We start from the raw sequence: 53,824 nt of genomic DNA, 5'->3' as shown, positions 1-53,824 counted from the left end.
AAAAATGTTAGGTAATGACCAGCTCCAACAAGAGAATCTAACTATCTCCCTTCTCATGTACTGGCATCAGCATCGCCAAGTCCCCCACCATCAACATCCTGGGGGTCACCGTTAACCAGACCCACATAAATACTGTGGCTACAAGAGCAGGTCAGATGCTGAGGATCCTGTGGCGAGTTATTCACCTCTTGATACTCCAAGACCCTTCCACTGTGATAAGACTTTTGAACGATTCCCTTATACGATGAGATGGACTCTTGACCTCACGATCTACCTTGTTGTGACCTTGTACCTTATTGTCTGCCTGCACTGCACTTTCTCTGTAGCTGTGACACTTTACTCTGTACTGTTATTGTTTTTACCTGTACTACATCAATGCACTCTGTACTAACTCAATGTAACTGCACTGTGTAATGAATTGACCTGTACGAACGGTATGCAAGACAAGATTTTCCCTGTACCTCGGTACAAGTGACAATAATAAACCAATACCAATACCTACAAGGCACATATCAGGAGTGTAATGGACCACTCTGGGTGGGTGCAGCTGCAACAACACTCACGAAGCTCGACATTATCCAGGACACAGCTTGATTGGCACCCCATCCACCCCCCCGAAACACTCCATCCCTCCCTCCACCACCAGCCAAAGTGCGCACCAAGTACTGCCCAGGCTAATCCAACAGCCCCTCCCAAACCCATCATCTCTCCTCTGTCCAGGGCCCCAAACAGCCCCTGCCTGGCGAGGCAGTCATTCACGTGCATATCCCCCGGCGTTATTTATCGCATCCGGTGCTCCCGACGTGGCCTCCTCTGCGTCAGTGAGACCAGACGCAGACTGGGTCACCACTTCGCCGAGCACCTTCGCTCCATCTGCCAGTGCCGTCCAGAGCTCGCAGTGCCAGCCACTTTAACTCCCCTCCCCACTCCCACACCGACAGGTCTGCCCTCGGCCTCCTCCACTGCCAGGGGAGGAGGCTGAGGACAGACGAGAGGAACGGCACCTCGTATTCCGCCTGGATCGTCTACAACCTGATGGCATGAACATCTAATTGTCCGATTCTCCCCCTCTGCCTCCTTTTCTCTCCCCTCCTGATCTACCTGGTCCCTATCACACTAGTTCTTCCCCCTCCTCCACCCACCCCACCACCCACACACCCCTCCCACTGGGTCCCCTGCCCCCACTGGTCCATCTACCCTCCCCACTTTGCTTATTTGGTTCCAGGCTCCAGCTTTCTCTCCTATCAGATCCCACCATCGGCAGCCCTCACCTCCACCTCTCACGTCCCAGCTTCCTCCCCTCCTCCATCTGCCCATCACCCCTCCTCACCTGGATCCGCCCCTCTTGTTCCAGCCCTTCCCCTTACCTCTTTACACTGGCTATCTCCCCTCTACCATATCAGATGAAGGGTCTTGACCTGAAACGTCGACTGTCCATCTCCCTCCACGGATGCTGCCTGACCCTGTTCCTCCAGGCACCTGCAGTCTCATGTCTCTGTCACCTCTCTCGCCCAGGAGGACAAGGGCAGTGGGTACGTAGGGACCACCTGCAGGATCCTTTCCAAATTGCACACAGAATCGCCAAGTGATTGAGGCCAGTCGGTCCATCGATCCATGCTGGCTTGACGTACGGACCATCCAACCAGTCCCAAACCACTGCCCTCTCCCACAGCCCTGCAGATCTTTAGAAACATAGAAAACCTACGGCACAATTCAGGTCCTTCGGCCCACAAAGCTGTGCCAAACATGTCCCTACCCTAGAAATTACTAGGCTTACCCATAGCCCTCTATTTTTCTAAGCTCCATGTACCTATCCAACTGTCTCTTAAAAGACCCTATCGCATCCACCTCCACCATCGTTTCTGGCAGCCCATTCCCCGCACTCACCACTCTCTGAGTAAAAAACTTACCCCTAACATCTCCCCTATACCTACTCCCCAGCACCTTAAACCTGTGTCCTCTTGTGGCCACAGTTTCAGCCCTGCAACCATACACCATATGCCTTCTTAACCACAGAGTCAACCTGAGCAGCTGCTTTTAGTGTCCTATGGACTTGGACCCCAAGATCCCTCTGATCCTCCACACTGCCAGAGTCCTCCCATTAATACTATATTCCGCCAACATTTTTGACCTACCAAATGAACCACTTCACACTTATCTGGGTTGAACTGCATCTGCCACTTCTCAGCCCAACTCTGCATCCTATCTATGTCCCTCTGTAACCTCTGACAGCCCTCCACACTATCCATAACACCCCCAACCTTCGTGTCATCTGCAAACTTACTAACCCACCCCTCCACTTCCTCATCCAGGTCGTTTATAACCTTCTCTTGTCAATACTTAGCCAGCTCCTTTGGAGCCACTCCAGCTGAATCTGCCTCGACTGCCCAGCAATGCTCACTGCTCGCTGCGTCAGGAAAGTTACCCCACTTCACTTTGTCGAATACTGTCATTCGTTGTCTCCCAGTTCTCAACCACTCCGCCAATGGCAACCGTGTCTCTCTGCCTGCTCTGTGGACCAGCCTCTCCTGTCGTTCTACACAGCCACATTGGTAGGGGTCAGGAGCAGCAGCAGACCTCCTGGCCTTTCCATCCTGCTCCACCATTTAATCAGATCATGGCTCAACTGACTTTCAACCCAACATCTACCTCTTGCTGACCCCAGAGTAACAATTTCACCCCTGGTTTATCAAGAATCCAACTGCTCTGTGTTAAAAATAGTCAAAGAGTTTGCTTCCACCGTCATTTGGGGAATAGAGTTATACAGTCTCATGAACTTCTAATTGTAAACTTCATCATTTTTAACGGTGACCTCCAGCTTTAAATTTTCCCACAGTGGAAACATCCTCTCCCCAACCATCCTGTTGAGAACCCTCAGGATCTTATGTTTCAATCCAGTCCCCTCTCCCTCTTCTAAACCCCAATGCCTGAAAGACCTTTCCTCATAAGGCAATCCACCCATTCCAAGTATCAGTCCAGTCAACTTTCTCTGAACTGTTCTCAGCTCATTAAACATCCTTAGATAAGGAGACCAACACTGTACACCATACTCTGGATGTGGTCTCAACAATTCTCTCATGTCTTGCTTTCAAGTAGAGGCACCTGTGCCTCCACTTCCTCAGGAGGCTAAAGAAATTTGACCCTCACAAATTTTTATTGATGCGCCATAGAAAGCATCCTATGTGGATGCATCACAGCCTGATACGTCAACTGCTCTGCCTGAGACCGCAAGAAACTGCAGAGAGTTGTGGACACATTTCAGCACATCACAGAAACCCACCTCCCCTCCATGGACTTTGTCTACACTTCTCACTGCCTCAGTAAAGCAGCCAACATAATCAAAGACCCCACCCACCCCGGACATTCTGTCTTCTTCCCTCTCCCATCAGGCAGAAAATACAAAAGCCTGAGAGCACGTACCACCAGGCTCAAGGACAGCTTCTATCCCACTGTTATAGGACTATTGAATGGATCTCTCATACACTAAAAGATGAACTCTTGATCTCACAATCTACCTCTTTATGACCTTGCACCTTATTGTCTGTCTGCACTGCACTCTCTCTGTAACTGTAACACTTTATTCTGCATTCTGTTATTGTTTTCCCTTGTACTACCTCAATGTACTTATGTAATGATCTGTATGGATGGCATGCAGAACAAAGTTTTCACTGCACCTTGGTACATGTGACAGTAATAAACCAATTTACCAATTTCTACAGCCTTTTTCTTCACTGTTTTGTATAATGGGTATAATCTGTACCCACGTGCCTGTGATGTTGCTGCAAGTGAGCCTTTCATTGTACCAGTACCTCACTGTACTTGTGCACATGACAGTAAATTCAACTTGCATAACCTCCCTGCTTTTGTACTCAATTCCCCTCACAACAAATAACATTCTGGTCAGTGAAAATCCAAAAATACAGATACTGGAAATCTGAAACAAAAACAGAAAATGCTGGAAATACTCAGCAGGTCAGGCAGCATCTGTGGAGAGAGAAACAGAGTTACTGTTCCAGGTCTATGACTGACTGCAACATTCTGTCAGCTTTCCTAATTATTTTCTTTCCTGCAGACTAGCTTTTTATGAATCACGCACCATGATGCCAGATCTCTCTTATCTCAGGGCTCTATGATCTTTTACATTTAGACATGCTTCTTCTTTTATTTTTCCTGTTAAAGTGAACTATTGCATAATTTCTTACAGTACAGTATACCATTTATCAGATCTTAATCCACTCACGTCCTATTTATATCCTTTTGTAATCTCTTTATGTGCACAAGTTACTTCCCTACCCGCATTTGAGTCATCAGCAGATTTAGGAAGTGTATCGACAGTGTCTTCATCCAAGTCAGAGAGTCATACAGCACAGAAACAGGTCCTTCTGCCCAAATCGTCCATGCTGACAAGATGCCCATCCAATCTCGTCCCATTTGCCTGCATTTGGCCCATAACCTTCCGAATCTTTCCTATCCATGGACCTGTCCAAATGTCTTTTAAATGTTGTTTTTGTACCTGCTGCAACCACTTCCTCTGGCAGCTCATTCCACATATGGATAGAATTTTATAAAAATTGAAGGTGATTTAGTTCAATATGAGACCAGGATCTAACATCTGATTAAGGGTCACTGTCTCAAAATAGAGGGTTGGACGTGCAAGGCAGATATGCAGAGAGTTGTGGACACAGCTCAGCACATCATGGAAACCAGCCTCCCCTCCATGGACTCTGTCCACAACTTCTCGCTGCCTTGGTAAAACAGCCAACATAATCAAAGACACCTCCCACCCCGGACATTCTCACTTCTCCCCCGTCCCGTCGGGCAGAAGATACAAAAGCCTGAAAGCACGTACCACCAGGCTCAAGGACAGCTTCTATCCTGCTGTTATAAGACTATTGAATAGTCCCCTAGTACGATAAGATGGACTCTTGATCTCGCAATCTACGTCGTTGTAGCTCTTGCACCTTATTGTCTGCCTGCACTGCACTTTCTCTGTAACTGTAACACTTTATTCTGCATTCTGTTATTGTTTTCCCCTGTACTACCTCAATGCACTGATGTGATGAAATGATCTGTATGGATGACATGCAAAACAAAGTTTTTCACTGTACCTCGGTACCTGTGACAATAATAAAGCAATTTACCATTTCTTCACTTAGACACTGTGGAGACAAGGTCACTGAGTGTATTCAATAAATGGTTATGAAGGGAATCGGGCAATATGGGGTTAATGAAGGCAAATGGTGCTGAGGTGAAAGGTCAGCTGTGGTCTTATTGCGTGGTAGAGGGGCTGAATTAAGGGCTTCATAGGTCTATTTCCTATGTTTCAGTGTTCCAGACCTTTTATTAACCATTTTCTCAACCTGCCCTGCCACTTTCAACAAACTGCAGAGAGCCCAGGAGGAGGTTCACCAGGCTGGTGCCTGGATTGGAGGACCTCAGTTATGGAGGTTGAGGGTTACAGGGAGAAGGCTGGAGAATGGGGTTGAAAAAGATCAGCCATGACTGAATGGAGGAGCAGACTCGATGGGCTGTGGGCATGCTATGTTGGTGCCGGAAGCGTGGCGACACTTGTGAGCTGCCCCCAGAACATCCTTAGCAATGCAAAAAGACGTATTTCACTGTGTGTTTTGATGTACATGTGACAAATAAATTTCTTGCATCTTGTATCTGCTCCTATATCTTACGGTCTACAGTTATGGGGAGAGATTGGAGAGGCTGGGTTTGTCTCCCCTGGAGCCAAGGCTGAGAGGTGACCCGATAGAGGTGTATAAAATTGTGAGAGGCGTGGAACAGGTCGACAGAATCTTTTCCCGTGGTGGGAGAATCAAAGACAAGAGGGCATAGGTTCAAGGTGAGAGGGAGGAGCTTCAAAGAGGATTTGAGGGGTACATTTTTTTTACACTAAGAGCGGTTGGTATCTGTAACGTGCTGCCAGAGGAGGTGATGGTATCAGATACAGCCACTGTGCTTAAGAGACATTTAGACAGACACTTCAATAGGCAAAGCTTGGAAGGATAAGGTCCCAATGCCGGCAAATGGGATTAGTGGAGATGTCTAGAAAGGTCAGCATGGACACGGTGGGCTGAAGGGTCTGTTTCTGTGCTGTACAACCCTGTAACTCTGTGCAGATATGCCCCCAGAACTCTCTGTTCTTTTAGAATTGTGCCCTTTAGTTTGTATTTGCCTCTACTCATTCTTACATCCAAGGTGTAATGCCTCACATTTCCCAACATTAGGCTCTACCTAGATCTGCTAGAAGACTTTTCCGATGCTTCCCACTATATCTCCAAGTTCTTGGTCACTATCCTGACTTGGAAATCCATTGCCGTTCCTTCACCATCGCTGGGTCTGACTCCTGGAGCTCCCTCCCTGACAGTGCTGGGGGAGCACCTACACCAGAAGGACTGCAGCTCACCCCCCACCTTCTCACGGGTGATTAGTGATGGGCAGTAAATGCTACTGAAATATAATCATGTACATCCAAGAATAAACAGAAGCTGCCTTATGGAGATGGAATAAGAGGTGCCAGTATTGACCATATAAATGTATTAATGTACTGAAATGGCATAATGTGGCTAAAATCTCAAGGTTAGGATCTATAGCAGCAAACAATCTGCTGGAGGAACTCAGCAGGTTGAGCAGCATCCGTGGGGGGAAAGGAACTGTCAACGTTTCGAGTCAAAACCCTGCATTAGGACGGTGGTGTAGTGGTTAGTGTAACGCTATTACACTGCCAGCGACCCGGGTTCAATTCCCGCTGCTGTCTATAAGGAGTTTGTACGCTCTACCCGTGTCTGCGTGGGTTTCCTCCGGATACTCCGGTTTCCTCCCACATTCCAAAGATGTATGGGTTAGGAAGTTGTGGGCATGCTACGTTGGTGCCGGAAGCGTGGCGACACTTGCGGGCTGCCCCCCGGAACACTCTACGCAGAAGATGCATTTCACTGTGTGTTTCGATGTACATGTGACTAATAAAGATCTGAATCTTTAAGAGTGGAGAGGGGAGTGGTGAGACAGGGGTCCGAGGTGATCGGTGGACTGAGGTGAGAGTGAGATGGCAGGCGGGTGGTGCCAGGTACGGAATAGGGGTGGAATTGGGAGACAGTGGCAGGTGTTTGTTGCTCCAGATTCCAGTGTCTGCAGTCTCTTGCGTCTCCAAGGACAGAATCCATGTGGTTATGAATAAAGGACAGAGAATACCATTGGTTTTACTCTGTGAAATTGAGGTGCATTTACATGATAATTATAGAAGATGTGAAATTAGAGTACTGGTAAAGGGGACTTCGATCATCCCACTGCAGATTGGGATAGTAACAGTATAAAGCAGCCCTTCCTGAAATGTATGCGGTGATCAGTGTGTGTTCATCCCATTTGAGGAAGGTAGCAGTTTTACTACTTGTTCTGCAAAATTAATTGATGCAGATGGAACTAGTTTTGGGAGAGAGTGAATGGTGGTGAGAAGGGGAGTGGGGAGCACTTTGGCAACAGCGATCATAACATTATGTTTAGTAAAGTAATTGATCGTGACCAAGGGATCTGACTTCACTGAACTGAAGAAGGTGCAGTCCTGTGGTTGGACATTAGAAGCCATCAAGGAAAATTAGACATCAGAGCCTTCGACGAAAATCTGGTTCATGTAGAGAACGGAGAGGAAATGTGGGACATTCAAAGCTAAATAACCCCAGAAGATCAGAGGTGGAAGTTAAAATGAGGCAGAAAAGGGAAGAATTGGAACTGAAGATGCTGAACTCAGTAACACAGACATGTTTCAGTCATTGACATTCATTAGAATCAGGCAAGGATGGGAATGAAATAGGTTTTAAATTGGATGGGTGGATGTGATGAGAAAAGGGGATGTGTGTGGTCGGCTGGAGACTAAGAGGAGGAATGACACAAGTGCATTTTGGTGCTGGCTGAGAGAGGATGGTGGAGGGTTGTCAATCTCAGTCACCTGTCTGGAGAAGGTGTAAACAGAGGAAGGCACAAGTGTAGTCAGAAATATCAGAACACTGGGGGGGGGGGGGGGCCAGACTGAATGTGGATGCAAGGCCGGAAAGGCTGACTATCTGAAGTGCTCGAGTTCTGACCAAGGCTCCTGGATCGGAAAATTGAACTCTGTTTCTCTCTCCACAGATGCTTCCTGACGTGCTGAGTGTTTCCAGCTTTTCCGTCTTTGGTTCAGATTTCCAACATCTGCAGGCTTCTTTTATTGCTGAGTTCAATATTGAGTCTCAAAGACGGTAACATGTTGTCCAAAGAGGAGATGCAGTTGCCCAGGCTAACCTTCAGCTTGGTGGTCAGCAGACAGAAACAGGGAATGGAGAGTGGGCTGCAGAACTCAAGTGACCGGTGACTGGAAGCTGTGGACAGAACAGAGGAAGAACAGGAAAGGACATAAGTTCGATACCAGAGTGGGGAAATGTGCTATACATGGACAGTAGATGTGAGGAAACTAACAAGAGAAGTGTGGGAAATGAGTGATGATGTTTTAAATGAGAGACAAATGAACAGGGAGGAGGTATTGGTGGCCTTAAAGTGCATTAAGGTGGCCAATTCCCCAGGGCCTGACCGAATGCATTCTCAGACCTTGTGGGAAGCTGGTGAAGAAGTTACTGAGGCCCTTGCAGAGATATTTGCTTCACCTCTTGCCAGAGGTGGGACTGGGTTCAGTCAGTGGGGGAGGGTATTGATATTGGTATTGGTTTGTTATTGTCACTTGTACCAAGGTACAGTGGAAAGCTTGTCTTGCATACCGATCATACAGATCAATTCATTACACAGTGTAGTTACATTGAGTCAGTACAGAGTGCATTGATGTAGTACAGGTAAAAACAATAACAGTACAGAGTAAAATGTCATAGCTACAGAGAAAGTGCAGTGCAATAAGGTGCAAGGTCACAACAAGGTAGATCGTGAGGTCAGAGTCCATCTCATTGTATAAGGGAACCGTTCAATAGTCTTATCACTGTGGGGTAGAAGCTGTCCTTAAGTCTGGTGGTACGTGCCCTCAGGCTCCTGTATCTTCTACCCGATGGGAGAAGAGAGAATGTCCTGGGTGGGTGGGGTCTTTGATTATGCTGGCTGCTTCACCAAGACAGCGAGAGTTAAAGACAAGAGTCGAAGGAGGGCCCGGTCAGAGTGAGGTTAGGGGTGTTGCAGTTGTCTGGCGGGGGTGGTAGAGGCGCTTCAGTTGGGGTGTTCCACTTGAAGAGAGAAGGATATTGCCTTTGGGGTAGGTGGCAGCAATATGATTGTTGGCCATATGGGGGAGTGCTGACTGTGAGAGTCTTCACCCTTTGCCCACAGACCGAGCTGTGTGCGCTGAGGACATTTTGAAAGACGAGGCCAATGGTGAAATGGGAAATGAAAGTCAGCAGGTTGGGAGAGGGTTCGTTCCAGTTAATTCATTTCCAGTTCACTCTGGTCCCCAAAACACTCATTGTTTCCAGAAAACGGCCACATCTACCAGCTCACCCTATCCATCTGACTGTAATTCACCCTATCCACCCGACTGTAACCCATATAACTCACTTTCTGACTGTAACTCACTGAACAAACCCTCCAATTTTAATCCATGATCTGACTGTAACCCCACCCTCCGACTGAATCAAAATGGGGCGTCTGCCTGTAACATTGTTCATCTACCCTGCTTAACCAATACTCAGACTCTATCCTCCACTGCAACCGTGACACCTGTAACTCGTACTCTGACTGGTTGTATCACCGCCTGGTGTGGAAACGCCAATGCACAGGAACGCAAGAGGTACAGAGAGCGGTGGGACTCAGCCAGTTTCATTACGGGTACGGCTCTCCCCACCATCGAGGACATCTACAAGAGGCGATGTCTCAGGAAGGCGACATCCATCATCAGGTACCCCCACCATCCGGGCTGTGCCCCCTTCTCGATGCTGCCATCAGGCAGGAGGTACAGGAGCCTGAAGACCCACACCTCAAGGTTCAACAACAGCTTCTTCCCCAATGCAATCAGGTTCTTGAACCCACCTGAAAAACCCCAACTCTACCTCGGACTATGTTTCCCTCAACTTGCACTGATGTCGTTATGTTTATTTTGTTTAGTTGTTGTGCAAGTTATGGATAATTTTATGTTAAATTAAGTTTATGTTAACTTATCTTTGTCATTTTTGTCACGGTAGTGTAGTGGTTAGCGTTACAGCGCCAGCGACCTGGGTTCAATTCCCGCCGCTGTCTGTAAGGAGCTTGGATGGTCTCCCCATGTCTGCGTGGGTTCCCTCCGGTTTCCTCCCACATTCCAAAGACGTACGGGTTAGGAAGTTGTGGGCATGCTATGTTGGCGCTGGAAGCATGGCGACACTTAGACCCACAGAGCCATAGAACACTACAGCACAGAAAACAAGCCATTCCGCCCTTCTAGTTTGTGCTGAAACTTTATTCCACTAGTCCCATTGACCTACACCCAGTCCATAACCCTCCAGACCTCTCCCATCCATGAATCTATCCAATTTATTCTTAAAACTTAAGAGTGAGCCCGCATTTACCACGTCAGATGGCAGCTCGTTCCGCACTCCCACCACTCTCTGAGTGAAGTTCCCCCTAATGTTCCCCCTAAACCTTTCACCCTAAAGCCATGTCCTCTCGTACTTTTCTCTCCTAATCTAGGTGGAATGAGCCTACTCGCATTAACTCTGTCTGTACCCCTCATAATTTTGTAAACCTCTATCAAATCTCCCCTCATTCTTCTGTGCTCCAAGGAAGGTTTCTATGCAAGGCTTCTATGCTTGCAGGCTGCCCCCAGAACACTCCAAGCAGTAGATGTATTTCACTGTGTGTTTCGATGTACTTGCGACTAATAAAGAAATCTTAATCTTACTGTACTGTGCTGCTGTTGTGAAAAGCTAGTTTTCACGGCACTTACACCCAGGGTGTGTGTGCCCATGATAATGAACGAACCTGATCCCCTCGCCCATATTCTGCCTGTAATACAGTTACTGACACATCACTAAGTGCAATACTCTTAACTAGTTCACTGCTGGTTAACCCACTCTGCGACCGTGACCCCCTACTCCCCCACCACCACCACCCTCCGACCGTGACCACCCTGCTCCTCCCGCCCACCCTCCGACCGTGAACCTCCCGCTCCCCCTCTGACTGTGAACACCCCCACTCCCCCCGCCCAACAGTGACCCCTCCATCCATTCTCCCAGTGACTCCCCGCCCACCCTCCGACTGTGATCCCCCGCTCCCCCGCTCACCCGCCCACCCTCCAACAGTGAACCTTCCGCTCCCCCTCTGACTGTGAACACCCCCGCTCCCCCCGCCCAACAGTGACCCCTCCATCCATTCTCCCACTGTGACTCCCTGCCCACCCTCCGACTGTGACCCCTCCATCCACTCTCCGACTGTGACTCCCCGCACACTCTCCAACTGACACCCCCCCACCCACCCTCTATCTGTGACCCCTTCATCCACTTTCCGACTGGGACCCCCCCCACCCACCCACCCTCCCTCCATCTGTGCCCCCCCCCCAGTCTGTTGTAGAACACTGATGCAAACTGCAGAGGTAACGAACGTGGTTCCAGCTGTTCTGACAATGTTTATTGATGGGGGGGGGGAATGGATGAGTTTGCCCAGAACACATGGGATGTGGAAGGAGCTGACATTGTGGTCAAGGCCTGGCGGGGGTCGAGAACCAGGGATCACCAAACATCCGTCCATGGAGGTGGACACTGACACCAACCGTGCTGCTTGTTATCCCCCTCTCCGTGGGCACCTGGTGTTGGGTAGTGCTTGAATGATCCTGAGGCTCAGGTCAATGACTTGGGGACGGGTTCAGACTCCACGACGTCAGCTGGACAACGTACATCCCACTCCAGAAGGCTGGAAGGAAATGTAGAATGGATAATTCTGACCACGATCTTCACCACCCTCTTCTCATTACCCTCTGGCCTATATGTGACGTCCTCCTGTAGTGAGATTAATCCTAACACCTAACGAGTCTTAATCAAGGAGTCATAGCCTCAAGGCAAGAAGCCTGTCACAGTGGCACAGCAGGTCGATCCACTGCCTCACAGCTCCAGAGACCCGGGCTCGATCCTGCCCTCCGGTGCTGTCAGTGTGGAGTTTGCATGTTCTCCCTGTGACCACGTGTGTTTCCCCCAGGTGCTCCAGTTCTCTCCCACATCCCAACGACGTGAGGGTTGGTGGGGTAATCGGCCACTGTAAATTACCCCTAGTGTGTGGGTGAGGGGTGGAGATTGATGGGATTATGGGGAAAGTGAAATTGGATCAGTGTAGGATTGGTGTAAATGGTAATTGAGACAGTCAGCACAGACTCGTACATAGAACACAGAACATTACAGCACAGTGCAGGCCCTTCGGCCCACGATGTTGTGCTGACATTTTATCCTGCTCTAAGATCTATCTAACCCTTCCCTCCCGTATGCCCCTCCATTTTTCTCTCATCCATGTGCTATCTAAGAGTCTTTTAAATGTCCCCAATGTATCTGCCTCTACCAGCACCCCTGGCAGCACGTTCCACGCACCCACCACTCTCTGCGTAAAAAAACTTACCTCTGATATCCCCCCTGTACTTTCCTCCACTCACCTTAAATTATGCACCCTTGTGTTAGCCATTTCTGACCTGGGAAAAAGTCTCTGACTGTCCACTCGATCTATGCCTCTTATCTTGTACACCTCAATCAAGTCACCTCTCATCCTCCTCCTCTCCAAAGAGAAAAGCCCTAGCTCACTCAACCTATCCTCATAAGACATGCTCTCCAATCCAGGCAACATCCTGGTAAATCTCCACTGCACCCTCTCTAAAGCTTCCACATCCTTCCTATAACGAGGCGACCAGAACTGAACACAATACTCCGAGTGTGGTCTAACCAGGGTTTTATAGAGCTGTAACATTACCTTGCAACACTTAACCTCAGTACCCCGACTAACGAAGGCCAACACACCATATGCCTTCTTAACAATCCTATCGACCTGCTCGGCAGCCTTGAGGGATCTATGGATGTAGAACCCAAGATCCCCCTATTCTTCCACACTGCTAAGAATCCTGCCATTTACCCTGTATTCTGCCTTCAAATTCAACCTTGCAAAGTGAATCACTTCACACTTTTCCAGGATGAACTCCATCTGCCACTTCTCAGCCCAGCTTTGCATCCTATCGATGTCCTATTGTAACCCTCGACAACCTTCTACACTATCCACAACACCATCCTATCCCTCCTTTGTGTCATCTGCAACCTTACTAACCCACCCTTCCACTTCCTCATCCAAGTCATTTATAAAAATCACAAAGAGCAGGGGTCCCAGAACAGATCCCTGCAGAACACCACTGGTCACAGACCTCCAGGCAGAATACACTCCATCTACAACCACCCTCTGCCTTCTGAGCAAGCCAATTCCGAATCCACACAGCCAAGTTTCCCTAGATCCCATGCCTCCTGACCTTCTGAACGGCCCTATCGTGGGGAACCTTATTAAATGCCTTACTAAAATCCATATACACCACACCCACTGCTCTACCTTCAATGTGCTTTGTCACATCCTCAAAGAATTCAATCAGGCTCATGAGGCGTGACCTGCCCCTCACAAAGCCATGCTGACCGTCCCTAATCAAACTATGCTTCTCCAAATGCTCATAAATCCTGTCCTTAAGAATATTTTCCAATAATTTGCCTACCACTGAAGTAAGACTCACTGGTCTATAATTCCCAGAGTTATCCCTACTCCCTTTCTTGAACAAAGGAATAACATTTGCCACTCTCCAATCATCAGACACTACTCCTGTGGCCAATGAGGATGCAGAGATCATCGCCAAGGGCTCAGAAATCTCTTCCCTCACTTCCCGTTATAACCTTGGATATATCCCGTCTGGCCCCAGGGACTTATCTATCCTAATGTTTTTCAAAAGCTCCAGCACATCCTCCTTAATATCGACAAGTTCTAGCTTATCAGCCTGTTTTACGCCATCCTCACAAATGTCAAGGTCTCTCTCACAGGTGACTACTGAAGCAAAGTATTCATTAAGAACTTCCCCCGACTCCAGGCACATGTTTCCTCCTCTATCCCTAATCGGTCCAACCCTCAGTCGAGTCATCCTCCTGTTCTTCACATATGAGCCAAATGCCTTGGGGTTTTCCTTAATCCTACTCGCCAAGGACTTCTCATTCCCCCTTCTAGCTCTGCTAAGTCCATTCTTAATCTCCTTCCTGGCTACCAACTCTCTAGAGCCCTGTCTGATCCTTGCTTCCTAAGCCTTAAGTAAGCTTCTTTCTTCATCTTCACTAGATATTCCACATCTCTTGTCAACCATGGTTCCTTCACCCTCCTGTCCCTCTCCAAGGCAAGGGTAAAGGTCAGGGAGTTATGGTCACTGCCCCCAAAATGCTCACCCACCGAGAGATCTGACACCTGAACAGGCTCATTGCCTAGTACCAGATACAGAATGGCCTCTCCTCTAGTCGGCCTGTCTATATACTGTGTCAAGAATCCTTCCTGGACACACCGAACAAATTCCACCCCATCCAAACCTTTTGCACTAAGGGGGAGCCAATCAATATTGGAGAAGTTGAAATCACCCATGATATCAACCCTGTGATGTTTGCACCTCTCCAAAATCTGCCCCCTGATCTGTTCCTCAGTGTCTCTGCTCTATTGGGGGGTCTGTAGAACACTCCCAGTAGAGTGATCGTTCCTTTCCTATTTCTGACTTCCACCCACACTGACTCAGTGGACGATCCCTCCAGGACATCCTCTCTTTCTACAGCTGTGACACTGTCCCTGATCAGCAAAGCCACCCACCACCCCCCCCCACCTCTTTTACCTCCATCCCTGTCCCTTTTGAAACATCTAAACCCCAGAACATCCAGCAGCCATTCCTGCCCTTGCGACAGCCAAGTCTCTGTAATGGCCACAACACAGTGGTTCCATGTACTGACCCACAGTCTAAGTTCAGCACCTTTGTTCCTGATACTTCTCGCATTAAAATAAACACACTTCAACCCATCCAACTGACTGCAATTTTGCCTATCCTTCCTCAGTCTCTCTACACACTGCATCAACCTGTACACCAACTGCCCCATCCTCTGACCTATCATTCAGGTTCCCATCCCCCTGCCAAACTAGTTTAAACCCTCCAACAGTTCTACCAAACCTGTTCCCAAGGATATTGGTCCTCCACCAGTTCAGGTGTAACCCGTCCCTTTTGTACAGGTCATACCTTCCCCAGAAGAGATCCCAATGATCCACAAATCCGAAACCCTGCCTCCTGCACCAATTCCTGAGCCACACATTCATCTGCCAAATCAACCTATTCTTACCCTCACTGGTGCGTGGCACAGGCAGCAATCCAGAGATTACTACCCTTGAGGTCCTGCTTTTCAGCTTCCTACCTAGTTCCCCATATTCACTTTTCAGGACCTCATCCTTTTTCCTACTTACATCGTTGGTACATATGTGTACCACCACCTCTGGCTGCTCACCCTCCCCCTTCAGAATGCTGTGGACCCGATCTGAGACGTCCCTGACCCTGGCACCCAGGAGACTTGAGATCTCCCACATCTGGCAGGAAGAACACACACTGACCCTGGATCCATTGTCACTACTTTAGCTCAGCACCAATAGACAAAGAAACTTAGCAGAAACTTACCTTAGCCTCTTCTCGCCAAAGCCTCAGAGGGCCGAAGGGCTTGTTTCTGTGTTCTCTCTCTCTCTCTCTCTCTCTCTCTCTCTCTCTCTGAGGGCACAGGTTTCAGGTGAGAGGGGAAAAACTTAAAAGGGACCTGGGCAACTTTTTCACCCAGAGGGTGGTGAGTATATGGAACGAGCTGCCGGAGGAAGTGGGTGAGGCAGGTACAACAGCAACATTCAAAAGACACTTGGACAGGTACAAGGTTTGGAGGGGTATGAACCAAATGCAGGCAAATGGGAATGGCTTAGGTGGGCACCTTGGTCAGTATGGACAAGTTGGGCCGAAGGGCCTGTTTCTGTGTTGTATGACTCTATGACTTGATGATCCATTTAAAACTGAGGTACACACAAATTTCTTCTCTCAGAGGGCAGTGAATCTCTGGACTTCTCTGCTCCTGAGGGTGGAGGAGACCGGATTATTAATGGTACATAAACCAAGGAGCTGAGGGCTGTGGGGATCTGGCACAGCTGAGGCCTGGGGAAAATTAGCCATGATCATATTGAATGGTGGGGCAGGCTGGAGGGATTAGCTACTCCTGCTCCTATTCCCACGTGTCCACGTGTTACTGCCTTCAGGAATGGCCCAGCAAACCCCGTGCTATGAGGCCCTGGAGTAGCCGGTTCTGAGCACGCCCTGGGAGTGTGTGGATGTGCAGGCAGTGGGAGTGTGGGCATAAGCGAGTTCAGACGCAGAAAACTGAGGCACGAAGGTTATCGTTTGTTCTCTAGGCTGTCATTATTCTGATCTCCAGGGATGGGACTCACGCAGAGGTGGTAGGAGATCCCTCAGGCCCTGCGGCCTGTTCCTTTCTGCAGTCAGACCTCGTGTGTGGCCCAACCCTCAGCACTCAGTAACAAAGTCTCTGCCCAGCATCCACTGGCGGTATTGATCCACAAAGCTGAGGCAGGGTCTGTGAGCACAGTGGTTAAACTCCCCGACCAGCGGCTGCGGGTTGGGAGCCACGACTTTGAACCCGCCCACAGCAGCTGGGGAGCCTAACTTCACAAGAAAGGACATTACACTGCAACTTTTAAACAAAAAAAGCAACCCTTGGTGGTGAAGCCGAGAACTTACAGCAGGGGAGGAGGCCACTTGGCCCATTGTGTCTGATCTTGTCGAAAACCAGCGCCCAGTCTAATCCCATCCCGCACTGAGGTTTACATCCTGTCGGTTGCGGTCCTGTAACTCTACACTCGGACACTGTCTGTGTGTGATGACAGGCTTCTGCTTCCTCAATCCTTTCAGGTTGTGAGGTTCAGACCAGACCCCCACCTTCTGGGGAGGGCGGTATCCTCTCCCCATCTCCCACTGGTTACTTTATATCTCTGCCCCTGGCACCTCTGCTTGGGGAAACAGCTCCTCCCTAAGCTTAGGCCCCAATTCCTATTTATCTAAAACCCTACTGCTGTGACCACCTCTACCCTTCGCCAAGTTCTAACATGGGAAGTGAGGCCGCCGTATTAGTGCACAGCAAGCTCCCACAAACTGCCAGGTTATTACGACCAGATAACTTGGGTTCTGTAAGAACAAAGGAATCAGGAACAAGAATAGGCCAGTCAACCCATTGAGCAGTTCCATCTTTCAACAAGACCGTGGCCAATTCGACTTTCTACCCTGTCCAAATGTCGCTCTCTGCTCCGAATGAACCCAGTGACTCAGCCTCACACCCTCCGGGGCATAGACTCCCCTCCTTGCAGTCCTGAGCAGCCGAGCCCTGGTTCTGAGTCGGTGACCCCTGGCCCTGCACCCCTCAGTCAGGAGACACACCCTCCCTGCCCCCAGCCTGCCCAGCCCTGTGAGTGTTCTGGCCCCAGGAGAACTTCCCCACTCCCTGGTAACTCGAGACCCAATGTGCCTGACTCTTAACCATCTCCTCCTCCAAGGGGCAATTAGGGATGGACAATAAACGCTTGTTTTGTCAACGAGAACAGTAAGCTGTGAACAATAAGATCTCCATGTCAAACCCTCAACGTTTACAAGTGTGAAATGAGAGAAGTACACAGAGGTCCCTGTTGACGTCAGATCGAGTCACTGCTCCGATGGGCAGTATGCTAGGAGGAAAAAGGTTGGGGATTCCCACTCCAGAGACTGAACACAAGGAATGGATGGCGGTGGTGCAGTGTGTAGAGCCACTGCCTCACAGCGCCAGGACCCAGGTTCGATCCCGACCTCCGGCGCTGTCTGTGAGTTTCCCCTGGAAATGCTCCAGCTTCCTCCCACATCCAGAAGATGTTTAAATACTAGAGGACATGCATCAAATACTGGAGAACATGCATTTAAGGTGAGAGGGGGAAAGTTTAAAGGAGATGCGAGGGGCAAATTTTTTTTGGGTGCCTGGAAGGTGCTGCCAGGGGTGGGGGTGGAGGCAGATACCATAGAGGTGTTTAAGAGGCTTTTAGACAGGCCCGTGGATAAACAAGGAGTAGAGGGATACGGATCATTGCAGGTGGAAGAGATTTAGTTTAATTTGGCACGGTGCTCAGCACAGACACAGTGGGCCAAAGGGCCTGTTCCTGTACTGTACTGTTCTCTGTTCTGATCTACATGCAGGCTTGTGGGTTAATTGGCTGCTGAGAATTGCCCCCTTAGTGTGTAGGTAAGGGGTAGAATCTGGTGGAGTTGAAGAGAATGTGGGGAGAATAAAATGGGTAGTACCAGTGTGAAAGGGTGGTTGCTGGTCAGTACAGACTCGGTGGGCCAAAGGGCCTGTTTTCATACAGTATCTCTTTCACTATGACCCTAAAAATGTGGGTGAACTGTTCGATGCAGGAGTGACGGAGATTTGTGCTGTGGAGGTTTTGTTGTTGAAGTGTGGCTACAGTGTCAGTGGTCTGTTCCCCCAAGTCCTGGTCAAACGTCACAGTGCTGCTTGTGGGATCTTGCTGTGCGTGAGGTGAACGCCAAGTTTCCCCGCCTAATGACAGAACGCATTGCAAAATTCCATTGGCTGTGAAATGCCCCATAATACCCTAAGCCTTAGACCAACCCATGGGAGTGGGATCTTTCCTTCCTGTTTGGGGGTTCTCGGGAATGGTTGATACACAAGATATTAGTCACATGTACATCGAAACACACAGTGAAATGCACCTTTTGTGTAGAGTGTTCTGGGGGCAGCCCGCAAGTGTCGCCACGCTTCCGGCGCCAACATAACATGCCCACAACTTCCTAACCTGTACGTCTTTGGAATGTGGGAGGAAACCAGAGCACCCGGAGGAAACCCACGCAGACACGGGGAGAACGTACAAACTCCTTACAGACAGTGGCCGGGATTGAACCCAGGTCGCTGGCGCTGTGATAGCGTTACACTAACCGCTACACTACACCAATCCTGGCCAGGACAAGTTCCGGGAATCGGCTCCGGGAGGGGGGCAAGGGTTGGAGGGGACCACGGGTGATATGGGGGGGGGGGGGGAGGTGGTAGAATGGTGGAGGGAGGTTGGGGACAGAGGGAGAGGTGGATGGGTGTGGAGGGGAGGGGAAGGAGGTGTGGGGAAAGGGGGGAGGGAGGGCTGGGATGCAGGAGGAGTGCAGGAAGGGGTTGGGCAGTGGGTGAGGGCGTGAAGTAGGGAGGGAGGGGAAGGGACGTGTGGGGGAACAGGGGGAAGGGAAGGGGAAGGAAGGGGTGTGGGAGTGGGTGCAGGGGGAGGGGTAGAGGAGGGAGGACAGAGTGTGGGAGGGGGAGGACAGAGGGGGAAGGGGTTGGGGAGGACAGGGGAGGGGACAGAGCTGGGAGGGGGAGGGTGGAGGGGACGAGGGATGCCAGACCCTTACCTCAGCAGTATTCCAGGCTCCTGCTCTCCCCCTGGCACTCGGTGCCCTCTCCCTGCCGCCCCAGGCACTGGCGGGTCCGCTGCCGCTGCCCATCGCTGCAGCCCGACCACTCCGACCAGCAGCTCCAGTGACCGTCCGTGTAACCTGCTGCTCACACACAGGGGACACACTTACTCGGTCCTCCTCCCATCTACTCAGACCGCCTCACACTCACGTGCACACATGCACTCACACTAGCTCTCACACACACACCCCCTCGCGCTCACACCTCGCGGACCGCCCTGTACCTCTGATGTCATCACAGCCCCCAGGAGGGGCAGGGGTTCCCACTGGAGGGGGAGGGTAGTGCCCCCACCATTGCCCCCCGAGGGTGGTTCTCGGCTGCCCACAGTATGGTGGGGAGGGGGATTCTCCCTCAGACCCCACGTAAGGGGAGCTGGTGGACCCACCTCGTTCGGACTCAGAATCAATCTGGGCAGCTCGGGGGAAAGAGCCGGGGTGGGGGTGAAGGGTTAACGAGACAGGGGAAGGTCAGTGTGGGTCAACAGTGAAATGGGTGGGGGCACCGAGGAACACATTAGCCCCCACCTGCCCCTTCCTGCCCTTCCTCCCATCATTCGGTGGGCCGTGGGGACAGAGGATCCCCGACCCATTGGTCGGGACCCAAATGAGGTCACATTCCTCACCCCTGACCCAGCCCAGGCCGATTCCTGATTGGTGGGACAGTCCTACAGCCAATGGGGTCGGAGTGACCACCGGCTGGGCCGAGGAAGGGGTTGGAGTTCATCACTAGGTACACCCTCCCCTCCCTCCCCATCCCACCTTCCTTCCCCTCCCATCCCTCCCCTCCGTTCCTTCCCATCCCCTCTGCTCCCTCCCTGCCCTATCCCACCCCTCACCTCCTTTCCCTCCCATCCCCTCCCCTCTCCTCCCATCCCCACCCCTCCCCTCTGTCCCAGCCCACTGCTCACCTGACCCTTGGTGTGTGACCTTTGGGATTTGACAGGCCTCTCCCTGGAAGGTGTGGGTGCACAGGCAGTAGCACTGACCATTCAGGAGCATCACCGTACCCCCGTTCATGCACGGCTGACACTTGCAGACGCTGTACTCTGCCTCGTAGTCACCGATGGCCCGCTCCAGGTTCCGCCGTATAGATGTGGAGTTCCTCATGGACAGAGGCACCAGGCCGTAAATCGGCAGCAGCTGGGGAGGGGGGGGGGGGGAGAGCAGGGCCTCCGTCAGCTGGGAATAAGGCTGGGGGTCCGTCAATGTTTCCCCGAGACTGGAGGGCCCCACCCCTGGGTGATGGACAGGCTCCACCCCTGGGTTACTGACAGGTCCTGGGTGACTGACAGGTCTCACCTCATGGTGATGGACAGGCCCCACCCCTGGATGACTGGAGGGTCCCACCTCAGGGTGACAGACAGGTCCCTCCTTTGCCCAAGCCTCTCTCCATGGGCATGGATGGAGGAGGCTCCATCGGGAGGTTGGTATTTCCATGGGGCAGTGTTTGATTGACGTTGCGTACTGGGCGGTGTTCAGGGAGCAGTGTGTAACGGACAGTGTTTGATGGGAGAGCATTTACAGTGTAGCAGTTAGCACAACACTATTACAGCACCAGCGACCTGGGTTCAATTCCGGCCACTGTCTGTGAGGAGTTTGCACGTTCTCCCCGTGTCTGCGTGGGTTTCCTCTGGGTGCTCCGGTTTCCTCCCACATTCCAAAGACGTACATTGTGGACATGCTATGTTGGCGCCGGAAGCGTGGCGACACTTGCAGGCTGCCCCCAGAACACTCTACGCAAAAGATGCATTTCACTGTGTGTTTTAATGTACGTGTGACTAATAAAGAAATCTTCTCTTATCTTAAAAAGAGTCTGGAATGCACAGTGATTGGGGACAGTGTTTCACAGCCGTGTTTGGGGACAATGTTTAATGGACAGTGTTTAACAGACATGTTGGGGACAATTGTTTAATAGAAGTGTTTCTTGACAAATGGGATCAGTGGTGAGTGACTATATTGGAAGGATTGTGTTCAAACCCGTGGTGTTCAGTCGAGAAAACTTACCACCCAGGGGTGTCCACTTTCCCTGTGCTGTTGAAACAGCAAACATAGACAGTCCTGTCCCAACCCAGACACTTTCCCTTCCTGCAGTGGCCACACTTCTCTCTCAACATCACAGAATCAGCACCCGAAGGCCTTCTCAGGGAGAATTCTTCGATCCTGACAGATCGGAGTAGAACTTTTCTCCCAATCTCCCACTGCAACGCTGTGCCAATAATTTTCATCACAAAGTCCTTGGTCATTAACATCTCTCCCTTGGGAAGTCCCAGCTGATCCAACCCCATCTCTCACTACAGACTCAGAGTCACACAGCATGGAAACAGGCCCTTCGGCCCAACTGGTCCATGCTGACCAAGATGCCCATCAAAGCCAGTTCTATTTGCCCACATTTGGTCCATATCCTTCTAAAGCTTTCCCATCCATGACCCTGTCCAAGTGACTTTTAAATGTTGTTAATGTACCTACCTCAACCACTTCCTCTGGCAGCTCGTTCCATATACGGACCACCCTCTGGGTGAAAATGTTGCCCCTCAGGTTCTGATTAAATCTCTCCCCTCTCGCCCTAAACCTATGCCCTCTAGTTCTTGATTCCCCAACCCTGGGAAAAAGTGAGTGCATTCACCCTATCTCTGCCCCTCATGATTTTATGCACCTCTCTAAGACCACCCCTCAGTCTCCTACGCTCCAAGGAATAAAGTCACTGCTTCCCCAACCTCTCCCTATAACTCAGGCCCTCGAGTCCTGGCAATATAAATCTCCTCTGCACTTTTTCCAGTTTAACGGCATCTTTCCTGTAGCAGGATGACCAAAGCTGAACACAATATCCCAAATGTGGCCTCACCAACGTCTTGTACAACTGCAACATAACATCCCAACTTCTGTACTCAATGCCCTGACTGATGAAGGCCAGCGAGCCAAAAACCTTCTTCACCACCCTGTCTACCTGTGACGCCACTTTCAGGGAACCATGTACTTGTAGTCCGAGGTCCCTCTGTTCTACAACACTCCCCGGGGCCCTACCATTCACTGTGAAAGTCCTGCCCTCATTTGTCTTCCCAAAATACAACACCTCACACACATCTGAATTAAACTCCATTTGCCATTCCTCAGCCCACTTACCCAGCTGATCACCATCCCCCTGTAAAGCCTGATGACCATCTTCACTGTCAACAAAAGCACCTATTTTAGTGTCACCTTGAAGATCTCCGTTAGGCGGCTTCCTAGCTTTCCCAGCCCTGGTCGTATCCAGGGAAAACTCTGACAAATCCCAGGTCTGGGCCCCTTGACTTTCACCTCATGGCTCTTGTGGCTGAGCCAGGTGCTACTTAAATGCAGAGGGTTTCTGCCTCTCCGCTCACTGCATGAAATGCGTCGTTTGGCCGGTGCCCTGCCCTCGCCTGTTCTCACTGCCGGGGAACGCTGCTCCTCACTGTGGACCTGGTCCAGATCTCTCTCATAGGGAAACTGTACATCACCTGAAGGGGGAGACCAGCACAAAGCCCGTGATCTAACGGACCTAGGGTGGGTGGAGACAGTGCAGGAGGCTTGGCAACTTACCGACAGCCCTGACCTGCACAGGTTCTTCACCACAGCAAAAGCCATCTCTGGCCCCAATTCAATTAACAATTCAAAGACCTGCTCAACCACGACGCTCAATGCGAATACCCTTGTCTCGATCCACCGCAACCTGTCAGGGCCAGTCTTGCTGTCGGTCCTTGACCAACTCATCCATAACAACCTATCAATCAGGGCCAGTCTTGCTGCCACCCCGACCAACGAGCCCACGTCCCAACTCACAGACAGAACGGCCTTTGGAGCAGACGGTATCCCTGTTCTAAAACTTGGTGGTGAAGAGCTTCAGACACAAATCCACAGCCTCCACCCACATCTGGGACCAGGAAGATAGTCCTGGGAAACAGTCACCCTCATCCTGACCATCTTCGTGAAAGGGGGGGGTGTCTGCCTGCAGTGACCATAGAGGGGACTCCTTGCTCCCCGCCACAGGGAGAGTCATCGCCAGGGTCCCCCCCACCGACCTCCTCCCAGGGGCAAAGAGCTGCTCCCAAATCACAGAGGGGATCTGTCCATCCAGAGGCAGAGTGGACACGATCTTTCACAAGTGAATGCATGGACCCACCATTCTACAGGTCCTTCCTCAACCTCTGAAGACACTCGATTCCGTTACTAGTCAGAGGCTGAAGGGCATCCATCTTAACTTCGTTGACCTGCAGAAATTCACCTCCACCGCTTATCTGTTACACAACGGCACAGAAGGGTGAGTCCAGTTAAACAAGGCTGAAGCATTGGTCCAACACTTATCTTTCTTGCTGTGATGTTGGACCTCACCCAGGGAGTGCAACTAGTCCACAGGGAGATGGGAAAGTGTTCAACCTGTCACCTCTGTTCCAGAACAGAGGTCACCCCAACCCCAGTCATTGAGGAGCAGAATGGAGATGAGGTTTGAGTAAAGTCATGTCCAGAGGCTGAGCTCCAAGTCATTGACAAGTGGTTTACAGAAGCCAACAAGCTTGGAGCACGTCCTTGAATCATTTCCTCTGACCACCAGGTCATCTCCTCCTGTGACAGAGCTTGGACTAGAGTATCTTCTTTGAAAGTGGCAACACTGGTAGACAGGGTGGTGAAGAAGGCATTTGGCATGCTGGCTTTCGTCGGTCAGGGCACTGAGTACAGGAGTTGGGGGGTCATGTTACAGCTGTACAAGTCGTTGGTGATGCCACATTTTGAGTACTGTGTGCAGTTCTGGTCACCTTGCTATAGGAAGGATGTGATTGAACTGGAGAGGGTGTGAAAAAGATTTATGAGGATGTTACCGGGACTGGAGGGCTTGATTTATAAGGAGAGACTGTTTTTCCTGGAGTGTAGGAGGCTGAGGGGTGACCTTATAGAGGTTTATAAAATCATGAGGGGCAGAGATAAGTTGAATACCCACTTTCTTTTTCCCATGATCCCAAGTTTTTTTTTAACCTGTGCTACCTCAGTGCACTCTGTACTAACTCAGTGTAACTGCACTGTGTAATGAATTGACCTGTACGATCAGTATGCAAGACAAGTTTTTCACTGTACCTCGGTACAAGTGACAATAATAAACTGATACCAATACCAAATGCTGGCAAGTGGGACTAGCTTAGATAGGCAACTTGGCTGGCAGAGATGAGTTGGGCTGAAGGGCCTGTTTCTGTGCTGTATGACTCAATCTGTTTTGGGTGTCTGGATTTGGGAATGCAAGGAATATGACCTGCTCAAAGGAGCTGACTGTGTGTAGTTAGGTCTTCAGTGCGGTGGATGTCAACCTGGAGAGGGCACGGACACGGTCTGTTCACCCTTTCCGAGGACTTGGAAGTTATTGCGGAAGCAGCATTGATGGTATCTTCCCCTGCTCCGAGGTGCCTATCCCTGGTAGTCCATCACTCAGAGCTCATCTTTCTCCATAGCAAAGTCTAGGAAATTCCTTTCTTTTCTTGGGCTTGTTACAAACTGACTAAAAAAGTCCTGTAAACATTCCAACAATCCTGCTCTCTGTGTCATCTACTGCCTTGGGTAATCTTTGGCTGATCAAACCTTGGGTCTCGTTACCTAGCTACATGTTTGTTCATCTAACTCCTTCTGACTCTGTGTAAACCTACAAAATACAATGAAAGTTTCTTCCATTTTATTCCTTTATCAGTTTGCCTGCATCATTGACGAGGCAGCATTTATTGCCTGTCCCTAATCACCCTGGAGAAGGTGGGGGTGAGCTGCCTTCCTGAACTGCAGCAGTCACTCTGGTGAAGGGTCTCCCCCAGCGCTGTTGGGGAGGGAGTTCTAAGGTTCAGACCCAGTGACGGTGAAGGACCGGCGATATACAAGCAGTTCTGCTATTACATGATAGTTGCATTCCTAAGAAACCTCATGTTATAGCAGGACAGGCTGTAGTTGCCGTCAAAGCACAGATTTAAACATGTTTTCACGATCGCGCTATTACCAGTGCAGTCTGCATAATGCAAATAGTGTTCCCAAATCCGTTCACTGCATTATAACCAATATGCATTATGGAATCATGTGGTAAAACCAACTGTACTTTCAGGCCAAGGCGTGGGAATTGGATGCGTTACTGTAATATTCTGAAGGTGACTCTAAGGAGAGAAGTGTTTCTAAAGATGGAAATGTTTACAATTATGAGAGGCATAAATAAGGTGGACGGTAACAGTCTTTTCCCCAGGGTAGGGGAGTCCAAAACTAGAGGGCATAGGTCTAGGGTGAGAGGGGAAAGATTTAAAAGGGAGCTGAGGGGCAATGTTTTCACGCAGAGGGCGGTGAGTGTATGGAACGAGCTGCCAGGGGAAGTGGGTGAGGCAGGTACAACAGTGTCATTTAAGAAGCACTTGGATAGGTACGTGGAGGGGCGGGGCTTGGAGGGATATGGGCCGAACACAGGAAATTGGGACTAGCTGGGTGGGCACCGTGGTCGGCATGGACTGGTTGGGCCGAAGGGCCTGTATCCATACTGTATTGCTCTGTGACTCTATAAGGATGTTGCTTTTCTAGTGCTGAGCCCCCTCTGGTGGCCAGATGACAGCAGAATGAGATTGTGCCTTTGCAGAGGTGTTTGTTCTAACTGCGGACTGAGTCTGGTTCTCCAGACGTTTGTGCACACTGGACAATGCCGTCAGGATAAATGACAACAAGAACGAAAGCAGCTTAACCAGGGCGGTCGTGGGAATGATTGTCGTCTGCCTTTTGTGAGATGTTGGGCTTTTCCCCACTGGAACTGTGGAGCCGTAAAATTTGCTGAGTTTTATTTCTCTGGTGGTTTTTGTGCTGCTGTCAGCTGTGTCAGACCACAGTCAAGTCAAGATGATCACAACCAGGACTCTAGATTCCCTCAACAGTTCATTTGAGTCAAACCCTGAATATGTGCTTGATGGTCGGCATTGTTACAATGGGCCAAAGGGTCTGTTTCTGTGCTGTATGACACTGTGTAGAATGCAGTTCCGTGGAGTGGCAACACAAATAGATAGGGTGGTGAAGAAACCGTTCAGCGCACTTGCTTTCATTAGTCGGGGCACGGAGTATAAAATTCAGGAAGTCACGTTGCAGCTGTATGAAACTTTGATTCAGCCACATTTGGAGTAGTGTGTGTACTTCTGGTTGTTGCTTTACTGGGAGCAATGTGGAGGCTCGGGAGGGGCTGCAGAAGAGATTCACCTGCATTAAAGAGTGTCACCTGTAAGGAGAGGTTGGACAAACTTGGGTTGTCCTCTCTGGAGTGTCAGAGGCCGAGGGGAGACCGGATAGAGGATTATAAAATTATGAGAGGCATAGATAGAGTAGAAGTCAGAGTCTTTTCCCCAGGGTGGATGTGTCAAATACTAGAGGGTATAGGTTTAAGGTGAGAGGTGGGGGGTGACGGGAGTTTAAAGGAGATTTATGGGGAAAGATTTGTTTTTACACAGAGAGCGGTGGGTGTCTAGAATGCGCTGCCAAGGGTGGTGGTGGAAGCAGATACAACAGCAATGTTTAAGTGAGATCTAGACAGGCATATGAACAGGCAGGGAATGGAGGAGGATTAGACTGTGTGTAGGCAGGTGGGATTAGTGTAAACTGGCATCATGGTCAGCACAGACATGGTGGGCCGAAGGGCCTGTTCCTGTGCTCTTCTGTGGACCAACCTTTGGGAAGTGGGACGAAACCGGAGCAGTCAGAGGAACCCCCTGAGAATTCCATTGAGCTCTCAACTCTCAGCGCTTAGTGCAAGTTGAGAAAAACACCACTGGGCCCAGGCAAACAAGGGGACAAGAAGAGAAGGGATGGTTAAACTGGGTGCCGAACTCTCAGGGCCACGGTACAACTGACAGAAGGAAGCAGCTTCCTGCCGAGACTGGCTGAAGACTCGATGACTTGTTAATGGGGTGAATTCGGATGTGGTGTTCCGGGAGTACAAGAGTCAGTGGAATATGGGTAGAACTCAAACAAGAAGGGAATGATATTGTGTCCAGTTCTGGTCGCCCTGTTATAGAAAATACATCATTAAACTGGAAAGAGCGCAGAGAAGATTTACGAGGATGTTGCCAGGACTCGAGGGCCTGAGTTACAGGGAGAGGTTGGCCAGGCTGGGTCTTTATTCCTTGGACCATAGGAGAATGAGGGGTGGTCTTATAGAGGTGTATAAAATCATGAGGGGCAGAGATAGGGTGAATGCACTCAGTCTTTTTCCCAGGGTTGGGGAATCAAGAGCTAGAGGGGGGGGAAGATTTAAAAGTGAGATGGGAGAGATTTAAAAGGGACCTAAGGGGCAACTTCTTCAATACAGAGAGTGGCGAGTGTATGGAACGAGCTGCCAGAGGAAGTGGTTGAGGCAAGTAAAATAACGACATTTAAAAGACACTTGGACAGGTACACGGATAGGAAAGGTACGGAGGGATAAGGGCCAAACACGGGGAAATGGGACTAGCTCAAGTGGGCACCGTTGTCAGCATGGACGAGTTGGGCTGAAGGGCCTGTTTCTGTTGTGTTACTCTATGGCTCCATAATGTATGTGCTGAAAGAAGGCAGCTGAGTGAGAAGCAACTGAGGTTCAAGCAGTCAGCGATCCAGCAAGGACTGGGTCTGCAATACCACCCAGTGCGGTCACAGAGAGTCCGTTTGACATAACTGAGGGACACCTGTCAACAGTGTGGTCCCTTGGGATGTGCTGAGCAGGTCGGAGTGTACAAATGAAGAGCAAAGCAGGGAGAGGAATCACAGCACAAATGTCCAAACCCGATACAAAGAGCATGTTACCTGAAGCTGGAGAATTTGATATTGAGCCCTGCAGGCTGCAACATGTGCAGACAGATTCTGATGGTAGAGTGAGGGAGATGCCAGGCCATGAGTCATAGCCATACAGCATGGAAACAGGCCATTCGGCCCACCAAGTCCATGCTGACCAGTGGGAACATGTCCACATTAATCCCATGTCGCTGCACTTGGCCTGTAGCCTTCTGTGCCTGGGTGATTCCAGAGCTTGTTGAGATGCTTCTTAACTGCTGTCAGTGACTGTGCTTCCGCTCCTCCCTCAGCAGTGTGTTCCAGGTACTCATCACCCTCTGGGTGTGAAGGGACCCCTCAGATCCCCCCTGAATCTCCTCCTCCCCTTTACCTAAACCAGGTTACGGACTGTAGCGACGTACACTTCTGCTGCTGCTCATGGTCCACAGTGTCTCCTGGTTGCCCAGGATGAAGATGCCACATCTGTTCCGATTCCATTCCACACAACACGATGGGATTTCTGGGCCGATGTTTGGAGGAACGGTGTTTAAATGGAGGCGTTGTGAGGGAGATCCCTCAGATTGCTGCAGTGCCTTGAGTGAATGGGCAAGGTCTGACTAGAAGATCATTAGGCGCAGTTGCCTCAGCCACAAGGCACATGTTGACCATTGGGGTGGCAGAGTGGTTCAACAGGTACTGCTGCTGCCTCAGGTCCAGAGACCGAGGGGCAAATTTTCCACGCAGTGGGTGGTGAGTATATGGAACAAGCTGCCAGAGGAAGTGGGTGAGGCAGGAACAACAGTATCATTTAAGAAGCACTTGGATAGGTACACGGAGGGGCGGGGCCTGGAGGGATATGGGCCGAATGCAGGAAATTAGGACTAGCTGAGTCGGCACCGTGGTCGGCATGGACAGGTTGGGCTGAAGGGCCTGTATCCGTGCTGTATTGCTCTATGACTCTATGACCCAGTTCAATCCTAACCTCGGGCACTGTCTGTAAGGAGTTTGTACGTTCTCCCCGTGTCTGCGTGGGTTTCCTCCGGGTGCTCCGGTTTCCTCCCACGTTCCAAAGACGTACGGGTTAGGAAGTTGTGGGCATGCTATGTTGGTGCCGGAAGCGTGGCGACACTTGAGGGCTGCCCCCAGAACACTCTACGCAAAAGGTGTATTTCACTGTGTGTTTCGACGTACATGTGACTAATAAAGATATCATATCTTATATTACGATGTGGGATACAATCATACAGCAGTGCTGACGGTGTTCTTACCTTCCACTTCACCAGCACAGCTGAGTTGATGAGCGATCTGGCCCAGTCAACGTACACCGAGGCATCAACCGCCTTGTTCCCCTCAGAGAGGAGCACATTCAACTTGGTCAGGAACAAAATATCTCCACCGGAAACAAAGGACACCACGTCTTTGATGAGGGGCTTTTTCTTGTCTTTTTCTGAAAGGAAGAGGCAGCTGAAAACAAGGGGGCCAGGAGCAGACCTGCACACAGACACGGCAGTAATTATTGGACCACAAGAGGGACTCCCTCCCCACAGCAGCGTGGGAGAACATTCAACAGGAATGCAAAGGTTCAAGGAGGCAGCTCACCCCACCTGGAGAGATCGTCGCTCGGTATCCAACACATGCTGTCCCTGCCCTGGGAGCGTGTGATGGGATGGTGTGGAGGGAGCTTCACTCTGTGTCTGACCCCAGGAGAGTGTGATGGGATGGTATAGAGGGAGCTTCACAAAGAGCTGGTCATTTTAAACTCTGGTGTGTGGAAATTTCTCCTCTCAGAGGGAGGTGAATCTCTGGACTTCCCTCCCTCTGAGGGTGGTGGAGACCAGATCAGTAGACATATTTAAGGTGAATATAGATAAATATTTGAAAGATTGAGAAATTGAAGGCTCTGGGGAACTGGTCCAGAAGAGGAGTCGAGGCCAGCATACATCAGCCAATGATCACATTGAACGGCAGGTAAGCTTGAAGGGCCGAGTGGCCTCCTCTTACTCCTATTTCCTTGTGTCCTTGATGGATTTTTGGATATTAAGGGAAGGTCAGATGATAACATCGATTAGTGGAACAGATTCTAGGCCTGCTCCTGCTCCTAGTTCTTACATCCTGGAGAAATAAAGGACTACAGATGCTGAAGTACCGAGATGAAAAACACTGATGCTGGAGGAACTCAGCAGGCCGGGTAGCATCCGTCCTGCAGAAGGGTGCTGACCCAAAACATTGACCACCTGCTTCTCTCCACTGATGCTGCCTAGCCTGCTGAGTTCCTCCAGCATCAGCGAATTTTTCATCTTACATCTTCGTGTCCTAGTGCCACAGTTCCAAGTAAACCATCTACATTCGTACTTGAGTCTTCCTTCGTGACCTTTTTACAACTGTCCTTGTTGATGCTTGCTGTGAACTCAAGGGTTTTGTTATCCTGTCCTTTGATCAGACTCTGGTGGAGGTTGAAATTGGCACCAAATCCTAGGCATTCCTTCACCTTCTCAGTCGTGATTTCTGTAAACAGTCGCAGAGGGGATGGGTTGAAGGTTAAGAGTTAAAACCTCTCCATCACACATAACAGTACATCACAGGAACAGACCCTTCAGCCCACTGTGTCTGTGCCGACCATGATGCCAATCAAAACTAATCCCATCTGCCTGCAATGGTCCATAACCCTCCATTCCCTGCCTGTCCATGTGTCTAAGTGCTTCATAAACCCCTCGATCGTATCTGCCTCCACCCCCACCCCAGGCAGCCCGTTCCAGGCACCAACCGCTCACTGTGTATTAAACCTGCCCTGCACATCTCCTTAAACTTTTTCCCTCTCAGCTGAAACCTACGCCCTCTGGTATTTGACATTTCCTCCCTGGGAAAAAGACTGACTACCTACCCTGTCTATGCCTCTCATGATTTTATATATTGGTCAACACAAAAGGGACTGAGGAAACAATGGTAGGGTCCTGGCCTGTCGTGCGTACCCAGTAGCTGTAGTACAACTGCAGGGTGACCGCTCAACAACTGCTCCATGTAAAGAGTATCTTCCTTCCATTGCCTTACCCATATCTCCCTCTCCCAAACCTACTTCAGCCTGTAACCCCAACACCTTTGTCCTCCCTCAATCCTTGAAGATCCCTCACTATGAATCGCTCGAGCACTGGTGGCCTTGCCTTCTGCTGCCCGGGCTCTTCTCTCTGGAATCATCCTTAAGTCTCTTTCCCTATCCATTCACCCCTGCCTCCCCCGTTAACACCTTTAAAACCTACTTTTGTCCTAGTTTTTGATCACTCCCCCTACTTGTTGCTTGGTTGAGTTCTGAATGATAGATACTGTTCACCTGGCATGTCCTGGGACACAATCTGTAGATTGGTTAATTGTTATTCTGTAGCTGGCTGTTGGAACTTCAGTCTAAGTTCAGAATAGGTTCAAATTTTTATGGATGTACCATAGAAAGCATCCTTTTTGGATGCACCACGGCTTGATACGGCAACTGCTCTGCCCAGGACCGCAAGAAAGTGCAGAGAGTTGTGGACACAGCTCAGCGCATTGCAGAAACCAGCCTCCCCTCCATGGACTCTGTCTACACTTCTCACTGCTCCAGTAAAGCAGCCAACATAATCAAGGACCCCTCCCACCCCATGCATTCTCTATTCTCCCCTCTCCCATCGGGCAGGAGATACAAAAGCTTGAGGACATGTACCACCAGTCTCAAGGACAGCTTCTATCCCACTGTTATCAGACTCCGTTCAGGATCTCTCATACACTAAAGATGAAATCTTGATCTCCCAATCTGCCTCGTCGTGGCCCTTACACTTTATCTGTCTACCTGCACTGCACTCTCTCTGTAACTGTAACACTACATCCTGCATTCTGTTTTTCTTTTAACTACCTCGATGGACTTATTTACGAAATGATCTGTCTGGATGGCACGCACACAAAAGCTTGTCACTGTATCTCGGTACGTGTGACAATAATAAACCAATTCCAATACCAAGTGGTAGGTATGGTAAATTAGATTCACTGATTTAGGACTGATGCCCCAGGGAATGAGGTTTTTGGGGCATTAGGCTCGAGCGCTGAGTGACTGAAGGAAGGGGAATGTGTAGCTCACTGGACCATGAATGCTGACTTACCATCTTTGATCATTTCAGACTTATCCAACACGTAAACCAGTTGATATTCACCACCAAGGGTTCCCGCTGATGTGTAATGTGTGCCATAGTCTTCCAGAATTTTAAAATACACCCCCTTGTCATATTCTGTCGGAAGTTCCTTCAGATCCAGAATAAAATCCCGATCAAGTTCGTAGCGCCGACTGCGCATGTTGAACTGTGCGATCTCTATTCGGCCTTTGACCCGAAAATATTCATTAGTCTAGATTTGAAGAAATGTTTGAAATAATGGAATAATTTTCAGCAAGTAATGGAACTACAGCGGGTCCCCTGCCCCTCCCTGGTCCCTCAGCACACCCTCCCTCAACAGCTGATGTGCTCGATCTGCTGAATTCTACCCTGCCCCCTGCTCCCCCATCTTCTCCACCTCCGTTGACACATTCCTTGCCTCCTCCCTTTTATTTTCATTTGGGGATGTGGGCTTCGCAGGCTGAGCCAGCATTTAACTGCCCGTCCCCAGTTGCCCTTGAGAAGGTGGTGGTGAGCTGCCTCCTTGAACCACTGCAGTCCCTGAGGTGGGGGTACACCCACAGTGGTGTCAGGGAGGGAGTTCCAGGACTTTGACCCAGCGATGGTGAAGGAACGGCGAGATATTTCCCAGTCAGGATGTTGTGTGGCTCAAACTCCCAGGGGGTGGTGTTGCCCGTGCGTTTGCTGCCCTTGTCCTTCCAGCTGGTAGAGGTGGTGGGTTTGGAAGGTGCTGTCTGAGGAGTCTTGGTGAGTTGCTGCAGTTCATCCTGTAGATGATCCACACTGCTGCTACTGTGTGTCGGTGGTGGAGTGAGTGAGTGGGTGTGGGTGGGGTGCCTGTCAAGTGGGCTGCTGTGTCCTGGATGGTGTCGAGCTTGATGTTGTTGAAGCTGCCCTCACCCAGGCAAGTGGAGAGTGTTCCCTCACACTCCTGACTTGAGCCTTGTAGATGGTGGACAGGCCTTGGGGAGTGAGAGGTGAGTTACTGACCGCAGGGTTCCCAGCCTCTGACCTGCTCCTGTGGTCACACTGTGTATGTGGCTTCTTCAGTTCAGTTTCTGGTCAGTGGTAACCCCCAGGGTATCGACAGTGGGGGATTCAGTGATGGGAATGCCATGGAACGTCAGGGGATGATAGCAGGATGTTCCCTTGTTGGATATCGTCATTGCCTGGCACTTGTGTGGTGTGAATGTTCCTTGCCACCCGTCAGCCCAGAAGTTCAGCTCTTTGGTCCATGTTTGGACCGAGGCTGTAATGAGGTCAGGAGCTGAGTGACTTGGTGAAATCCGAACCGAGCTTCTGTGAGCAGATTGTTGCTGAGCAAGTGCCACAATAGCACCATTGGTTATCCCTTCCCTCTCTCCGCTGATGATCAAGAGTAGATGAATGGGGGGGGGGGGGCAGTGATCGGCCGGGTTGGATTTGTTCTGCTTCTTGTGGACAGGACATACCTGGGTAATATTTCACCTTGCCAGGTAGAGGCCAGTGTGGTAGCTGTACTGAACAGCTTGGTCAGGGGTGTGGCAAGTTCTGGAGCACAAAGTCCTGCTCTCCTATCTCCCCCCATGCTTGTCTTTTCCCCGCAATTGTCCCCTCTGCCGTATCTTTTCTTCACCTTGCTCCCTCTCAGTTCCCTGTGCACTCCCCAGCTCTCTCCCCCACTCTTGTTCTTAACTCCTCTTCCTCAAATCTCTCCTCACTCTCTCCTCTCACCTGCTTCCTATACTCTCCCTTCATCTGTGCTCTCTCTGCATTCAACCCCTCCTGCCCTCTCTTCCCCACCTCACACCCTCCTCCCCCACAGCCTGCCCCGCTCCCTCCCCCTCCATTCCTCCCCTCCTTCCCTCACTCCACACCATCCCTCCATCCCTTTCCTTTCCCCCTCTCCCAATCCCACTCCATCTCCCTCTCTCCCAATTCCTCCTCCCCCCCCCCCCCCCCCCCCCCGTCTGACACAGGGCTGTACCTCCGATTGGTTGTAGCTCAGCAGAGTGTAGAGACTTTTGGTCTTGTTGGTCCCGTAGTTAAGGCCGGCCGAGGCGGTCACCTTCTTCAAGTTCAGCTTCAACGACAGCCCAATGTTGAAATTGCTGTTGGTCTCCTCGAAGATCTTCTTGACGACGTCGGACGAACTCTCGTACACCTCGGTGGTGAACAGTTGCTGTGCTTGGGTCTGGAGAAGGGGTGGGTGGGCCGCAGTGTTCGTTCAGGGTTAATGAGGGGACAGAATGGAATGCTCATCACCCCATCACTTTGGCCGCCTCCAGACCCACCATCAACCTCCCCTTCCCCCCCCAACTCCCTCCTCTCCTTCCCCCTCCCTCCCCAACCACTCACCCTCCCCCACCACGTAAACAGTGTTTCCTCATTCAGTTTTCAGAATCGGAGCCTCTCTCACAAGGCCAGCAGTTATCGCCCATCCCTGATTGCCCATTAACCACACTAGTTGCTCTGCATTCATAGATCAACCAGCCCCCACCCACCCCACTGTCACGTGGCCCTCCCAAAGGACTGGCCCCTCCCATAGAGGGACGGAGCACAGAAACAGGCCCTTCGGCCCACCGAGTCTGTGCTGACCATCATCCTCTTGAAGACTCTTGTTATCAGACTCTTGAATGGAGCACTCACATGCTGAAGATGAACTCTTGATCTCTCAATCTACCTCGTCATGGCCCTTGCACTTCGTGTGTCTACCTGCACGGCACTTCCTCTGTAACTGTGACACTGTTTTCATTTAGTACTATGTCGATGTACCTGTGTATGAAATGATCTGCCTGGATGACATGAATCCTACACTCATCCCATTTTACTTTCCCCACATTCCCATCAACTCCCCCCAGATTCTACCCCTCACTCACACACTGGGGGCAACTTACAGCGCCCAACTAACCCACCAACCTGCACATCTTTGGGATGTGGGAGGAAACTGGAGCACCCGGAGGAAACCCACATGGTCACAGGGAGAATGTGCAAAGTCCACACCAACAGACAGCTCCCGAGGTTGGGATCGAACTTGGGTCTCTGGAACTGTGAGATGGTGACTCTACCGGGCTGCACCACTTCACCATTCCCACCCCTGAGGACCTCCCTCCCTCCCCATGGACCTGCCCACTCCGGGCCCTGACCTGATAGTAGAGGGAGCCGATGTTCCAAGGACGGCGGATGTGGGCTCGTTGGATGCCATTGTACACGCTGTCACACACCCCATTGTAGAAGTTGTTGTTGAAGGGGCTTCTGCGGGGCTCCATCCCCAGGATGTTCACCCTGCAGACACAGGGCAGCAGGTGAGAGATGGCAGCCTCTCGTTGCCTCACTGTCCGACCCACCCCCCTCCTCCTCAGATCCAAAGCCCATCCCCCACAGACGCGACACCGCCCTCCACCTCCCACCCACCTCCCCTGCAGATCACCACCCCCCCCATACCCCCCTCTGTCCTGACTGCATCTCTCCACAACGCACTCCACAATACATTAAACTTAGAACCATGGCACCCAAGGGTGCCAGCATGTAAGCTGGTCAGGCCGCATTTGGTGTGCGCATCTGGTCGCCCCATTACAGGGAGGATGTGGGGGCTTTGGAGAGGGTGCAGAAGAGGTTTACCAGGATGCTGCCTGGGTTGAAGAGTGTTAACTATAAGGAGAGGTTGGAAAAACTTGGGTTGTTTTCTCCGGAGTGTCGGAGGCTGAGGGGAGACCTGATTGAAGTTCCTAAAATGATGAGAGGCAGAGATAGACTGACTGTCTACCCCATCTCCCAGGGTAGAAATGTCAATATACTGAATGTTACCCTGCAGATTCAGCAAGTTATTAGGAAGGTAATGGTTCATTCAGATGATCTTAGTTCACGAGTTGGGACATCTTAAATTATACAGAGCTCTGGATACAGAGATTAAAGCTAAGTCGAGTTTACTGTCATGTGCACAGGTGCGGCAGCATCACAGGCACGCAGGTACAGACAGCACACAGAACAGAAATTATACAAGACAGTGAAGAATAAAGTCTGTGCTAAACAGGACATTAGTGTGAAAAACACAATTAGGGACAACGAACTAAATGCTGGAGGAACTCAGCAGGTCAGGCAGCATCTATAGAGGGAAATAAACAGTCGACTTTTCAGGCCAAGACCCCTCACCAGGACTGATGAAGGGTCTCGGCCTGAAAACGTCAACTATTCATTGACGTTTTCAGGCCGAGACCTGAAAATCATGACCCGAGGATCATGTACCTACCCTGGAAATTACTAGGCTTACCCATAGCCCTCTATTTTACTCAGCTCCATGTACCGATCTAAGTCTCTTGAAAGACCCTTCAAGCTTCTGTACCTCCTGCCTGACAGTGTACAGGTCTGGGCTCCCTACCTCGGGAAACTATACAGGGAGTGCATTGAAGGTTCACCAGCTTAATTCCTGGGAATGAGGGAACAAAGGAATATGGGAGTAGTGTTGGAAAGTGGTGCTGAGTAAAAGATCAATCATTATCTCGTTGAATAGTGGAGCAGGAACAAGGGGCTGTATGGCCTACTCCTGCTTCTGTAGGCCTGTCTCCCCCTCTGCTGTCTGCCTCCCCCTTCTCCCTCCCCAACCCCGGCTCTACCGAGGAAGGGTTAGGTTCACCTGCTGTGGTGCTGATGCCCCTGGAATGTGCTGGCACTTACCCCGAACCAGCATTCTGCCCTGTTTCCAAGGTTTCCAGTTCCCTCTTACAGGGAGATTGGATCCTCTCACACTCGTCCTCATCACTGAAGTCGCCACAGTCGTTGTCATTGTTGCAGGTCAGCCTCCTGTTGATGCAGTGCCCTGTGAGGAGATGCGAGATGAAGCAGTCACTCAATGGTCTTTGTGGTCGATGGTCCCACCCAAAACTGATCCCGTGCGCAGAGCTGGTGCACAGAGGAGCGAGGCTAAACCGCCCCCAAATCACCTCCACACGTCAAGCTGGTGACGCAGTTCAACCTGCTGGGCATACCGAGACAACCAGTGCTCCACCCAGACAGGGCTTCAAAGCAGAAGTTTACACAGTAAGATAAGATATCCTTATTAGTCGCATGTACATCGAAACACACACTGAAATGCATCTTGTGCGTAGAGTGTTCTGGGGGCAGCCCACGAGTGTCGCCACGCTTCCGGCGCCAACATAGCATGTCCACAACTTCCTAACCCGTACGTCTTTGGAATGTGGGAGGAAACCCACGCACACACGGGGAGAGCGTACAAACTCCTTACAGACAGCGGCGGTAGTTGATCCCGGATCGCTGGTGCTGTAATAGCGTTACGCTAACCGCTACACTACTGTGACTGCCCCAGTACGACCATTACACAGCATTGGGGTGCTGCGCAGTATAATTGGTAACTGCTTTATTATTGTCACATGTACCAGCTTTTGTGTGCGTGCCATCCCGACAGATCATCCCATACATAAGTACATTGAGGTAGTAAGAAAGGAAAACAGAATGTGGAAGTAAGTGTCACAATTACAGGGAAAGTGCAGTGCAGGTAGGCCAATAAAATGCAAGGGCCACGATGAGATAGATTGGGAGATCAAGAGTTCATCTTTAGCGTATGAGCAGTCCATCCAATAGTCTTATGACAGTGGGGTAGAAGCTGTCCTTGAGCCTGGTGGTACGTGTTCTCAGGCTTTTGTATCTTCTGCTCGATGGGAGGGGGGAAAAAGAGCGAATGGCCGGGGTGGGAGGGGTCTTTGATTAGGTTGAAGACAAAGGACTGCAGATGCTGGAATCTGGAGCAACAAGATTATCGAGGAACTCAGCGGGTTGAGCAGCATCTGAGTGAGGAAGGGAATTGTTGACATTTCAGCTCCAAATCCCTCATCAGTGTCAATGCTGCTCGACCCGCTGAGTTCCTCCAGCAGGTTGTTTGTTGCTCTTTGCTTCTGTTGGCTACTTTCCTGAGGTAGTGAGAAGTGTAGACGGAGTCAATGAAGGGGAGGGTGGTTTTAGTGATAGACTGGGTTGTGTTCACAACTCTGTTCTTGCGGTTTTGGGCAGGGCAGTTGCCATACCAAGCTGTGATGTACCCGGAAAGGATGCTTTTTGTGGTGCAGGGTCATTGGGGACTTGCCAGATTTGCTTAGCCTTCTAAGGAAGTACAATACTGCCCTACAACAGTGTATAAAACACAGTACAGTGTACTGCAGTAACCATACAACACTGTCCTTGCCACTGTGTAAGATACATAGTACACTGTAGGGTAGTTTAATTGTATAATACTTCCATACTGAGTGTATCATATACAGTAGATAAGATCTTTATTAGTCACATGTACATCAAAACACACAGTGAAATGCATCTTTGTGTAGAGTGTTCTGGGGGCAGCCCGCAAGTGTCGCCACACTTCCGGCGCCAACATAACATGCCCACAACTTCCTAACCCGTACGTCTTTGGAATGAGGGAGGAAACCCGAGCACTCGGAGGAAACCCATGCAGGCACGGGGAGAACGTACAAACTCCTTACAGACAGCGGCAGGAATTGAACCCGGGTCGCTGACACTGTAATAGCGTGGTGCTAACTGCTACACTACCATGCCTGCTGTACACTGAACGAGTGTAAATATACAATACCACCACTGTGCAGAGTGTATAACATGCAGTATAGCTGTAACATATTGTGATCATACTCTGTCACTGTACTGGAGTGTATAATACAGTAAAGGGGTGACTGTATAATACTGTTGTACTGCAAAGCATAATATGCAATATAACTGTAATACAGTGTAATTGCACAATAGCTTGAGGACAGCTTCTACCCTGCTGTTATCAGATTCCTGAACAGACCTCTTGTACAATAAAGATGAACTCTTGATCTCACAATCTACTTCGTTGTGGCCTTTGCACCTTAGTGCGATGCAGGCAGCCAATTTCTGTAACTGTAACACTTTATTCCCCATTCTATTTTCCTGTTGTGTGACCTCAATGTACTGATGTACAGATTGATGTGTCTGGATGACACGCACACCAAAGCTGTTCACTGTATCTCAGTACATGTGACAATAATAAACCAATTACCAGTTACAAGCAACCCCCGGGGGTGGGGTGGGGGGGGGGGTGGCGGTGGTGGGGGGAGGTTGCATTCTTAGAAAACGGTCTATTTTGCGATTTTCTGTAACACCATGACATCATCTACACAAGAGCACGAGTTGAAAAAAATTAATTTTGTATTGATTTATTTTTCTTCCACATAAATTCCATGAGAACAAATTTTATTCCATTTCTCAGATTTGTGGGTAGTGATCTGTGAATTCCGTAAGGGCGAATTTCTGTAAACCAAAAGGTCAGGAACACTGGGGTGGCCTGTACTGTCAGACTGTAGAGTGCATATTACACAAGACAATGTGACTACAAAGTGTGACTGAAATGCAATGTGGTTCATGTGCAGTACAGTAATGATGTAGTCATGCTGTTAGAAGTGCTGCATATACACATTAGAGACCACAGAACTCACTAATTTATACAAGCCATAAACAGAACCCCCACACTCACCTCACACACACCCATTTTCCCCACACACACACCCTCACACACACACATTTTCCCCACACACACTGTCATTTCCCACACCTCAGCTCTCCCCTCCTCCCCCACACCTGCCCATCACTATCTCTTACCTGCATCTACCTATCACCACTTTGTGCCCACCCCGCCTCCCCTCTTTTGTCCACCTATCACTGCTCTGTATATCCATCACCTTTCCCTCCTATATGTTGGGCTTCCCCTTTTCCTATCTTCAGTCCTGAAGAAGGGTCCTGACCCGAAACGTTGACCACCTGCTTTTCCCCACGGATGCTGCCTGGCCTGCTGAGTCCTTCCAGCATCACCGTGTTTTTCATCTGGATTTCCAGCATCTGCAGTCCTTGGTTTCTCTCTCTCACACACTCCCTCACACACACACACACACACACACACACTCCCTCACACACACACACACACACACTCCCTCACACACACACACACTCCCTCACACACACACACACTCCCTCACACTCCCCCATGCACGCATGCAACCCTCACACACAGTTGTATTACCATCGTCACACTGGAAGTTTATTCCACAGTTGATGGGCTCCTCCTCACAATCGCCTGTGACGGGACATGGCTGCTCCTCAGATAATATGTCGGTGCACGTCTTGCCTCCAAACTGCCCAAACCGGACGATGCCCCTGGAACGATACTGTCCGGACAGTAGATATCAGTCACACCGTCTCACAGCACAGCAGCGGAACCTTAATCAAAAGTGAGCTCAGTGACTGTGCAAACTCCGCTGTGGTCACCCACAGCACTACTGGGCCCTGTGTCTGCAACGACAAGAACAGTGGGAGCAAGAGGACGCCACCACCTGCGGGTTCCCCTCCGGGTTACGCACCCTCCTGATCTGGAAATCGTCACTGGGTCTGGACACTGGAACTCCCTGCCCACCAGCACTGTGTGAGCTCCTTCCCCAGGGGAGCCAGCAGGGAAGGAACTGAACCGTCAATGGCCTCCAACCACCCTGACCTTTCATACCTCAGTGCCCGTGCAGGACCTGTCCTCCCAGGTCCAGCCCTCTGGTTGTAGCTGGACCTCCAGGCTCCTTCACTTCAATCACTCTGCCAGTGACTTGGACCCCGAGCTGTAGACTTCCCTCCCCACCTCCTATCCTGTAGGGTAGGACTTCACACTCCACACTCCAATAGCTCCTTGTGGCTTGTTGTTTCTAATGTCCTCAGAATGGATTGAGAGGGCTATCAGGAGTTGTCGTGGTTTAGAACATAGAACAGTACAGCACAATACAGGCTCTTTGGCCCACCGTGTTGTGCCGACCTTTAAACCTCGCCTAAAACTATCTAACCCCTTCCTCCCACGCATCCCTCTATTTTAAATTCCTCCATATGCTTACCTAGCAATCTCTTGAACTTGACCAATGTACCTGCCTCCACCACCGCCCCAGGCAGCGCATTCCATGCCCCAACCACTCTCTGGGTAAAAAACCTTCCTCTGATATCTCCCTTGAACTTCCCACCCATTACTTTAAAGCCATGTCCTCTTGTATTGAGCATTGGTGGCCTGGGGAAGAGGCACTGGCTGGCCGCTCTATCTATTAATATTTGGTACACCTCTATCATGTCTCCTCTCATCCTCCTCCTCTCCAAAGAGTAAAGCCCTTAGTTTGTGACAAGGCAGCTGACAAACAGGAGTCTGAGCTACTGCTGCAAACCAGAGGCCGCAGATTGTCTGTGGAAATGTTGCATTGTTTGAGAAGGGGACGCACCATAGGACTGGCAGAGTCACTGGCAGAGTGATTGAAGTGAAGGAGCCTGGAGGTCCAGCTACAACCAGAGGGCTGGACCTGGAGGACAGGTCCTGCACGGGCACTGAGGTATGAAAGGTCAGGGTGGTTGGAGGCCATTGACGGTTCAGTTCCTTCCCTGCTGGCTCCCCTGGGGAAGGAGCTCACACAGTGCTGGTGGTGCAGCGAGTGGAGCCTCACAGCTCCAGAGACCTGGGTTCGATCCCGACCTCCGGCGCTGTCTGTGCGTGGAGTTTGCACGTTCTCCTTGTGACTGTGAGGGTTTCCCCCGGGTGCTCCGGTTTCCTCCCACATCCCAAAGACGTGCAGGTCAGTAGGTTAAGTGGCTGCTGTAAATTACTGATAATTTACAGGGGTAGAATCTGGGAGGCGGAGTTGGTGGGAATGTGGGGGGAATGAAATGGCATTGGTGTTGAATTGGTGCAAACGGGTGCTTGAAGACCAGCATGGATTCAATGGGCTGAAGGGCCTGTTTTCTGCTGTATGACCATGACAAGCACAGAGGACACAACTGTGCTTAAAAGTTACATTGCAGTGTTAACTTTGTCTGAAAATTTCTCCTGTTTTCAGGATGTTACAAGGGCTCTGAGAGGAAGACACCAGAGACAGCAGGGGCTGGAATCTGGAGCAACACACAGAGCGCTGGAGGAGCTCAGCGGGTCGGGCAGCATCTGTGGAAGGAAATGGACAGTCGACGTTTCAGGGTGAGACCCTGAAAGAGTAGAGGGGAGACGGCCAGTACAACGAGCTCGGGGGGAGGGGTGGAGCAGGAATTGGCAAGCTGGCTCTGAGATGTTTGATTATGGGCTAAAGGCCCTGTAGAGTAGGAGATGAAGAAATGGCACTTGCTGGGAGATACAAAGGCTCTGAGAGGGAGACACAAGAGACGGCAGACGCTGTAACCCAGAGCAACACACAATCCGCCGGGGGAACCAGGATCGGCAGTCAGTGTCCAGCCACACCGACTGGGCCCTTGATTCGGCCTTGACCCTGCGTCACAGAGGTGGAAGGAGAACCTCCTTAAATCACACGCTCTCTCAGTTTGTACCTGGTCGGTTTTACCTGCCATCAGTCTGGCCTCCTGGGCAGGTCTTCCCTGCTACCCAACCAAACCTCGCTTCTCTCTTCCTCAGCTCTGACAAAGGGTTCCAGACCCGATTCTCTCTCCACAGACGCTGCCTGACCTGCTGAGTGTTTCCAGCATCTTCGGTTATATTTCCACTTCATAGAAACGTACAGCATAGAAACGGGCCTTTTGGCCCATCTGGTCCATGCCGACCCTGATCCCTATCTACGCTGCATTAGGCCTGTTCCTCTGCGCATTCTCAATGCAAGTACCTGTCCAAATGCCTTTTAAATGTTTTAACTGCATCTACCACTTCCTCTGGCAGCTCGTTCCACATCCCCACCACCCTGTGTGTGAAAAACACGCCCCTCAGATCTCCTTTAAATGCCTCCCCTCTCAACTTAAATCTGTGCCCTCTAGTTTTACCAGTAACCGCTAGAAACTGCAGAGAGTTGTGGACACAGCCCAGCACATCATGGAAACCAGCCTCCCCTCCATAGACTCTGTCTACACTTCTCGCTGCCTGAGTGAAGCAGCCAACATAATCAAAGATCCCCACCCACCCCGGACATTCTCTCTTCTCCCCCCTCCCATCAGGCAGAAGATACAAAAGCCTGAAAGCACATACCATCAAGCTCAAGGACAGCTTCTATCCTGCTGTTGTAAGATTATTGAACAGTCCCCTAGTACGATCAGATGGACTCTTGATCTCACAATCTACCTCTTCGTGGCCCTTGCACCTTATTGTCTGCCTGCACTGCACTTTCTCTGTCACTGTGACACTTTATTCTGCATTCTGTTATTGTTTTCCCCTGTACTACCTCAATGCACTGATGTGATGAAATGATCTGTATGGATGGCATGCAAAACAAAGTTTTTCACTGTACCTCGGTACATGGGACAATTATAAACCAATTTACCAATTTTAATTTACGAATTTAGACTCCCCTACCTTGGGGAGAAAAAAAGATTCTGACCATCTGCCCTATATTTGCCCCCTGTATAATTTTATAAACCTCTATAAGGTCACCCCTCAGCCTCCTTCACTCCAGGGAAAACAGCCCCAGCCTATCCAGTCTCCCCTTATAACGACAGACCTCCACTCCGGGTAACACCCTGGTGAACCCCCTCTGCTCCCTTACCTTAATACCTTTGCAGGGCTGACAGGACGACCATTGACCCCAGGGTGAGAGTTCACAGGAGATCTTGCCGGGGGCAGTCACAGCTCGCTCCGTCCTCCGCAGAAGTCCGTCCTTGTCCAGCCGATACCTGCCCAATCAACACAATCCATGATCAGCAAGATCCCATCAGGAGCCAAGGGAGGATTGAGAACCCTTGGAGAATCCCCGGTAGCTGAGGGCGCGGAACAGTCGGAAGGAGCCACAGAGTGGATGAACTAAGTCGGAAGTGGAGACACAAGAGATTGCAGATACTGGAAGCTGGAGAAACACACACAAAGTGCTGGAGGAACTCAACGGGTCAGGCAGCATCTGTGGGGGGAATGGACAGTCGACATTTTGGGTGGAGACCCTTCCTCCGGACTGAAAGAGGGGAGATAGCCGGTATGAAACGGTGAGGGGGAAGTGGTGGGGCAGGAGCTGGCAGGTGATGGGTGGATCCAGGTGAGGAAGGGTGATAGGCAGATGGGGGAGGGGAGAGAGCGACAGAGGCTGGGAGGTGACAGGTGGAGGTGACAGAGGGCTGCAGATAGTGGAATCTGATAGGAGAGGAAGGTGGAGCCTGGAATGGAGGGAGGTGGGAAGGGCAGATGGAACAGTGGGAGGGGTGTGTGGGTGTTGGGCAGATGGGTGATGGGGGCCAGAGGGATCGGGAGGAGAGAGAAAGGGGGCAGAGGGGGACCAGTTACCGGGTGCTGGGAGAATTCACCGATCGTGCCCACCGGTTTGTAGACTACCCAGGCGGAATACGAGGTGGTGTTCCTCGAGTTTGCGCTTAGCCTCAACTTAGGAGTAGAGGGGGCAGGGGACAGAAGGGGGAGGGGGGAATTAAAATGGCTGGCCACAGGGACCTCCAGTAGGGGTGGGGCTGTGGGTTTACAGCACCAAGAGGAGGCCAAATCGGCCCCTTGTGGGATGCAGAGCTGGGCTAAGAAGTGGCAGATGGGAGTTCTGGGTTGAAGTGATACACTTTGGAAGGTCAAATCTTAAGGCAGAGTACAAGGTTAATGGCAGGACTCTTAACAGTGTGGAGGAACAGAGGGATCTTGGGGTCCACGTCCATAGATCCCTCAAGGTTGCCGCACAAGTTGATAGGGTTGTTAAGAAGGCATATGGAGTGTTGGCCTTCATCAGTTGAGGTATTGAGTTCAAGAGCCACAAGGTGATGTTGCAGCTCTATAGACCTCCGGTCAGACCACGCTTGGAGTATTGTGTTCAGTTCTGGTCACCTCATTATAGGAAGGATGTGGAAGCTTTAGAGAGGGTGCAGAGGAGATTTACCAGGATGCTGCCTGGATTGGAGAACATGTCTTATGAGGATAGGTTGAGCGAGCTCAGGCTTTTCTCTTTGGAGAGGAGGAGGATGAGAGGTGACCTGGTGGAGGTGTACAAGATGATAAGAGGCATAGATCGAGTGGACAGTCAGAGACTTTTTCCCAGGGCGACAATGGCTAACACGAGGGGACATAATTTTAAGGTGATTGGAGGAAGACACAAGGGGGATGTCAGGGGTAAGTTGAGGTTGTTGTTGTTGTTGTTAAAAAAAGAGTGGTGGGTGTGTGGAACGCACTGCCTGCAGAGGTTGTGGGGGCAGATACATTAGGGACATTTAAGAGACTCTTAGATAGACACATGAATGATAGAGAAATGGGGGGCTATGTGGGAGGGAAGGGTTAGATAGAACTTAGAGCAGGATAAATGTTGGCCAACATTGTGGGCCAAAGGCCTGTACTGTGCTGTAATGTTCTATCTTCTGTGTGGCCATCCTCAGATCTGATCCCACTCTAGTCAGGCACCTGTCTCTCCCAGAGCTCCTCTTGTCCTGTTTCTACACAGGGAGGGGCTTCCATCTTCACCCGCTCCTCGCCTACAGACAGCAAGTCCCAGACCCTCACCACTCAGTGGGTGAAACTGCCGACCCTCAAGTCCCCTCTCACCACTCATCCTATAATCCTGTGCCCTGTGCTGACTGACATCCCTACTGCTGAAACTGCTCTCGCTCGCCTGCCCAGGCCCCCAGAACTTTATCCCACTTCACTTCAATCTCCCTTCAGCTCTTCTATCCCACCCCAGCCAGAGCCTCTCCTCATCTCTCCAACTCTCCAGCAAGTGGCAGCGTCCTCAAATCCTGAAAGGTGTGGATAGAGCAGACATGGGGAGGATGTTTCCATCAGTGGGAGAGTCCAGGACCCGAGGGCACAGCCTCAGAATAAAGGGACGTCTCTTTAGACAGAGAGGAGGAGGAATTTCTTCAGCCAGAGGGTGGTGAATCTGTGGAATTCGTTGCCACAGACAGCTGTGGAGGCCAAGTCTTTGGGTGTGTTTAAGGCAGAAACTGATTGGTTTTTGATTGGTGGGGGGGGGGGGGGGGGGGGGTGATTTAAGGGTTATGGGGAGGAGGAGAGAGAATGGAGTTGGAAAAAAAAATTCAGCCCTGATTGAATGGTGCAGCAGACCCAATGGGCCAAATGGCCTAATTCTACTCCTGTGTCTTATGGCCTTCTAAACCCCTTTGCCCCCCCCACCCATGCCACACACGGTGTGGTGGTCAGAACACCCTCTGTGCCCTAATTTATGCAGTTCCCTGTGACCTCCCTTTATAGAATCGTACAGCACAGAACAGGCTCTTCGGCCCAACACATCCATGCTGACCATTTTTACCCATCTACACCAATCCAGTTTGCCCGCATTGGGACCGTATCCTCCATGTGCTGCCTGTTTAAGATCCTGTACTCTGTGCCTCAGCTAATGAAGGCAAGGGTCCTGCCTGCATTCCCAATCACCCTACCACCTTCAGGGATTAGCAGACAGGTATTGCGGGATCTTTCTGTGCCTCTGTTTCAGTGTCCAGACATTCACGCCGTACTTGTGCCGATTCACCCCACTCAATGTTTTCTCACCCAAAGCATCACTGCTCTGGTGCCACATACGGGCTGGACAGGTAGGGGAAGCCCAGTGGCACAGCGGGTAGAGCTGCTGCCTCACAGCTCCGGAGACCCGGGTTCAATCCCGACCTCCGGCGCTGTCTGTGTGGAGTTTGCACGTTCTCCCTGTGGCCCTGTGGGTTTCCTCCCACATCCCAACCACGTGCGGGGTCAGTGGGTTAATTTGACCGCTGTAATTGCCCCTGTTGTGTGGGTGAGGGGTGGAATCTGGGGGCAGTTGATTGGAAAAGGGATCAGTGTAAAAAGCTGATGGTCAGCACGGATTCAGTGGGCCAAAGGGCCCGTTTCCCTGCTGCATGACTCTACAATTCTATTGAAGGACAGTGCTGACCCAGATTACTATGTCTGAGACCGGTTTATATTAGAGAGTAGAGTTAGAGAGTATGCATTATGAGGAGAGACTAAAGGAGCTCGGGCTTTACTCTTCGGAGAGGAGGAGGATGAGGGGAGACATGATAGAGGTGTACAAAATATTAAGAGGAATAGATGAGGAGAGACTAAAGGAGGAGAGACTAAAGGAGCTATGAGGAGAGACTAAAGGAGCTAGGGCTTTACTCTTCGGAGAGGAGGAGGATGAGGGGAGACACGATAGAGCTGTACAAAATATTAAGAGGAATAGATAGAGTGGACAGCCAGCACCTCGTTCCCAGGGCACCAATGCTCAATACAAGAGGACATGGCTTTAAAGTAATATGGATGGGAAGTTTAAGGGAGATATCAGAGGGAGGTTTTTTTTACCCAGAGTGTGGTTGGGGCATGGAATGTGCTGCCTGGGGCGGTGTGGAGGCAGGTACATTGGTCAAATTCAAGAGATTGCTAGATAGGCATATGGAGGAATTTAAAATAGAGGGATATGTGGGAGGAAGGGGTTAGATAGTCTTAAGCGAGGTTTAAAGGTCGGCACAACATTGTGGGCTGAAGTGCCTGTATCGTGCTGTACTGTATAGTTCTACGTTCTATATTCCAGATTTATTTAAATTCCCCAGCTGCTGGGATGGGGTTTGAACTTGTCTCTGGGTGAACGGGCCAGGAATCTGACAGCTAGTGCAGCATTTTAATCATACGCCAGTTATACACATCAGTTGGACTGTTGGGTGACAGCGGGAGTGCTGCATTGTCAGTGGTGATACGTGACCCGCCTGCTCCCTCTGCTGGACACGAGGGATCCCACGTCCATGAGTTGATAGGAAAGGGGGAGCTCGTCCCCACGTCCAGACTAACACACACACCCTCAACCCAACTGCTCCCCTGCTCCTTACCTGGATTCCTGAGGTGTCGACACTGGTGGGTGGAAAGAGTTTGTTCCGAGTCGCAGAGTCGGACAGCACTGGAACAGGCCCTTCGGCCCATCCTGACCATGCTGACCCATCTACACACATGCTGTCTATGCCTTGGTGATCGAGTGCTTGTCTAGATACTTCAATGTTGTGAGAGTCCCTGTCTCCACTTCCCCTTCAGGGAATGTGTTCCAGATTCCAACCCCCCTTCTTCCTCCGATCCCCTCTAAACCCCTTACCACAAATCTATGCCCCCTAACATTAAATGGATGGAAGCTTTCTACTGTCTAACCTATCTTCAACAGTAAATTTTATTCCCCTCTGTCAGGACCTCCTTCAGCCTCCTCCGCTCCACAGAAAACAGATCCCGGTCTCTCCTCAGCACTGAGGTGCTCCATTCCAGGCAGCACCCTGGGGAATCTCCTCTGCACCCTCTCCAGTGCAGTCACACCCTTTCTACAGTATGGTGACCAGACAGCTTGCAGTACAGCTCCACTGGTGTAGCCCAACCCAGTGAGGGTGCAGGAGAAGGGACAGTGTAGAACAAGGTGGCACTCAGAGCCACCACCTTACCGTTCTTTCTCCTCCACGTTGGACAGACATGCTGCAGAAACCAGCAGCAAGAGGTGGACAACGATGGTGGCCCAGGTCCAGTTTCTCTCCATCTTCCCCAAGCAGCACTACCAACAGTCACTCAGGTCCAGCAGCACGAGCTGGGCAAGTAGAAGCTGCCTGTCAATCATTGACAGGTCAGCCAGATCTTGCTGGGGTCATTAACTCATTGGAGGCTTGCTGTGCAGCCGAGAAACTTGGGCTGCTGGGGACAGAGGCCATTGGGTTCCTCTAGTCAAGTCAAACCAGGCAGGACATATAGTGTAATGTCAGACCCTGGGCAGTGTCGCAGAACAGAGTTACCGAGGAGTACAAGTACATAGCTCCCTGAAAGTGGTGTCGCAGGTGTGATGAAGGCGGCTTTTGGTGTGCTGGCCTTCATCAGTCAGGGTACTGACTGTAGAAGTTGGGATGTTATGTTGTTGGTGATGCCACATTTAAGATATTGTGTTCACCCTGCTATAGGAAAGATGCCATTAATCTGGAAAGAGTGCAGAAAAAATTTGAGGACGTTGCCTGGATTCGAGGGACTGAGTTATAGGGAGATGTTGGGCAGGCTAGGTCTTTATTCATTGGAGCGCAAGAGAATGGGGGGGGGGGGGGGGATGTAGAGGTGTATAAAATCATGAGGGGTATAGACAGGGTGAATGCACTCAAGTCTTTTTTCCTAGGGCCAGGTAACCAAATACTGGAGGGCACAGGTTTAAGGTGAGAGGGGAAAGATTTAAAAAGGGATCCAAGGGGCAATTTCTTCACCCAGAGGGTGGTCAGTACATGGAACGAGCTGCCAGAGGAAGTGGGTGAGGCAGGTACAGTAACAACATCTAAAAGGCACTTGGACAGGTACATGGATAGGAAAGGTTTAGAGGGATATGGGCCTAATGGGACTAGCTTAGGTGGGCACCTTGGCCAGAATGGACCAGTTGGGCCGAAAGGCCTGTTTCCATGCTGTAGGACTCCAGTTGATGTTATTTAAACACATTCCCCTACTTTATCCCCAGCTTGGTTAACAAGAACCTTTCAGATGAACTGACCTACCACCAATTGCCAGTTGTGAAGGATTCCATCCTCCTGGGAGAAGCAGCTCAGAACAGTACTCCAGAAACCTGGCTCTGCTCCTGATCCCAGACTTCCCGACCAGCGGAAATATTTCCCCCCTCACCAGCTTCTACATATCCCAGAAAGCTTCCATTAAATCATCCCTTAGTTTTTCGTGTTCCAGGGAATACAGTCCTTGTTTATGAAATTTCTCCCTGCACTTTAACCCTTGGAAGCCTGGAGTCCTTCCAATAGACCACCACCTCCCCAAGGCAGGGCATCTCCCTCAGGTGAGTGGTTCACTGGGATTGAGAGCTCCCCAGAGCTTTTCACCACAGGAATGGGGCAGTGGGTAGAGCCCTGCCTTACAGCTACAGAGACCCAGGTTCAATCCTGATCTCAGCGCAGTCTGTGTGGAGTTTGCATGTTCTCCCTGTGACCTTGTGGGCTTCCCCTGGGTGCTCCGGTTTCCTCCCACATCCCAAAGACATGCGGCTTAGTGGTTAAGACCACAGTCGTGCGTAGATGATTGGCAGAATCTGAGAGAATGAAATGGGTGCTTGATGGTTGGCACGGACTTGATGGGCTGAAAGGTCTGTTCCTGGGCTGCTCCTTTCTGTGACTCTGACCCTAATGGAAAGTAGTGTCTCTCCCTCGTAACACCAGCCCTCTGCACATTAAGCTCCCGCCATGTTAGATTCTCATTTCCTGACACCTCATTCATGACATTTGAAAGGCCAGACAGTCTCAGAGCTTCACACTGCTCTGGTAGAGTCTCACAGCACAGCAGGCCCTCCATCCCACCATGTCCATACTGGCCATCAAATAGGTTCAAGGTGAAAGGGACCCGAGGGCAACTTCTTCACAGAGAGCAGTGTGTATATGGAATGAGCTGCTAGAGGAAGTGGTTGAGGAAGGTACATGGATAGGAAAGGTTTAGAGGGATATGGGCCAAACACAGGCAAATAAATGGGAATCTTGGTCAGTATGGACCAGTTGGGCCGAAGCTCCTGTTTGCATGCTATATGACTTGGTGACCAAGTACCTGCACTTGGTCTGTAGCCCACTCTGCCTTGGCAAATTCAATTACATATCTGGATACTTCAATGTTGAGTGTCTCTGCCTCCCCCACCCCAAGGCAGTGTGTTCCAGGTTCCTTCTCCGATCCCCTCTGAACCTCTGATCCCTTTCTCAAGCCTGTGCCCTTCAGTTTCATCCAAGGGGAGAAAGTTCCTACCATCTGCTCCCCTCCTAAATTTTGTACAACTTTGAGGTTCCCCCTGTAGCCTCCACTGCCAGCTAGATTTTAGATGTTGAAACCCATTTCCCGCAATCCTGACACCTTGTTTAATGTATTGATTTTGAGGAGTCACTATCTGCACTGTTTGTGACATCAGCCAACTTAGGTGGTTTCCTATCAAATTATTTCAAAATGGGTATGGTTGGAACCCAAGTTCCTGTTAGTCACTCTTGCCAACGTGACATCTCCATAACCCCTACTCCCATTCCTACTATTTGCCAGTTTCCTAGGTGGGTCAAAACAAAATACTGCAGATGTTGGAAAGCTGAAATGAAGCAAGAATGCTGAAGATACCTAGCGGATTAGGTAACATCTGCAGAGAGAGAAACAAGCCCAACATCCAGGTCTGTGACCTTTCCCCAGTTCTGGTAACAGTTAAAGTTTGCTTTCCTCACAAGGGCACCTGATAGAGGTGTACAAAGCTAATGAGGGGCATAGATAGAATAGACAGCGAGAAACCTTGCCCTGCCACACATTGTGTCATACTCGAGAGCACAGGTTTAAGGCAAGGCACAAGAGGATTAGAGGGGAGGCCCAGGCAAAAGATTTTCACCCAGAGGGTTGTTGGAATCTGGACCACACTGTCTGAGGTGCAGTGGAGGAGGTAGAGACCAGCACTGAATTGCCCAGGGATGGTAGACTACAGACCAGGTGCTGATAAATAGGGTTAATATGGATGGGTACTGGGCCAGTAGGGAGATGGTGGGCAGAAGGGCCTGTTTCTGTGCTGTACAACTCTACAAACAACATTTAGATTCAGGGTTTAATAAGCAGAGGAAGGAATGATGGTGTGAATAGAGTTCCATGGAGGGGAGGAGGGACTGAACATCAGAGGGATGATGATGGAAGAGGAGTGGGCAGGTGGGGCGAGAGTGGCAGAGTGAGAAAAGCCGGGTCTGGAGGCTGCTGGGAGGAAGTGCCGTCATCTCCTGGCTGCCACTGACGACAAACTTTGTCCTCCCTCCTTCCATCCACTCCCCCACCCCTCAACTCAACAGCAACACAATCTGCTGGGGGAAATCAGCAGGTCCAGCAGCATCTGTGGGAGGAAAGGAACTGTTGACGCTTCAAATCAAAACCCCGAGTCCTGATGCAAGGTTTCAGGAATCATTTCCCCCACCACAGATGCTGCTCAACCCACAGTTCCTCCAGCAGATGGTTTGTTTCTCCAGATTCCAATACCCGTCTTCAAATTAACAGGTTTGATGTCCAGTATTTCCCAGTTCTGATGAAGGTCTTTGACCTGAAATGTCAACTGTTTCCCCTCTCCACAGATGCTGCCTGGCCAGCTGAGTGTTCCCAGCATTTTGTGCTTAGTTCTTTAAGTGAAGCAGAATTCTCAAAAATTGCTGGAAATCTGAACAGGTTGGGGCTGCACGTTACCCAAAAACTGAACTACACTGGGTCTGGCAGGTTGTTGGGAAGAGGTAGAGCTTTTCAATAAGGAAGTTGTTAACCATGATTATTAACCAGCAGATTTGGTGAGAAAAATCCCACTCCTCCCAAACACCACACCCACTCGCAAATCCCCAATGTGCCACCTGCTGAAAAGTCTCCAGAACAAATTCCTGCTTCCCATTTGAGGGAGCACATTGATCATGCTGGAGTTTCTAACATCTCCTTCAGACTGAGCTCTCACACCTGGTCTGGCTCGACAGGACTGATGTTATCCACATTTTAGAATCACCAGAACAGCCAGGTAATCAACTCTTCACATCATCTCCTCTCCAACTCCAAAAATCAATCCTACCCAAGGTTAGTTTGGGACTGGAGATTCAGGAGTCCATCTTTCGAAGTCCTCTGCTTAAAGCAAGCTCACATGATTGCTCATTACCCTGAAGTATTGTCTGAACCAGCCTTTCTGCATTTTATTCATTAACCAACACTAGAGACCCGCTCCGTTTCATTAACAGATCCTCAGCCCACCAATACCAGGGACAGTTGTAGAGTTGGGACTCTCCTCCCCAACTCCATATCACTAACCAATGAGAGGCAGACATCTTCACAGATAGAAGAGTACAGGACAGGAACAGGCCCTTCAGCCCACAATGTCTGTGTTGAACATGCTGAATTCAACTAAATCCCTTCTGCCTGTACATGACCCATAATCCCTCCATATTCATGTGTCTACTAACAGCCTTTTGAACTCCACTAATCACATCTGTTTCCACCTCCTCCCAGGTGTTCCAGGTACACTGTAAAACACTTCCCCTGCACATCTTTGAACTTTCTCCTCACACCTTAAAGCTATGTCTAGTATTCAACATTTCTACCCTGGGAGAAAGATTCTGGCTATCTACCCTATCTATGCCCCTCAAATGTTATAAATTCAGGTTACATATTAATCATTTGCTCATGTTTCAACTACATTGTAGTGTTTACTTGTGTTATCTGTTCCTCTGAAGTTCAAGAGGGGAAGGTGGTGGTGGCCGAGATCAGCATTAGATAGAAAATACAGACCAACTCTGCTCAAACCATATCAGTGCAAATATTTCACACAGGGAAGTACTTCCCAAACAAGGCCACTTGTAGGAAACCAACCAGCCAAAGAGGGGTGTGGGGGAAGTATACAGTTAACGTCAGGACCCTTAACAGCATTGGAGCTCAAGATCACACTGTGTAAGTCCATAGCTCCCTGAAAGTGGCAACACAAGTAGATAAGGTGTTTTACAGCACACTTGCCTTCAATGATCACAGTATTGAGTACAAGAGTCA

At 50.4% G+C, this 53,824-nt stretch overlaps 1 protein-coding gene across 2 annotated transcripts; it reads right to left on the bottom strand.

Moving 5' to 3' along the window:
- Positions 1 to 3,484: 3,484 nt before the first annotated feature.
- On the bottom strand, positions 3,485 to 48,885 carry c9 (complement component 9). Of its 2 annotated transcripts, none has more exons than XM_052020487.1 (12): positions 48,733 to 48,885; positions 43,902 to 44,028; positions 40,433 to 40,577; positions 37,048 to 37,189; positions 35,520 to 35,658; positions 34,361 to 34,567; positions 32,386 to 32,626; positions 30,617 to 30,769; positions 29,533 to 29,711; positions 20,425 to 20,656; positions 19,454 to 19,600; positions 3,485 to 8,360 (listed from the first exon to the last, which is right to left on the bottom strand). In XM_052020487.1, exons 1-11 carry the CDS (start codon positions 48,822 to 48,824, stop codon positions 19,455 to 19,457), a joined length of 1,803 nt encoding a protein of 600 aa, XP_051876447.1. In that variant the 5' UTR covers positions 48,825 to 48,885; the 3' UTR covers positions 3,485 to 8,360; position 19,454. The 2 variants fall into 2 exon arrangements, with proteins under 2 accessions (XP_051876447.1, XP_051876446.1); XM_052020486.1 differs by lacking the exon at positions 3,485 to 8,360 and adding an exon at positions 11,553 to 11,856.
- Between the last annotated feature and the right edge of the window lie 4,939 nt (positions 48,886 to 53,824).

Source organism: Pristis pectinata, chromosome 7, assembly GCF_009764475.1.
Source record: "Pristis pectinata isolate sPriPec2 chromosome 7, sPriPec2.1.pri, whole genome shotgun sequence".
Lineage (NCBI taxonomy): Eukaryota > Metazoa > Chordata > Chondrichthyes > Rhinopristiformes > Pristidae > Pristis > Pristis pectinata.
This window is presented reverse-complemented; position numbering and strand designations above follow the sequence as displayed.

What these genes read in the sequence shown, in the direction of transcription:
- c9 (XM_052020487.1), bottom strand. Translation starts at nt 48,824, where the DNA reads ATGGAGAGAAACTGGACCTGGGCCACCATCGTTGTCCACCTCTTGCTG. An exon ending in AGCCCTGCAAAGGTATTAAG is followed by an intron (nt 40,578 to 43,901) that starts GTAAGGGAGCAG and finishes CTGTCCGGACAG; the next exon opens with TATCGTTCCAGGGGCATCGT. An exon ending in GGTCACACACCAAGGGTCAG is followed by an intron (nt 19,601 to 20,424) that starts GTGAGCAGTGGG and finishes GTGTGTGAGCAG; the next exon opens with CAGGTTACACGGACGGTCAC.